Source organism: Nomascus leucogenys, chromosome 12 (genome assembly GCF_006542625.1).
Source record: "Nomascus leucogenys isolate Asia chromosome 12, Asia_NLE_v1, whole genome shotgun sequence".
NCBI classification, from domain to species: domain Eukaryota; kingdom Metazoa; phylum Chordata; class Mammalia; order Primates; family Hylobatidae; genus Nomascus; species Nomascus leucogenys.
In genome coordinates this window covers 56,577,130-56,640,600 of record NC_044392.1, presented here as the reverse complement: position 1 = coordinate 56,640,600, position 63,471 = coordinate 56,577,130, and the positions used below count along the sequence as shown (strand labels likewise).

Sequence of the window (63,471 nt, the reverse complement as noted above, 5' to 3'; positions counted from 1 at the left end):
TCCCAAACTGGAAACCATTAGAATGCCCACCAATGGGTGAATGAATAAAACAAATGTGGATTAAATTCATACAATAGAACAGTGCTGAGCAATGGAAAAAACAGTGAAATACTCATGCAAGCAAAACACAGTTGACTCTAAAAAGCATGTTGAACAAAAGGAGTCATAAATAAATAAACATTTAATTGATTCCAATAATTTGAAATTCCAGAGCAACAATTTGAAATTCTATGTGATGATGAGAAAAGTCAGAACAGTGACTACCTCTGTGGGTGAAACAGCATTGACTGGGAAAAGACAAGGAAACATTCTGTAATGATGAAAATGTTCAATGATCTTGAATGTGCTGGTATCTTGATGCCTGTCTTGCCAAAACTTGAAGAGCTGTACACTTAAAATGGGTGTGTTTTATGGTGTGTGAATTATATTCTAATTTTAAAAAACGAAACCTAAGATGATTTCAGCTACTGGAAGACCATAACTATGTTCTGTTTCCACTCCCGCCTTTTCTTCTACTTCTTTCTTTTATGTTTCAAGCCTTAAATGCCACCCCTGCAGCAAACATTTGCCTGGGCATCCAGGCATTTCCATACATCTGATATCTACGTGGAGGTTTCCAGACCTCAATTCTTGACTTCTGTGCACCCGCAGGCTCAACACCACATGGAAGCTGCCAAGGCTTGGGGCTTCCTTCCACCCTCGGAAGCCGCAGCCTGAGCTGTACTTTGGCCCCTTTCAGCCACAGCTGGAGCAGCTGTGACACAGGGCACCAAGTCCCCAGGCTGCACACAGCATGGGGACCCTGGACCCCACTCATGAAACCACTTTTTCCTCCTGGGCTTTTGGGCCTGTGATGGGAGAGGCTGCTGTGAAGGTCTCTGACATGGCCTGGAGACATTTTCTCTTGGTCTTGGGGATTAACATTAGGCTCCTTGATACTTACGCAAATTTCCGCAGCGGGCTTGAATTTCTCCTCAAAAAAAATTTTCTTTTTCTACTGCATCATCAGGCTGCAAGTTTTCTGAATATTTACGCTCTGTTTCCATTTAAAAATGAAATGTTTTTTAACAATACCAAAGTCACCTTATGAACGCTTTGCTGCTTAGAAATTTCTTCCACCAGATACCCTAAATCATCTCTCTATTTCAAAGTTCCACAAATCTCTAGGGCAGGGGCAAAATGCCGCTTGTCTCTCTGTTAAAACATAACAACTGTCTGGACCTTATTGTCCATATTGCTATCAGCATTTTGGGTAAAGCTATTCAACAAGTCTCTAGGAAGTTCCCACATTTTCCTGTCTTCTTCTGAGCTCTCCAAACTGTTCCAATCTCTGCCTGTTACCCAGTTCCAAAGTCGCTTCCAGATGTTTGGGTATCTTTTCAATAATGCCCCACTCTACTGGCACCTATTTACTGTATTAGTGTATTTTCATGCTGTTGATAAAGTCATATCCGAGACTGGGAAGAAAAGAGGTTTAATTGGACTTACAGTTCCACATGGCTGGGGAGGCCTCAGGATCATGGTGGGAGGCAAAAGGCACTTCTTACATGGGGGCAACAAGAGAAAACGAGGAAGAAGCAAAAGCAGAAACCTCTGATAAATCCATCAGATCTCATGAGACTTATTGACTATCATGAGAATGGCACAGGAAAGACTGGCCCCATGATTCAATTACCTCCCCATGAGTCCCTCCCACAATAGGTTAATATTAGGTTGGTGCAAAAGTAACTGTGGTTTTGCCATTAAAAGTAATTAATGCAACCTTGGGTTGTTGGGAATTCTGGGAGATACAATTCAAGCTGAGATTTGGGTGGGGACACAGCCAAACCATATTAGGCTCTAACTGGGAGTCAGTGGTGCCCATATGAGGAAGGGACTGAGGGTCTCACTAGACTTTTAGAATATAATAAAGCTACCCCCAGCGAAGCTGATTGTACCAACATAAGCTGGTGTGCTCGCTTGGAGTTCAGCTGCTGGATATGTCAACGTCTTTGAGAATTCAAAAATGTAAACATCAGTCCAAGAACCAAAGATGCCCTGACCTTTGCATGAAGTTGGTCATACCCTTCCAGAGGAGACCATGGTAGAAAGCAGAGAGAGCAGGGTGAGACTGGGCAGAGATGGGAATGAGTAATGCTGACTGCATCCTACCCCTCCTTCTTTGAGAATTCAGGTTTTAAAATCTGTTCTCTAATTCCACAACAATCATGATGCACCTACTATGTACCAGGCTCTGTGCTGGGCAGTGGGATTCAAGAATGAATGCAACATGGTTCCTGGCCGCAAGGAACTCAAAGTCCTGAAAAAGCCACACTGTAATGACAAGCCACAATACCATGTGACAAGTTTCTACCCCCCCTGTCTCACACACACACACACACACACACACACACACATGCCAGCTCTGCCCAGTGGCACTGAGGAAGGTTTCATGGATGGAGAAACACATCAACTGAGTCCTAAGGATGAGGAATGATTAGTATGTTCCAGAATGAAGGAACAGCAAGTACAAAGCAGAAGCTTTGAAAAAAATGTGTTGTGATGTAGGCAGCGGCAAAAGTCCCCCAGTGGGCTATTAGAACTTTCTTGAAGACTCAGAGAGTCTTGAAGAGTTCCTCACCAGCTTAACCACTGGCTTCCCACTCCCTGCTAAATAAACTCTTGGTTCAGCAGGCCTGAGGCCTTGGCTATATACCCATACCCCAGTTCATGTAATAGCAGGACCTGTGGGCTCAGTTTCAGACCCAAGGACTAGGGCTAATAGAAGAAAATATAGTTCAATTTATGTGGAAGGCCCAGCTGAAATACCTGTCTATTCTGGCAGTGTTCCTTGGTCACCCTAGCCAGAAGCCATCTTGCCCTCCTCTGGTCTCCTATTGGCAACTCTTTGTAGTATTAATTGAAAGCACAATAGTTAAGTGTGGACTCTGGGGCCAGAATGCCTGGCTTTGAATTCCAGAATGCCTGGCCTCCGCCTCCATATCTGTAAAACAGGGATAAAAATGATCCCTACCTAATAAGTGAAGAACTACTAAACCCTTAAAACACTGCTTGGCACGTAGTAAATGCTCTGTAAGTATTATTAGTTACTATTATTGAAGATAATGCAACCATTTCTTGAGCATTTATTGGTACTAAGGGCAACGCTAGGCCCTTTTCATGCCTTATCATTGCTCAGCACAGGGTGCTGAGTGTCTGAGCACAGAGGATGTTACAATATTAGGTGACTTTAGGGAGGACATTGTTGCTTTCTGAGTAGAAGAAACTTTGTCTCCTGCTGAAGCCACCTAACTCACAGTAAGTTGTGTTTGATCCCGGATCAACATAAACCCCTTGAAGAATACAAACTGTCTCCAAGATGCCAGTGACTCTCACATCAACAGACTGTTAACAGTGGATCCCACAGCATTTCGCACATAGGCACCCATGTCCTCGAACCCGGATACCCAGCAGATTCTGAAATCCTGATTGTTTTTCCTGTGTCCAGCAACTGACTTTCTCCATGATCTTGGGAAGGTGCATAATCCCAGCTCTTGCTACCTAACTCATCTCCACATCCAGAAACCCCACTTCCTCCAGTCAGATCTGATGTATGTAGCAAGCTCAGCAGCTAGAGGGACACACTTCCTTCCTACTTTAGACCCTATAAAGCACAAACAATGTATAAAATGTATAAAACACAAACAATGCAACCCTATGACAGAAGTCATTGGCCTTGGACCAAGGTCTTCAGCAGACCCTCCTTCAGGTTTTCTTCCCATCTCTTCCTGTAACTGACTCTGCAGAGCTGCCCCTATCCACCGGGTAGCCATTACAAAGAGGTTCATAGCCTATAAGGGGCTTGGTGGCTGCAGAAATATGCAAACTGTCTTTAGTTTGACTTAGCCATCTATGACTAGTTTGGCTTCAGTTTGCAAAGACCCAAGGTTGCATTAATTACTTTCAATAGCAAAACCACGGTTACTTTTGCACCAACCTAATATTAACCTGACCACAGCACCAAAGTGTTCAACTTTAACCCTGGCGGGCTAGAGCACAGATTGCAAAGTCCCGGGCTCATCCTGACTTCCAGAATTACCCCAAGCGAAATGGATGGCTGGGTTAGGACAGGACCACAGTGATCAGGAGGACCTAGCATGTTTTTAATCCCCTCCATTATGAAGAATTTTGGCATTCTATTCTACTGTGAAACTACATTTGCTTTCTAAGAGACTGGGTCATGACAGCTCAAGAATCACCTGACATTTCTCTTCATCCAAAATAAGCAGGCATATTGCTCAATGGGTACCCCATGACCACCTGAATAAAACTAATATCTTTTCATAACCTCATCCTGAAACATTCTCCAAGCCTGCTGGCGGGTCCAAAGCTGGTCTGTCTTATCCATGGACTCATTCCCTGGAATTCAAGAGGTGCTGTAAAAATGCTGCCTCAAATAGCTCTGCCTGTGGCCCTGTATCCCCTATTTGAGATTAGTTCACTTAGATGCAAACATTAGAGGCTGATATTAGAGTGTGTTACCTTGGAGAGAAGATGTTCTTTAACTCAGTGCAATGATCAGATTTAAAAGGTCTCCAAGAAGGTCATTATTTCAAAATTGAGAATCTCTCATGAGAACCTCTGCTGTTCTTTCTGTCTACTGCCAGCATCTTTTAAGTATTAACTCACTTACTTCTCATTACAGTGTGGGAGGTGTTATGAGGAAACTGAGGCACAGAGAATTTAAGTAACACGTGGATGTTAGTGAGCGAGTGGCTGCAGTTTGGAGCTTGAGCACCATGTTCCAGTGTGTGTTCATCACCAGGCTTCCTTCTGGAAGGGAGAGACAGAGTCGGACCCTGGAAAACAGCAAGGGAGGGTCTGGATCAGGGGACTGTGAGCAGGCTAGGTGTTGTGAGAGCTGACCGAGGACATGGCCTAGAGGCTGATTATGGAGACCGAATATTGCTATGGAAAAGAAATTTCCAGAACCCAGATTTTGGCTACTTTTGAAAGCACTTTTGAGGTAATACTGTCCTCTAGTGGCTAGATAGCAAGTAGCGATTACCCTCCAAATAGCCAATGAGGCTTGAGTGGAGATGGTATGACAAGTCAGTGGGAAATTCATCATTTTACTCTCTAACTACAGATTCTAAGGGAAAGGCAAACCCCACTGCTATGGTCATCAGTACAGCTCAGGATTTTGGCCTCCCCCGCCCCGTGTGTTGGCTACAGGCTAGGTTCGAATGCTAATTCTGCTCATTACTGCTGAAAGGCTTTGGGCATGTTCCTTAATCTCATTTTCTCTTCTGAAAAAGAGACAATCTTGAAAAGATTGACCTTACGTGAAGATCAAATGAAGTAACGCGTGTAGTGTGTCTGGCATGTCGTAAGCACGTCAAACATGTGAACTGTGGCAATACAAGGAGCAGTGGCAAGAGCTGGGGGAGGAGTGGAGACGAATGGACCTGGACAAATTAGTGACCTTTCTGGGACCCCTACAGAACTGTTCTGGAGAAATAATTCTATTTTTCCATGTACTTTTAAGTTTGCTTTTCCTAGCATTTCTTCTACATTCCTGAATAATTTTCCACTCAAAAATTTCACTGGTTCTCCCTGCCTCCCACATTAATCTAGACATTATTAATTTCCCCAGGACAGTTCTGTGGGCAGGGAGGGCTCTACACTATGCAACTTCCAAAATCCCCAAAGCTTGGACCATCCTGGCCTGGGTCCCCACTGCTGTCCTGCCCACGGGCTCCCAGGCTGTGCTTGCTCTTCTCCCACCCCAACCACATCACCACAAAAAGCACCTCCTCCAACCCGGGGACTTTTGTAATTTCCTACCTGAAATCACCCACTCCCTACCTCTAACAATCTGTGATGAGCAGGGGACAACATAAAGTTTGAGAGAAAAGAAACCATTTATTCACTTCGAGTTTAATTTTGTAATAAACTTCACTTAATTTTGAAGTAAATTTGCAAAGTCAGCAAAATTCTTTCAAAGTCAACCTTGCTCTGGCCTAGTTGCTTATTTACTGCTAAGCTGGATGTTTTCATTAAAAGATTAACTTTGAGCCTTCAGCCTCTTCTTTAGCATGAACTGTGTGTAGTGATGTGGTGTCTTTCCTAACACCTCCGGCAGTGAGCCAGGCTTTGAGTGGCTGCATCTAAACACCTCTTTCCCTGAGGACTGGAAGACGTTAGAATCAGGTTTGTCATTGAGTGTGTTCTGTGTGCTTGGAACTGAGAAGGGAGACGAAGTGCCAAATAGGATGGGAATGGAAGATATCGTGGAAGCCAACTATGAGTTTGCAAGGCAAGGACCTTGACAAAGATGGTCCTAGGGAGACAGGTGTTAGGGAACTCAGAGGGCGTGGGCAAAGGAAGATTTGGTTTCAAAAAGCATACAGACAGAGAAGGTTAAGTCTAGGAAGTTGAGTCTTAGAATTGTATGGTGGAATATCTGTGGGTGTCCATAGGAGGAAAAATGGGTTAAAATATTTTCACTTGACAGCGTTCTGAAAACCTAAAAGGTATGGCTATTGCCTTCAGGGATATATTTAGTATTCTGACCACTGCTTCCTGGCCACAAGCAAAAGAAAACAGTGACATGGCTATGCTCCTAATAAAGTAAAGAAATTAATGTGTCTCAAACAATGTAGTTCCTTTAAGCAATAAGCTTATTTGGAACAAATGGGTTACAAAGTCCCTCTAATGAAGAGCCTCTGATTGTGTTAAGTTGAATCTACAGATTAACCTGGGGAGAACTGCCAAGAACGCTAATGAAGACAAGGAGGTACTGGTATAAAGATAGATAATAGATCAATGGAACAGAATAAAGAGTCCATTAGTAGGAAGCAAAATCCCCAAACTTCTATTCTTAACTACTACTATATTCTGCATTTTACAAGATCCTTCAATTCTCACAAGATCCCTATGAGATAGACAGTAATAACCTGATTTAAAGATAGATGAGAATTGGAGCTTGTCTAGAATAGATTGAGTGGAACATCATTTGTGGTATATCATTTGAGAGGTAATGGGAATATTGTGAAATTCCCAGGTAACTCTCCCCTCAAAAAGACTCCTGTTATACTCTAAATCATATCAGCTATCAAATGATGAGCTATTAAAGTCTGTCTTCTTCAACTGTAAGCTTCTTGAGAGCAGAAACTGATGTGATAAAGGTCACCCCCCATATCTCTAGTGTTTAGCATACCTTGATATATTATGTTAAATCAGGCTATGTTACAGTAAAGAATAAACCTTGACAACTTAGTGAGATAACACACAAATATTTATTTCTTCCTCACACAGTATCAGCTCATCTCCAGGGCTACTCTTTTCCAAATGGCGTTTTGGGAATCCAAGTGGCCTTTCTCTTACAGCTTTGCCTTCTTGAGGATGGAGGATCGCTGTAGAGGGGGAAACAAAGCTGGAGGGTCACACACCAGCTCTTCAATCCTTGGCCTAGGATTAACACCTGCTATTCCCACTCCCAGCCCATTGGCCAGAAGAACTAGTCACAGAGCCATGCCTGTATTTAAGCAACAGGGAAATGTTAAGCATGTGGAGAGCAGTATATGCCTCCGCCATCCTGGCTGAGAGTGTGTGTCAATAAACCTTCTTGGATAAACTAATGAGTAAATCTGACAGAGGGTTTAAATTATACTATGACAGAAATACTCAAATCCTGAAGCAGCTTTCCACTTCCAGAGCCTCAGATGAAATCACACTTGTCATCAACAGGAGGAATAATGAACATGGAGCTGCCTTTATTAACAATCTAGTCTATACAAGGCACTGTTCTAGAAATTTCAAAGGGACCATACTGCTTAGTCCTCATGGCAGCCCTATGGGATGGATGTTAATATTCTCCTTTAACAAATAAATTTTGCACAGAACCGTGGTGAGCAAGTAGTAGAGCTGAGATTTCAGCCTATGTTTGCCAAGTGCCAAAGCTTATGATACAGTCTATCTTCTCTACTCCACTGATTCCCTCAGTCATTAGTTCCTTGGGCACAGTTGATCGGTGGAAAGCAATGGCCTTCAGGAACACAGTCTGGGTAGTTGCCATGGAGAGAGATGCCAGGAGGAAGGCAAAGAAAGAAAAAACTGCACTCCATAGCTGGGCTCTTCCATCCCCAACTGCTCTGCCTTTTCTCCTTTCTCTCCTGCTACCACCCAGTGATTGCCACTGTGAGATATAGGTACACCTGCAAGACCTGAAGTCACTAGTGGAGAGAGTAGAGGTCAGAGCCTGTTTTGGAGCTTTGTGTGGATTCTGATGTCTGTTTTGCACATCCTATCCTTGTTGAGCAGATGAAGAGGCAAGTGCAGTGATCTCACAGTGTCACATAGAATTCCTTTCCCAATGGCCTGGATTTTGTGGGAATGGACCAAGCTCACTTTATGCAGCATTTTGACCATTCAGAACAGAGACTTAAATGTCTCCTTCATACCACTAACACTCCATACTGGCTCAAAGACATTGGAAACAAGTCAGAAGGGTTCCAGGTCAGGCTTTGCCATTTCTGTTGCATTAGCTTGGATAACTCACATGAATTATCCGAGCGTTAATGTTTTCATCTATAACGTGGGGCTCATACATACACTCTCTGATTGCCCACTGGATTGTTGTAAGCACCAAATGGAATAACATATAGAAGAGTGCTCTGTAGACTGTTAAGACAGATTTAAACATAAGAATTTATTTTTTAGTGATTGGCTGAATAATGAAGATTTTTTTTAACTTTCTGATTGAGTTATGATTTTTTGAGGGAAGAAAGCAAAGTTGCATATGTCCATGACATTTTAATCCTCTAAGGTCCATGCCAACTCTATCATTCCATAAACCACACTTGGCTGTGCCCATTTTCTTCTTTCTATAGTGCTTAAGAGCCAGGCCACTGGAATCATGAAACATTACTAGTTATGTAATATTGAACTAAGTATTTTAACCTCTTGAACTTCAGGTTTCTCACCCGTGAAATGGGGATGATAATATTTGTGTTGAACATTTCAACAAGGTTTAAAACAGTCATGCATGTAAAGCAATTTACACAGTGCATGGCACATCATGAAGTACTTGATAAATGGTTGCAATATTATTGTCATTATTATTATTCATATTAAGGAACCATCATGCTGCCTCCAGGGCTCTTTGCATAATCAAATTATTCCACTGTTTGAAAGAATAAGAAAGTCCTCATCTTTCAAAACACTATATAAACATTTGGATCAATGTCTCCCAGTATGCCCTAAACTATGTTCAACGCTCTATGGACAGCACACAGTTTACAACATGGCTGGGTTCCAAAACTCTACTTGGAGGGCATTTGTCTGAAACTCAGAACAGATTTTCCCACAGAAAGGATGCTATTAAAATAGCGGTTGGATTCCCAGGTGACTGAAAATACCCACTTGATACACAAAATAGCAGAAGATCTGGCATATTTGCAATGCAAATTACTGTAAATCAATGTTATTGTATTGCTAGTCATTAACCAAAACTGAAAACTAAGAAAACTGTGTAATAAATCATTTTAAAAAATTTCTTGTATATGCAACTGATGAAGAAAAGTAGGCTTAATTAGAAGAAGAGAGAATTCAGTGGAAACGTAAGTAAGAAATGTTAAGATGCCTTTGAGGGTACTTTTTGAAGTTCTTTGCTAGGTCTAATGTGACTTCAAAATTGTTTCACTTTGTTCTTCTTCACATAAGGGACTATACAGCACAATTATTTTTGGTTTGCAAATGAAAAAGGAAAGGAAATGGGAGAGATTAGGAAAAGAGAAGAAAGCGTGAGAAAGACTTCCCTGAGAAAGGCACTCAATAGTTTGGAGAAATCGAGAAAGGAGGAAGAGGCACATCTGTGTAGTAAAACGGATTTCAATTACCTAGTCTGAGAACAGGAAAAACAGGTGGTGTGACAGGCTGTACCTCTTGTAAAAGGGAATAGTGACAAGACTGGTCAAGTAGTTATCCACTGAAACCATAAGGTGGTGCCACAGGACCAGAAAAGTTCTTGAAAAGAACGGCCTCCAGGCTGGGGAGGAGGAGCAAAGGCAGGCTTGAGTACCCAGCTGTTTGTTGTTGGCAAATATGTCTAAACATTGTGCTGGTTCCCTGTTCTATACTTTATTGCCATGAAGTAAATGCTGAACTAGAATGTTCATATGACCTCATCTAAACAGCTCTCTGTATTTATGGGCAAAGAAAGCACAGAATATGAGTACTTAAAGGACCTCAGCTCAGCTTTTAATTTCAGGTGGCTTCAAATCTATTATGGATTAAGCTGAAATATACAAAAATGTATATTTTCTCAAATGAAGAAACTGAGACTTGGAGAGAAGACATGTGGCCTGCCACTGTTCAAATAACAAATAAGTGTTAGTAGCTATCTCTCTTGAAGCAGCCTGCCTCTCAGGCTGCCGCATGCACCACTCCACTGACTGGATGAAGCAAAAGTTTATTCTGTATTCCAGCTTCAACTGGAGCTCCTTTTACTGGCATGGCTAAGCAGGGTCAAAAGGAGTAGAGGTGAAGATGGAATGATAAAATGTAGTGTAGATGAGTTGAGTCTCTAGAAATCTTAGGTCTGTGCTGAGAAGCTAACTCTCGCGTAAGGGGAAGCTAATTCTAGGTTATATTGCCAGGCTGTCCAGAAGCAATTGCAAGAGTCATACTGTATTTCAGAAAGAACCCTGAATGTGGAGACAGAAGACCTGGGTTCATTTATTAGCTGTGCTACCAAACTTGTGCACATCTCTCTGTCTCTCTAAGGTCCCTCTTGGCTCCATCGAGCAAGATGTTCTCATAGTCTTCCAATCCTCAATAGGCAAGATGTGTGGGAGGCAGGACAATGGTAGGTTGTGACCTAATTAGGTCACAATAACTTCAGAGTGAGCATGTCCTTAACATAAACGTGCCCCGCCATGGCAAATCTCAAAAACTCTTTCAATCTATGACACACAAAGCTCCTAGAGTAAAGCAAAGATATGACTCACTCCCCTATCATGACTAAAGAAGCCATTCTGAAGAACTGAAGCATCATACTCCTCATGGTAGAACATGCTTACAGGTCGAGAAGGGAATTTTCATTAGTAGAAATGAAAAAAGGCTAATGAGAGTGGTTGAGAAGTAGCAGCCTAAAGAGGAGAGATTATTATATAAATCAGAATAAAACAAACAAAAAAAGGGCCATTATGGTTCAGAAGGCTCCTGCATCCTTGATTCACAATGTGTGAGAGCTCAGGGAAGAAGCCAGAACTGATTCTGGGCTGACAGGCACCAGGAATTAATCCTTGCCACATCTTAACTGGATTGGCTTCTTTTCCCCTCACTCCCATACAAATGCCATCCTTGATTCCTCAGATCACTGCAATGTTAGAAACACTCAGTTCCCTTTTTACTCTGAGGGCTGACCCACTGTTCCTGGGCATCCAAATTCTTCTCCCTGCCCTCTCTTGCCAATGCTGAGGGCTCATCTGCCTCAGTCACAGGAGCCTTTTCCAATGCCATTGATTCATGTCTTCCCTGAACCCAACACTGCCATCTGCACATGGCTCTCCTACTCTCCATCAGCTCTGGGACCCTTCTCCTCTCCCATCACCTCTTTCATTCTCAGGGTCTCCTCTAGCTTCAGCCTCTCCCCTGACAATGCTGTTGTTGACAATGCTGTGGTGATGGCTATACCCTTTGTATCCACTATCCTTGAGGGGAAGACTGATTAAAGCATTTTCAGCCAACTTTGAACAGTCTAATCTCTCAAACTAGTCCCGTAAACTGTAGCCTTGATATTATCAGACATTCCATTGGGAAACTTGGCATAAGTTCCTAAAGAACTAGGCCAGAGGTTCTGGAAGGACACCATCCTATAGAACCAAGCAAGTGTACCTTAAAGTGAGTCATCAGAGGCTGACTTTTCTCCCCCGTTGTATCTCCACAGTCTACCCTGCAATTTTCACGCTGAGATTTCCCACAGACTGTATAGGGGGTTTCCATACAAATATAAGCTCTGATAACCCTGAGTTCCTAAAGCAACGCCAACATGAATCATATGAATCATACAAAATCTTCAAAGGAAGACAACTTGTTATCTGTCTGGTGTTAAATCAGATTGCAATATTGAAGAAAGCCACGTCTTCCTTGAAAAGCCTGCCAGCTTCTCTATTTCCTTCCTCCTTCCCTCAGTCAGGAGAGTTTGAACTTCAGATTGTTAGCAACAGGTACTCCTGAATATCCTTGCCCTTAGATTTCCTCCCCCTTGTCACTGGTCTGCTAATTGTACCTCACTGTTTTCATTATCAGACAAAAAGCCTAAAGAGGTTCAAGGAGCTAAAATGAGCTAAAATTTCTAGAACAATAGCTGGCAATTGGTCAATTTGCAATTTTATTCTTTTCTCCTCTGTCTCTTCTTCTTGGGCAGTAGGAATAAAAAAGGAAAAAAGAAAAAAACATTGAAATGGAGACAAAATAAAATGGGAATACAAGAAGACAAAATAAAGTGGGAATATAAGAAAACCATTAGATTACTTGAATCTTCCCTTTAATTTCTGGTGGCTTCAAGGCTGGTAGGGATCAAATTGAAATAAAGTATATACAAATATATTGCGCTAAGTTCTTCACTTCCAAATTTAGGAAAAGCTTTGAACAATGAAGTTATCCTTTCTTTAATTATAAACCTTATATTAAACCTCTAATAAAAATAATAGACCACTAAAATTTACATATATTATATTAAAAATGTATAATTGTATTTTTCAACCTATGAAATTATCTCAAGTTCAATATAGCAAGTCATTTATGACAACCAACTATTGTGTTCTTTACCTGAAATTGAAAATAGAGAATGTCTGTCTTTAGAAGCTACCAGGGCACATGAGTCCAGAACCATCTCTCATAATAACTTACTACCTGATTGTATTAGTCCATTTTCATACTGCTATGAAGAAATACCTGAGACTGGGTAATTTATAAAGAAAAAAAGGTTTAATGGACTCCCAGTTCCACATAGCTGAAGGGGTCTCACAATTATGGCAGAAGGCAAAGGAGGAGCGAAGGCAAGTCTTACATGGTGGCAGGCAAGAGAGCATGTGCAGGGGAACTGCCCTTTATAAGACCATCAGATCTCGTGAGACTTATTCACTATCATGAGAACAGCATGGTGAAACCTGCTCCCCCATGATTCAATTACCTCCCACCAGGACCTTCCTATGACATGTGTGGATTATGGGAGCTAAAATTCAAGATGAGGTTTGGTTGGGGACACAGCCAAACCATATCATTCCACTCCTGGTCCCTCACAAATCTCATGTCCTCACATTTCAAAACCAATCGTGCCTTCCCAACAGTCCGTAAAAGTCATAACTAATTTCAGCATTAACTCAAAAATTCACAGTCCAAAGTCTCATTTGAGACAAGGCAAGTCCCTTCTACCTATGAGCCTGTAAAATCAAAAGCAAGTTAGTCACTTCCTAGATACAATGGGGGTATAGGCATTGGGTAAATACAGCCATTCCAAATGGGAGAAATTAGCCAAATCAAAGGTGCTACAGCCCCATGCAAGTCTAAAATCCAGCAGAGCAGTCAAATCTTAAAGCTCCAAAATGATCTTTTTGACTCCATGTCTCACATCCAGGTCACACTGATGCAAGAAGTGAGTTCCCATGGTCTGGGGCAGCTCTGCCTCTGTGGCTTTTCAGGTACAGCTTCTCTTCTGGCTGCTTTCACAGGCTAGAGTTGAGTGTCTGTGGCTTTTCCAGGTGCACAATGCAAGCTGTCAGTGGATCTACCATTCTGGAGACTGGAGGACGATGGCCCTCTTCTCACAGCTCCACTAGGCAGTGCCCCAGTGGGGACTCTGTGTGAAGACTCCAACCCTACATTTTCCATCTGCACTGTCCTAGCAGAGGTTCTCCATGAAGGCTCTGCCCCTTTAAGCAGATTTCTGCCTGGACATCCAAGTGTTTCTATACATCCTCTGAAATCTAGGCAGAGCTTCCCAAACCTCAGTTCTTGTCTTCTGCAAATTCACATGCCCAATACCATGTGGAAACTGCCAAGCTTTGGGGCTTGCACCCTCTGAAGCTACAGTCTGAGCTGTACTTTGGCCCCTTTTAGCCATGGCTGGAACATAGGGCAACCAGTCCTGAGACTGCACAAAGCAGCAAGGCCCTGGTGCCCTGCATCTTAGGCCTCCAGTCCTGTGATGGGAGGGTCTGCAGTGAAGATGTCTGATATGCCCTGGAAACATTTTCCCCATTGTCTTGGCAATTAACATTTGGCTCCTCATTACGTATGCAAATTTCTGCAGCCGGCTTGAATTTCTCCTCAGAAAATTGGTTTATCTTTTCTATCATCACATCATCAGGCTGCAAATTTTCCAGACTTTTATTATGCTCTGCTCCCCTTTTAAAAATAAGTTTCAATTCTAAACCATATATTTGTGAATACATAAAGCTGAATGCTTTTAGCAGCCCCCAAGTCACCTCTTGAATGCTTTGCTGCTTAAAAATTTCTTCCGCCAGATACCCTAAATCATCTTTCTCAAGTTCGAAGTTCCACAGATCTCTAGGGGAAGGGCGAAATACTGCCAGTCTCTTTACTAAAACATAACAAGAGTCACCTTCATTCTAGTTGCCAACAAGTTCCTCATCTGCATCTTAGACTGCCTCAGCCTGGACTTCATTGTCCATATTACTATCAAAATTTTAGTCAAAGTCATTCAAGAAGTCTATTGGAAGTTCCAAACTTTCCCACAACTTCCTGTCTTCTTCTAAGCCCTCCAAACTCTTCCAACCTTTGCCTATTATTCAGTTCCAAAGTCACTTCCACATTTTTGGGTATCTTTATAGCAGCGTCCCACTACCAGGTACCAATTCACTGTATTAGTCCATTTTCATACTGTAAAAGAAATACTTGAGACTAGATAATTTATAAAGAAAAACAGGTTTAATGGACTCCCAGTTCCACATGATTGGGGAGGCCTCACAATCATGGTGGAAGGTGAAGGAGGAGCAAAGGCATGTTTTAAATGGCAGCAGGTAAGACAGCACATGCAGGGAACTGCCCTTTATAAAACCATCAGCTCGGCCAGGCATGGTGGCTCATGGCTGTGATCTCAGCACTTTGGGAGGCCGAAGTGGGTGGATCACCTGAGGTCAGGAGTTTGAGACCAGCCTGGCCAACATGGTGAAACCCTGTTTCTACTAAAAATACAAAAAGGAGCTGGGTGTGGTGGCACATGCCTGTAATCCCAGCTACTCGGGAGGCTGAGGCAGAAGAATTGCTTGAACTGGGGAGACAGAAGTTACAGTGAGCTGAGATCATGCTAAGCTTTACATACATTATAAAAAGAAAAAAATGCATAATTGTACTTTTAAACCTACAAAATTCTTTTAAATATAGCAAGCAATTTATGAGAACCAACTATTTTGTTCTTTACATGAAATTGAAAATAGAGAATGTCTATCTTTAGAAGCTACCAGAACACATGAGTCCAGAACCAGCTGCACTCCAGTCTGGGTGACAGAGTGAGACTCCATCTCAAAATAAATAAATAAATAAACCCATCAGATCTCATGAGACTCATTCACTCTCACAAGAACAGCACTGGGAAATCCAGCCCCATGATTCAATTACCTCCCACCAGGCCCCTCCCATGACATATGGGGATTATAGGAGCTACAATTCAAGAAGAGATTTGGGTGGGGAAACAGCCAAACCATATCACTGATCTTTCACAAGTTATTTTATTTCTGAGGCCTCAGTCTCTTTAAATGCAAAGTAGGAAGACTAATACCTTCTCTGTCTTCTTCACAGGGACACTGAGAAAAAGCTGTAGATAGAAAAGAGTCTAAGGAAAAATTAGAAGAGGTATAGAAATGAGATAAAATAGTGTTTGTTATATATAAGATACTAGGGTTGATTCTTTATGTCCAAGCAGCTTTCAAATCACATAATTGACACTATTCTAGGCACATGACTCTGAGTGAGCATGAGCCATTTCTTCTGGATTAGACACAATCTTTGTGTCATTTATACGCTAGAATTGTGTAGAACAGCATTTCTATGAGTGGGTAATGTATAGGATATGTGTATTTATTGAGATATCAGGAGTTGAAACCTGATGGAGAATTCTCATCCAATAATGAAGATAAATGACAGGCAGGGGAATGTTAAATTCAAGTAATGAACATTTGTAAGCAGCAACTCAGCGCCATGTACTATCCTAATGCCTGGGAGTACAAAGTGTGTTGGGGGTCCCAGGTTTGGTTCTTCATTAGGAGGAACAAATAGTCGAGGCTATGCTTTATTACTGAAAGGATGCAAAGGAAACTTAGCAAAGGGAAAAATGGCTCCTGCAGCAAAATCTGGAGGAAACCAGTATAAGCTTCCATGAGTCCTCTGCCAGTGGACTCATGCAGGATGCAGTTAATTCCCCCAGCAAAAAGATGTGATGACACATGTAAAATGTTACCTACCTGAGCAGGTCAGTAGAGATTCAATGCCCAGAGTTTCATGTTGGGGGCTGGTCATATGGTCACCCTCTGCCTAGCCCATACCAAAATTCTAAACTCCCAGAGGAGAAGCAAATGTTCATCATAAACCACATTGTTTATACAAACAGTTTATACACAGGGAGGCACTCTTATCAGGGAACACTGGGAACCCTGTTGAAATCCAAGCTCCCAGACACCAACCAAGGTCCAATATTGCAAGCAGATTTCTGGAAGAATAACATTCCCAGGCCTCATATAGTAATTCTTTTATGCACACAGAGATGTAAATAAGCAATTGCTATATAATTGAATACTTGCAATGATTAATTCGTTTGACTAAGGTTTATTAACTCTTTGAAGGGTGGAGTAAGAATGAGCTAAATTAGATATGGTTGTAGTACTTTGTCAGACTCAACTCCATACTTCAGTGTTCTCTCCTCACTCACTGGCAGAGTACTTTTTCTATAAAAAGTGCTATGGCTGGGCTCCAAATTACTTCTCGTAGCCTCCATCTGGAGCCCAGTGCACTTCCTGGGGGCTCTGTTTCCTGTCTGTCATACAATTTCTTCCTGCTTAGCCCTTTAAGTAAGGGCTAAGGGCTACTTCTCTGTTTGACTTCAACAGAATTTGGCTTGACCAGATCCTGGCTTGACTTGAGGTATCCTCAAGCAAGTTCTGCCCCATCCCTGCTCCAGCCAAGATTCCCAGCACCTCACATCTCATCTGGCCTCTCTGTCTCCTTTGTCCATTAGAGGAACTAACCCACTCCTGGTTGAAGCCCTAGTTACTGGGACCTGGCCTCTTCCTTAAGATAATGACTTAAAAGCCATTCAGTTTCTACCCACAACTTTTGGTTAATTTTCACGGTTGGCTGCCAACTGCCTGGGAGTTGGCTGGAGCTTAGAAACTTCAGGTTTCTCTGTTTTTCCTTCTGCAGTCCTCTCATGCAGGAGCTCTACATGCTGTAACTGAAAGCAACTAGTGTCTTCAGCATCTCTGCTGCTGCTGTTTTTACTGCCCTGTTGCTACTGGAGAGATTTATTCGTTACCCCCAAGCCCTGTCCTCTTTCCTCTTTCAGGGTGTTGTATCAAAAGTACCAAGCTCTGGGTTTATAGGGCTCATATTGAAGATGGGAATAAATGGAGGCAACATACATTGTTTCTCAGGTCCCCAAATTAGCAAAAATAGCAAAGAGGTAGATGGTGACCCTTGAGCCTCCTAATAATATTAAGCAACATGTTCAGCAACCCAGCCAAGAATTACAAAGTAAACTTTCTCTTGTCCTTTCCCCACTCTGTAATCCACAGCTCCAGACAATTAAAATATTGAGGTTCCTGGGAACTCCCAGTTAGTAGCATCAGTTCACCAAGAAATGAAGCTGGTGAGGCAGTGAAGAGCCGGGGCCTAGAAAGCTGGGAATGCCATGATATGGGCACATTGAAAGGCAAGAGGCAGGCATGATCAGCCTTGAACTTTAGGAAGATCCCAGGCAGCTGATGGAAGACAAGACGGGGAGTGAATGTGAAGGCAAGATACAAAAATAAGAATTTTTTGTAATAAGATTTTAAGAGGTGGTGGGGCCTCAACTAGGTCTAAGGTGGTGTGTGTAGAGTGGAGGAGAAAATATGAGAAATACTCTGAAAGCCAAATAATCAGGATTTGGGAATGGGAATGGGAGAATGGAAAGGTGGACCATTACTCTCTGCCTTCTGGCTTAGGGATCACTGGCTTTGGCAATAACTCCGTTAACATAAAGAATACAGGGAGACCAACGTTGAATCCAAACAATTTCATACTGCAGCTTCCCCTTCATTTTCTTTTCTGCATCTGAAGTGTTCTCACTGGGATGGTTTTGTTTTGTTTTCTCCTTGGAAGGTCCAGAAATGTCCTTGGTGTGTTTGACAGACTTTCAGGCCCATGCACGAGAGCGGCTGTCTAAGTCAACTCGGGATTTTATTGAAGGTGGAGCTGATGACAGCATCACGCGGGATGACAACATTGCAGCATTTAAAAGGTGTGGTCTTCTGTAGCCTGTCTATTGTTAGGTTAAGGTGCACTGGTGGAGAGCAACTTGGACAGTAGTAGTCCTGGTTTCTGCCTCCAAAAAACACAGACCACTCAAGACCTAATAATGTGGATGATTTTGTTGTTATTTTGGTTTGTTAGGGGCAGGGGAGGGAGGGCTGATGGGAAGATGGAAAAAGAGGGAAATTCTCTTATAATTAGCATAAGTGAGTCATTCTCCTTCATCTTAGCAACTTTGCAACCTGACAAGATAGAACAAGAGTCCCAGAATGACCAGTTCCCTAGGCAGGCAGGATGGGCCTGCTGGGAGGCCTAGATCTCCTGAGTTCCTAAACTCTGGCTTGGAGAAGAAGATGGAAGACAGGAGAGAACTTAGGTTTGGAGAAAATATGGAGATCCAAGGAGTCTTAGAAATAATAAGAGATTGAGTCAGGGGAGAGTTGGTCTGAAAAAGTAGGAGATGGAGCATCAGTCAACCAACAGCAGACCACAGGCAGAGGCTGACCTGCCACTTATTTTTGTATGGTCCATGAGCTAATGATGGTTTTTCATTTTTGAATGGCTGGGGGGTGGGGAGTCAAAAGAAGAATAATTTGTAATACATAAAAATTGTATGAAATTCAAATTTTGGTGTCCATAAATAAAGTTTTATTTTAACACAACCACGCTCAGCCATTTACTATTGTTTATGGCTGCTTTTGCACTTCAAGAGCAGTGCTGAATAACTGTGACAAAGACTACATGGCCCACAAAGCCTCAAATATTTACTCTATGGCCATTTGTAGAAAAAGCTTGCTGATTCCTGTGATACAGAGGACGGGAGAAAACTGAAAAATGGTATAAAAGGGAGCCCTATAATCTGTATTTTCATACTTAGTTAGCACTATACTAGGCAACTTACATCCTTTATTTCAGTCTGTCTTCACAAAACTATTAGGAAATTTGGATTATTATTCCTATTTCAGATGAAGTGACTGAGGCTACCTTACTCAAATTTGCACAATTAAGAATTTTCAGAAAAATTTTCTAAGTTCATGTGCAAAAACAATAATATTGTATAAACAATGAAAATTTTAGACACCTGAGGCTAAGTATGCATACATTTAAAAAGTGTGTTTTGCATATTTATTATTTGTAAATTCTCCTACCTTCTTCTAAAGCAGTGTTTAAGTCAAATCTTCAAACTAACTAGCCTCTATCACAAAAGCCTCAATCACTCCCTGGGATTTATTCTCATTCAGTGGCCTTTTCTTACTTTCTGGAGACTTGTTACTAACCTGAGAGGAAAAGAGCCTGGAAACTCTTCCTACCTATTATTTTCTTTTTAGTCCTTGTTATGATGAACCAAACCATCCAAGTGCTGTAGTGTAGTCTGGGAGGCATGACTCAAAGACACAGACTTCTGACAGAGCAAAGCAGGAATAGTGTGAACTTGGAATGCACAGAGTGGTTCAGAGAAGGTTGGGGAATGGGGAATGAGGTGTTGGGAGTGGCTTTCTGGAGATGAGTCTCCTTCTGGATCAACAGAGGTTACTCAGCTCTCAGCCAACTGAACCCACCAAGGTTCCACAGGACCCTGTCTGGTTTAGACTTGTATCAGGAATCAGGGGGTGCACCCCAGACAGCACCTCCCTACTGCAGAATCATCAAACCAACAGAAGATCTCTTTGTTGTCTGGCACAGAATTCGTCTCCGTCCCCGGTACCTGAGAGATGTGTCTGAGGTGGACACCAGAACCACAATCCAAGGGGAGGAGATCAGTGCCCCTATTTGCATCGCACCCACAGGGTTCCACTGCCTCGTCTGGCCTGATGGGGAAATGAGCACAGCAAGAGGTATGAACCATCCCCACCTCGAGGCTCCTTTCCAGGAGGTGTCCCTCAGGGCAGTGGCAGAGTGCTTCAAGATTCTCTCTAGAAGGGCCTTAGGAACATAATCTGGTTAACACTAAGGAAGGCAGGAAAGGGAATGCTTAAAGCTATGTTTGTGTAACCTAAGATTGAGAAAACATTCATTTTCCACAATAAAGAATAGAGTGCAAGGGGAGTTACAGATTAATAAGAAGGTGCTAAAATCCAACCAAGTCATCCCTCAGAACAGGGGTGCTGGCCCTTCTGGCTCACACCATCAGTAGGAAAAGGGATGCTTAATGCAGCCCCAAGGCTAGAGCCCTCTTTGGTCCCTGAGGAGCCAGGGCTAGGGCTGAATGGCAGTCTCTGAATTTAGGATGAGGAGAGAATCACGACATTAGGTCCTAACACAAGGCCCTGGAAGCTGCTGTTGCCCAAATATTCCATTTTCCCTCTCTTCAATTGACCTTGTCATCTTGTTTGACAAAGATTTTATTGTTGGGTTACATCTCCTTCCCAGTCAACCTAATTCTCATCCCACATCCTCCACCACCACCACCACCAACACCACCAATAATAATAATGATAATAATAATAATAATAAATAGAAAAGGAGAGATGAGGCTGAAAATGCTCTTGGGACTCCTTCATAATCTTCACTCTAAGTCACATCTGTTTTTGTGAATTGCTCAGGGCTTCCCTGAGGTATTTTCCTTTGACTCCATGATGCAGGAAGCTATGGATTCAAGAATTCTAGAGCTGAAAGTGACATCTGTCTCGATGGGATTTAGGGACCAGGCCTAGCTAGGTTGAAATATTAATATTCCATATGAATGTGACTAGTTTACTAAGTCATCATGGTTGAATGTGTTGTTTGGGGGTAGGATGAAAGAATGGGGTATCTCCTGTTGACATGAAAAATTGAAAATGTTAATTTTTGATTAGCCCAAATTCTCTGCCCATGAGTTATAGTGGGACAGTGACATTAACCTGTTGGAGATTTCATTGAAATGAATAAAGTAGGAAATCAGAAATCTGCCAGTCAGCAGCAGCCATATGAACGTCATCACCATCAACTTCATTAGCACTGGTATCTATGCAGTACACCACTTTGCAATGTAAAGAATGCTCCCATAGCTAGTATCTTATTCAGTCTCCCAACAACTCTAAAGACATGTATTATTATTTTCCCCATTTTACAGATAAAGAAAATGAGAGACTCAAGGCCACACAGCAAAGAAGGATTAGAACTAGCATTCTTCTAATTTCATATGTTATGCTTTTTCCACCACAAAGTTCAGGATTCTTCACTGGAATTACATTCCCTCAACCTCTGCCCTCTCTAATTCTCTTCTGCTTCATTAAGGAGTTCATAAGAGGCCCAGTTTCCTGTCTGAAGGCTATAACACAACCAACATGATTCTGGAGATTGCATGGCATCTTTAGCTGGAAATATTTTGTTATCGAGTAGAGGGTTTGTAAGACAGGTTATATAGAGGAGAACTCAAAAAGGTTTAGGTCTCTCAGCCTGATCAAATTGCCTTCCATCCCTTTCTTACAAGGAAGCAGAATGAAATTAAGCTTTATCTGCGTTCATGGGGCAAGATGGCCAGAGGCTATGCAGACTCCCAAGGTTTTCAGCCCAGTCCAGAGGCCTCTGCCCTCCCGCCTGAGTCACGTCCTTTGCTTTGCAGCTGCCCAAGCAGCTGGTATCTGCTACATCACCAGCACATTTGCCAGCTGTAGCCTTGAAGACATTGTTATTGCAGCTCCCGAAGGCCTCCGATGGTTCCAACTCTATGTGCATCCAGACCTGCAGCTGAACAAACAGTTGATCCAGAGGGTAGAATCCCTAGGTTTCAAAGCTTTGGTAATAACTTTGGATGCACCTGTATGTGGCAACAGGCGACATGACATTCAAAACCATTTGAGGAGGAACTTAACACTAACAGATCTTCAGTCACCTAAAAAGGTAAGAAAGATACCAAATTCAATGGACAGGCATTACAGGAGGCAAATTTCCTTCCCTGTTTTCTCCTTTCCTCCATTCTTTCTTTCCACAGCATTTATTGAACGCCTGCTCTGTGCCAGACACTGGGGATAAAGCGGTTCGAAAAAGCAGATATGGTTCCTGCTCCCTAGAGTTTCCAGACGAGCACAATCAATATAAGACCAAATGTTCTCACCCTTGGAGCTGGCCAACCTGTCACCAGAAGTGTTCTGGCCAGAGCTGGATGCTGAGAAATAGGAAAGCCACGGAAAAGATTTTTGCATGAACTGGAGAGTAAACTAAAAAAGTTCATCTAACATTTCCTACTTTATGACACACTCAGAAAATGCCAATTTTAGATGGCATACATAGACAAACTGACTCTCCAGAGGGGATGTTCATGACCAAGGTGACTGGCCAGACAGTCTAGACAGGCCAGATTCTACCCTATTGCCTTGAAACTGAGGAATCAATATCTCTGCACACATAGAACTCATTTGTGGAGCACCAGGATGCTATAGCACATTTGTTTGTAGTCTCTGAACTAGGTGACTACAAAGGACACCCTCCCCATTAAAATCCTACGATTAAATGGCAAGGAGTACCTTAGAGAGAGACAGCCATGATAAAGTGGGCATCCCTGGCTATAGTACAGATACTAAAGCAAGCCTTTTCAGCCAGTGGGCAGTTGTGACACCCAGCCAAGTAACTCAACAGTTCTCATTAATCACAGATTGGCCTTGAGGTGCTCCAAAATCCGTATTCAAATTCCAGAAGCACATTGAGATTTACAAATATTTGATGTACATGGTGAGCCAAGAGTAAATATTGGGTAACAACTGGTTTAGTATTGCTTAGTTCTTATCCTGGGTATGTCTCAACCATAACATATCACATTGACCTATAAATGCTTTTGCTTATCCATCTCATATACTAAACTCTGAATTTTTTAAAGTAGAAATTTTGTCTTATTTGTCTTTGTGTCCCCAGATCCTAGCACAATTATTGAGCAGCAACATGATTCATAGTCAATGATAAGCAACTGAAGTAGAAATTCTTTTATACAAATTTTGTTAGAAAAAGGAGCTAGAAACATTGTTGGGTTTTGTTGCTCCTGTTTCTTTTTGTTTTCTTTGTTGTTTGTTTGTTTGTTTGTTTATGAGACAAGGCCTCACTTTATCAGTCAGGCTGGTATGTGGTGGCGCCATCACTACTCACTTCAGTGTAGACCTCCTGAGCCCAAGTGATCCTCCCACTTCAGCCTCCCGAGTAGCTGAGACTACAGGCATGCACCATTATTTATTTTTTTAGAGGAGCAGCAGCAGTGTCTCTATGTGTTGCCCATGCTCGTCTCAAACTACTAGGCTCAAGAGATCCTTCCGCCTCAGCCCCACAAATTGCTGGGATTACAGGCATGAGCCACCATGCTCAGCCCTGTTCTTCCTCCTTCCAGTTTATAAATGGCAGCTCTCCAAATGTGTCTCATCTTTGGAATGCATCAAGTAGCCTTGTGAGAATTCAGGACTAAGTTCCCTTTTTATTTCCTATAGGGAAATGCAATACCTTATTTCCAGATGACTCCTATCAGCACTTCTCTCTGCTGGAATGATCTCTCCTGGTTTCAGAGCATAACTCGATTGCCCATCATCCTTAAAGGGATTTTGACAAAAGAGGATGCAGAGTTAGCTGTGAAGCACAACGTCCAGGGCATCATTGTTTCCAACCATGGTGGGAGGCAGCTTGATGAGGTTCTCGCTTCAGTAAGTAGGATTACTTCAGAGAGGGGTGTGTTTGTGAGTGCTGTGTGTGTATGTGTGAGTGTGTCCACATCAAGGGACTCTGTGAAATCTGAGCATATTTCACTCCTCTGTACCACATGTGTTGGTATGTACCTGTGAATTTTAAGGACTGTTAATTATTATTAGTAGCCTACTGTGTGCTAAGCTGTTTTTTCAACCTTTACATATAGCATCTCTAAGTCTCATGCTGATGCTGCAAGATGGGTGTTATTATCCCTGTTTTGCAAATGGGGATACTGTAGTTTAGTGATGTTAAATAACTTGTCTTTAGTTCACATAGATAATAGTTAATGTCGAATTTGATTAGACAGATGTTCTAAAGTAAACACGTTTCATGGCAAAACTCTAAGAACACCCTAATGAGTCTTTTGCTAAAATCTATAAAAATCCTTAATTTTTTCCCTTAACTCATAAACTTATGTCCATTATAAATGAAGTTTGAGGGCAAGAAAGTGAGAGAAAGGAAGGCAGGGAAAGAATCTTTACATGGGAATTTGTTGTTGATTTGTTTTCATTGAGTTATATTTTTTCAAATGTTCTATTGCCGCTTGACTTGTTTTAAGAAACAGAAAATGAAGTTTTTTCCTTTTCAGTTTCATTGACACTTATGTAAATAAAACATGTTCACTGCAGATAAATTAGAAAATATACATAAGCAAAAGATAAAAATTAACACTAATTTTATCACTATCACTAATGTCAACATTTTGGTCATTGTTAACATCTTCTTAATGCAAATACAACTTTTTGTGTTTAAGAAAAGTATAAATAATATTTTGTTTTTTTTCTTTTACTTAGCATTATATTAAGAGCAACTTTTTGTTTCAGTATATATGCTCCTCTTATTTTTAATGGTATGTGGTATGAAGAGACAACTATATAACCAACCTCCATTGTAGAACATCTGTATTGCCTCTAATCTTTCCCTATTTTAAACAACACATCAGTGACAGAATCCATAGCATGTTCTCAAGTACTTCTTTAAGATAAATTCCAGGACTTAGAAATTTGCACTAGCTGGTTGGTACATTCCATACACGTGATGCTTGGAAGCCTAAGAGCCAGCCACTCACCTCCTCCTCTGCACCAGCTCTAACTGGTAAAGGCAGAGGAATGGCAAGCCCACATGGAGAGCAGGGATCACCCTTCACTGTGGCTCTCTGGTACGAGCTGAACTGAAGTGGTTGGGTCTCCTGCTTTTCATCCCACCTATTGACCTGCAACCTTAGGAGAAAGTGGTTGGGCTGAGCACACACTGAACTCTCTCACCCAACCCCTGCCAGGATGCCTACAAGCCATCCAGTATTTAGCAAAACAGAGAAAGCAAAAGAGCATAGCATGCCCTGAGTCACCCCAACTATGCCTAAATAGGAGCAGAAGGCAATGAAGAGCCCACCACCAACAAGCAGCAAACAGTAGAATATAGGCTTTTGAAAGAAAGCTAATAAAATACATCATACAATAGGTGTCCGGCTCTCATTAATCAACTTAGCTGGTCTTGTTCTTTTGGAAGAACTGAGTAATGAGTAGACAAAGAGGAAGACTAATTCTTCCATTGTGCTTCACCACTAGAGAATGAGTATTGGCTAAGGCAGGGGCCAGGGAGAGGAAAATTTCTCCTATCTTATTGCGCTGATCAACTTGTTATTCTCCCAAGCCATTTGGTTTCACATCCAAACAAACTCAAGTTCACTTGGAGACAGCACAAATATCAGTGTGAGCCTAGTGAGGGTTTTGCTTCAGGTGAAACCTGACCCTGGGCTTGTATAACCCTGCCTCACTCGCCTCACCTTAATCCTAGCCCCAGATCTATTTATTTATAAAAACAAACTTCCAGCTCACAGGTCAGAGTTTGCTATTTGTTTTTTTAAAACATTGTATTCAAACATCATTTATCTGAGTTTTTTTTAAAAAATTATTTCCATAAGTTATTAAGGAACAAGTGATGTCTGTTACATGAGTAAGTTCTTTAGTGGTGATTTGTGAGATTTTGGTGCAACCATCACCTGAGCAGTATACACTGCACCCTATTTGTAGTCTTTTATTCCCACCCCCTTCACACCCTTTCTCCCTTAGTCCCCAAAGTACATAGTGTCACTCTTATGCCTTTGCATCCTCATAGCTTAGCTCCCACTTATGAGTGAGAATATATGATGTTTGGTTTTCCATTCCTGAATTACTTCACTTAGAATAACAATCTCCAATCTCACCCAGGTTGCTGCGAATGCCATTAATTCATTCCTTCTTATGGCTGAGTAGTATTTCATCATATATATATATATATATATATACCACAGTTTCTTTATCCACTTATTGATTGATGGGCATTTGGGTGGGTTCCACATTTTTGCAATTGTTAATTCTGCTGCTATAAACAAGTGTGCAAGTATCTTTTTCATATAATGACTTCTTTTCCTCTGGGTAGATACCCGGTAGTGGGATTGCTGGATCAAATGGTAGTTCTACTTTTAGTTCTATAAGGAATCTCCACACTGTTTTCCATAGTAGTTGTACTAACTCACATTCCCACCAGCAGTGTAGAAGTATTCCCTGTTCACTGCATCCATGTGAACATCTATTATTTTTTTATTATGGCCATTCTTGTAGCAGTAAGGAGGTATGGCATTGTAATTTTGATTTGCATTTCCCTAATCATTAGTGATGTTGAGCACTTTTTCATATGCTTGTTGGCTATTTGTATATTTTATTTTGAGAATTATCTATTCGTGTCCTTAGCTCACTTTTTGATGAGATTTTTTGTTTTTTTTTCTTGTTAATTTGTTTGAGTTCCTCGTAGATTCTGGATGTTAGTCTTTTGTCAGATGTATAGATTGTGAAGGTTTTCTTGTACTCTGTGGGTTGTCTGTTTACTCTGCAGACTATTCCTTTGCCGTACAAAAGCTCCTTAGTTTAATTAAGTGCCAGCTATTTATCTTTGTTTTTACTGTATTTGGTTTTGGGTTCTAGGTCATAAAATCCTTGCCTAAGCCAGTATTTAGAAGGGTTTTTCCTATGCTATATTCTAGAATTTTTATAGTTTCAGGTCTTAGAATTAAGTCCTTGATCCATCTTGGGTTGATTTTTGTATAAAGTGAGAGATGATGATCCAGTTTCATTGTCCTACATGTGGCTAGCCAATTATCCCAGCACCATTTGTTAAATATAGTATCCTTTCCCCACTTTATGTTTTTGTTTGCTTCACCAAAGATCAGTTGGCTGTAAGTATTTGGATTTATTTCTGGGTTCTCTATTCTGTTCCATTGGTCTATGTGCCTATTTTTATACCAGTACCAGGCTGTTGTGGTGACTATTAGTAACGAGAGAGAATTCATGTCCAAATAAAAGACATTTGTATAGTCCTAGCATGGTATTATTTGGATTTATTTTTTTTTGAGTTGGAGTTTCACGCTTGTCACCCACGCTAGAGGGTAATGGTGCAGTCTCAGCTCACTACAACCTCCACCTCCCAGGTTCAAGCAATTTTCTGGCCTCAGCCTCCCGAGTAGCTGGGATTACAGGCACCGGCCGCCACGCCTGGCTATTTGTATTTTTAGTAGAGATGGGGTTTCACCATGTTGGCCAGGCTGGTCTTGAACTCCTCACCTCAGGTGGTTCACCCTCCTCAGCCTCCCAAAGTGCTGGAATTATAGGCGTGAGCCACTGTGTCCAGCTGGAATATTTTTATGATGTTGTGAAAGAGAAATATATTTGTACAAACTCTTCTAGTGAACCATACTATGCAGTGGAGTTGATAATAATGGTGAAATAAAATAGGGAGTAAATTTCACCTTAGGGCGAGGCTTTAGAGTTAATTTTTAATAGGACAGAACAGGACATTCATTAGAATCTTCTGGGGACAATAGCTGACTTATCCTTTCCCCTGGTACCAGGAGGAAGTACAAGAACAATGTTAGATATGAAACTTCATAGAGGTGGGAACTTTTCTCAAAATCCTCACCTTTTATAGCACTGGCAGCAACCTGCAGGGAGTGGGACACTGACCTCAGGCACAGGCTATAAGGGAGTGCCAAAAACTCAGATACTATAGTTTGAAATCAGGTGATTTCAAAGTTCCTCGTAGAAGTTCCCACCTCTTTCACAACATTATAAAAATACTACAAATAATACCACGCTGGGACTATAAAAAATGCCTCTTATTAGAATGTGAAGTCTCTCTAGTTATTACATGTAAGTTCAAAACATATTCAATTCTCCACCCCCACCTATAAGTTAAAGTAGAAAATTATTTCCTCACTAGTTTCTTATACTATTCAGTCTCAGCCAAAGGATCCCATTCAGGTAGAATGCTGATGGATTCCTTTGGCAGCAGAAGGCCTCATAGGGCCCAGTTTTGACTCCTCTTCTCAGGCCATCCCTCAGAGAAGCACAGACAAGAACCCTGAGGGAGTTCCAGAACTCCCTCCCCAAGGATCTTCCCCCTTGATCCATAACAGGCCTGTTTGTCACTGCTCTTTACAGACTTGTAGGTGCCTAGAAACATAGATTGGCCTGGGCACCTTGTGTGGTCAAGGCCTATTGGCCTGTTCCCTGGAATTGAAGAGGCAACATAAGAGACAAAGTTCCTTAGGAAAACCAGGCCAAGGTGATAAGATGTTTTTATTTTGTCTATCAAAGGCTCAAACTTTAGTTTTACCATGTTGTACTTTAGTCCTATCTCATTTTCTCAGATACGCCATGAGGGAGTCAGGGACAAGTTGGTCAAGTGGTGCATGAGAAATAATGTTCAGCCCAGTTTCCCAAGTCAGGATGCAATCCAGACATGCAGGCCATGGCCAAGTGTACTTGTCTTTGCCTTTGCAGTGGAGAGGCTTTGTAGTTGTGCCACCCTAGAAACAGAGAGAATAGAAGAAAATCAAAAGTCAAAATGTTGTTTGAAAAGAAGAAAGTTAAAGTGAACAGTATAAATGGAAAATGTCCCTTTTAGGATGGAAAGAGCAACCAAGCAGTTCTCCCAACTTGTAAGACAGTTAAGTGAGTCAGAGAGAATCTAGACTGGAGTCAAAGCAGAAAGTCAAGGCAGGAGGGCCTCAGGAATCTGACTGCTGCTGCAGTTAATCAGCGCTAGCAGCCTCAAGCATGGGAGGGGAAGAAATTGTCAAGGGCATCTCCTCAGCTTGGTTTTCCTAGTCGTATGCCAGGAAGACCAAGTCTGAGAGTCAAAATAGAAAGCCCTCCAGCCCATGTGTATCTCCTTTTCAGATTGATGCTTTGACAGAAGTGGTGGCTGCTGTAAAGGGGAAAATTGAAGTCTACCTGGATGGCGGGGTCCGAACTGGCAATGATGTGCTGAAGGCTCTGGCCCTTGGAGCTAAGTGCATTTTTCTTGGGAGACCAATCCTATGGGGCCTTGCCTGCAAGGTGAGAGTGGCAAAGCAAACCAGCAAGAAGATACAGAGCTTCTCATTCATTTCTGTGCTTTCCTGTGGTTCATTTTCCAAGCTTAGCCATTTTCAAAATGATTCCTAAAGGATAGTTACACCTAAGCTGCATCTCCATGCTTCCTCTGAAGCCTATTACAAAATGTTCAATAGCTTTCATCCCCTATCTTTGTCTCTGTGCTTTCCTTTATTCCCAAGGTAATTCTCACTTCACAGATATTCCCCATCTTTCCCATTATAGCTCTGACTACATCTAGAATTTATACTCAATGGATGGTCAGAATGTTCCTTTATGTCTCTTTGTGTCTCTGTCTGCCTCGGGAGCAGGGTGAACATGGTGTTAAGGAAGTTTTGAACATTTTAACAAATGAGTTCCACACTTCCATGGCCCTTACAGGTAAGTTAAAAACATTTTTTCCCTGATTTGGAACTTAAAGCAGGATGGCTAAAGAATAGGAGCAGCAGTCCTTCCCTCTAGCAGACCCTTTCTTGACGTGGTAGCTGTCCAAAAGATAGGACAGGCAGGCAACTTTCAAGACAAAGATTAAGCACTATTCTCTGCCCAGTGGAAACCAGAGCTGTCCTCAAGATCATTTTCAGTTCTGGGGAGTGTCACCTCTGGCTCTGAATTCTTGCTTCTGTTGAATTCATTCAATTTACGGACTATTGACATATCCCATGCCTGCTGTTTCTGTCCACTCCAATCAACCCAGGCATGAAACTCAACTCTTTTCTATCCTTCTACTTTTAGGAAAAGACCCTCTCATTAGTATATTTTTGTGAATAATACATTTTGCCAAAGTTATGGTGCATACATCATAAATATGGAAAGAACTCCCAGTTAAACATTACGCAGCCTGTTACTGCATTCTTTAAGCCTTCTCATCACCAGGGACTTCTCATTGCCTACTCAAGCCCACAACTCCCCAGCCCCGTAACATCATGCCAGCTTCCCTTTCTCCCTTCTTTTACTTATCTGGAGTTACTCTCTTCAATCTTTATGTCCAATCTGAGCTACAGTCATAATTTTACATATTAATTAACATCTTCTTCTAAAGAAGAGTTTTTTCCTTTGACAGAACTTTCCTTTAGAAGGCAATTGTTATGTGGAATACTCACCCCATCTCTTTTGCTATCTGTGTGTCATATTCCTCCCGAAAAGATACTTCCTATATCCCTGAGCCTTATCAGAACCAAGATAAAGATCAAAGACATCTATTGCACACAAGAGTTGATTTAGAAAATGCTAAAATAGGGTTTTTACATGTTCACCCTGACATTTTGACATGGCCATGTTCAGAGATGACCTGGGCTCAGGTTCACAGAATAATTCCCAATGCAAACAAAATTATATTATTCATTATGTATGTAAACCATTTTATAAGAGTGAGCACAAATATCAAGTCAGACTTGTTCCCCTTCATCACCCCTTACCCATGATGAGGTGAGTTGCTGGTGTTTGAGAAAAATGAGCTTGTAACCACATTGTTCTTTTAGGCTGCCGGTCAGTCGCTGAGATCAATCGAAACTTGGTCCAGTTTTCCAGGCTGTAAGAAAAAAAGGCGAATAACCAGACTGCTGAGGTTGCCCACAGGAGGATCACAAACTCACAGCACAGTGTGTGATGCTGTCCTTCCTGGACCCCATCCTGTCCGGAGGCTCATGACCCATATTTCCCATATTTCCAATACCTCCACCCCTGTGCTTCAGGCCCTCCAAACCCCTGTGTTCCCCAAATGTTCCATGCCCTTCTTTGTATCACTGACTATTATATGTTGCTCTCTTGCCTAAAATCTTCCTCTGAAGTAAAAGATCTCAAAAGGACAGATCATTAATGACTGGAACCACTAGTGGGTGATATTTTTTGCATACTCTATACAACTCTATGAAATGATTATCTAACTTTGCACTCTGGACAGAGGAGCTGTATATACAAGACATTTTTTTCGAGAAAAACATACTCCTATCTATAGAAAATAGGGAAATAGTTAAGGACATAGACTTTGCAGCCACACAGACATGGGTTTGACAGTCAGGACTACTGCTGGCAAGCTATGTGACTTGGGCAAGTTTTCTGATCTCTCTGTGTTTCTGAGTCCTGGTGTATAAAATAGGGATTATACTCCCTTAGCCAGTAGGTTGGGAAAAAGTTTGAGTAAGATAACGTATTTGAAGTTCAGAACACAATGCTTAGCACCTAGTAGGAGTTTAAGAAATAGTAGTGTTTCATACTTAATAAGTTTATATATATACTCATATATATACTATACTTATTGTTTGGAAAATTCCTATTACCTTTTCAAGGCATTGTTCAACTTTCCACTGTCACCGAATATTAACCCAGGCTATTTGCTCTGTCCTTCCTATTGTACTTTGCATATTCCAATATTACAACCCTTATTACACCTGGTCATATTTCTTTATTTGCATGTCTCTCTCCACAAATAGACTAGGAATGGCTCCAGACAAGAAACTGTATGCTTGATTCTGGGCTTGGCATATAGGAACATCTCAATGAACATTTCTGGGATGGATGGATGGATAGAGGAATAGATAAAGGACAGCTGGAAAACATATAAATGACCTATCAGAATAAAACCTCCTGAGACCAGTAGTCAGCTAGAATAGATTTCTAGAGCAGGGATACCCAGCTAAATAAGATCTGACACTTGAAGACATCAAGAAGGTTAGAGATGGCTGGGCATGAAGGCTGATGCCTATAATCCCAGTACTCTGGGAGGCTGAGGCAGGAGGATCACTTGAGCCTAGAATTTTGAGATCTCCGTGGGCAACAAAGGGATGCCTGTATAAAATTTAAAAATTCTTTAAAAACCTAGCTGGGTGTGCTGGTGTGCAGCTGTGGTTCTAGCCACTCAGGAGGCTGAAGTAGGAGAATCACTTGGTCTGGGAAGTTGAGGATCATGCCACTGCACTCCAGTGTTCTGGGTGACAGTGCAAGACCCCATCTCAAAACAACAACAACAAAACCAAAAAAAAAAGAAGAAGAAGAAGAAGGTTAGAGAAAAAAAATCTAAGTCTAAACTAATAGCTTCAGCAATGGCTTCCCCATCATCTCTCCTGCTGTTTGCCACACTCTGTTCTCCATACAACAGCCTGAGAGAGTTTTTAAAAGTAAAATCAAATCCTACATCTCACCTATTTAAAACCTTTCTGTACCTTCCCATTCCACTTGCTATACACCCTAAACTGATCTCTCGCTCTCGCAGGCACTGCATGATCTGCTCATCCTTCCAACACATTTCCTCATCACTCTCTGTTTTACTCATAATGCCACAGCCAGATTGGCCTCCCTTCTATTCCATAAACAATCAAAACTTTCTTTCCTCTGGATCTTCACATTTATCATTCCCTTTACATAAAATGGTGTTCCTTACCTTCTCATGGTTGGCTCTCTGTTGACATGTAGATCTCAGCTGAACTGTCACCGCCCTGATGAGATGAGAGGTCCCTGACCATCCTCTCCCAAAAACAATCTGCTTCACTCATCACATCACACTGTTTATCCCCTCCTATCTGTTACCACAACCTGCAACTAACTTATCAGTTGTCTACTTTATTGTTTATCTGTACCTGCATAGGGACCTTAGACTGTCTTGTTTCCTGCTACGTTCCAAAAAGCCTAGAATCATGTCCAATATCATAGAGGGCCCCATACATATTTATTAAATAAATTAATCCAGGAAGACAAAGCTGGATCAAACTGCATCAGCACATCTGGAGAATTATAGCAGTCAGAGGAGAAAAACAGTGAGTTAGGATGGAACCCAGCAGAATGGTTCATTACCTAAGCCAATAGACCTGAAAAATCTTCTATCATTCCTTGACTGGCCACTTTCCTGCATGAAACCACGCCATAATACAGGTCCACTTTTGCCCAGATTAACCCACAGAGCCAAGGGCTGGGTCAAAGGAACTTTAGCATGGAAAACACCAAAAGAGAATGCAGTCCCACAGCAGTCTCTCTGGTAATAACTTTTAAGGATTATTTGCTTAACCCAAATATATGTATAGGATGTCCACCACCCACATATTTAGAAAAGGGAAAATGAAGTAAGGTCATACAACCTGCTTGCCTATAACTGCAATTCAGAACCCAGAATTGAGGAGAAGTGAACACCCAAACTTTCAAATCAGCAGTCCCTTTAAAAAAAAAAAAGTTCATAAAGTGTGTGACTCAAAGAAGACCCTTTGATTCTTCTCAGAACAAAAGATCATAAAAGGGCAGATCAGAAATGACTGAAACAGCCAGTGGATTATAAAATTTTGCACATCCTATATATATCTATGAAATAACTGTGGAAGCTTGCACTGTAGACAGAAGAGCTATACTTATAAAATATGCCCCAACAAAAATCATACTATCTATTAAATAGTGCAGGATAGAGAAATCAGATGAAAAGAAAAAAAGCAGGTGTTGTTAGAATACTTGGAAGAGCAGCGGATACTTTGGAGAATCATGGTCATTGAAAAGGGGCTCAGAAGGCTAAATTAGATGTAATTGTTAATGGGTTGATAAAAAGAAAAGGGAAATCGATCATGATCCCAGTGTTAGGCCTTAACTTTTTACTCAGGTGTCAAATTGGCTGCTGCATTGGTGGATTGATAATCTGAGGTCAAGGAGAGGTCTTTAATCTGGCAGCCAGGATGGAGTGCTTGTGCTGAAAGTTTAGGGACATACTAAGAAAGCACATACCTAGGGATGACTGTCTGGATGACACAGCAAGTCACAGTTGCATTATGGGACAGGAGACCTAGATGACCATGGGCCTTGTAGATGACCTTCAATACCCTGATTTGCATAGCAACATGTGACTTGTAAAAAATGGAAGCTTCATGATTTAGTCTGTTTGTGCTAGTATAACAAAATATATGAGATCAGATCATTTATAAACAACAGAAACTTATGTCTCACATTTTGGAAGCTGGTAAGTCTGGTAAAAGCCCAGAGTCTCCTTCCAAGATGGCTTCTTGTTGCTGCATCCTCTGCAGGAGATGGACACTGTGTCCTCAAGTGGCAGAGAAATGGAAGGGGCCACCTAGTTCCCTCAAGCCCTTTTATAAGGTCACTAATTCCATTCATGAGGGCCTTGTCATATGTTAATCACTTCCTAATGACCCCAGCTCTAAATACTATCACATTGGCAATTAAGTTTCAACATATGAATTTGGAGGTAACACCTTCGGACCATACAGTTTCATGAGATCAAGAAAGAATACGGCACAAGGGTGATCTTGGTAAGGCTAACTCATGCACTGCTGCAATGGACTTTGGGAATATCTCTTACTTTGAGTCACACTGCCAAGGCCAGAGACAAGACAGAACAGAGAGGCAAAAGAAAGCCTAACATATTCATTCTCATGACCTAGGATGTTACAGGATTTTATGACCCATTGGCTAATGTTATTCTGTGCAATGCACTGACCTCCAAGAAAAGTAGCACGAAGAGAGTTTTCAGATAAGAGATTTAGGGACCCTGGAAACAAAGTAGTATTGACTAGTCCAGTTCTTCCACAGTAAATGAGAAAGGAGAAACCTTTATTTTGGTCACATTGGATAGTTTTAGTGGATAGACGGAGGCTTTCTCAATAAAGTACTAAAGAGCTAAACTAACGGCAGAGATTTAAGTCTAAGAAATCTTCTCTTACCCAGGGGTCCCCAAGTTTGCCTCAGACAGTGGGCAAACTCATGAAAAAGCTGACTCACTAGCATATGACCAAACCTAGGCAGGCTTTGCTCTCTTCTGGCCTGTTCCCCAGCCCTCATACCCTTGTCCTCCATCAGCCACAGAGACAGTGGGACTTGGTGCCCTTTCTAAAACTTTACTCTCTGGAATTTCACTTCTAGATCATAGAACTCTTTGTCAGATACCACTTTCTCAGCCTCGTTCCATTTGTGTTAAGTTTATAACTACGGTCTCATGATTCTCCTCACATCAGAAAAAGATAAGAACATCCCAGTATTAAGTTTTTTGTGTGGTTAAGTAAACAAATAAATAAACCCTTGAAGATAAAACTTGAAATTATAGAAAACGTAAGTAGGATAACATCCACCACTCCAAACACCCAGTCGCAGTCTCGTAAGTCAATTTTTTTTCATGCTTTCATGTTGGCTAGTGATCACACTGCAAAATTTCCCAAAGTTTCCTTTATTACAGGTACTTCAAGCAGGCATAATTGTCTGCTTAAGGTCATCTCTTCAACCCTGAAATCATCAGCTGAGGACTTGTGGGAGACATTACAGACAGGTTTGGGGTAAGAGTGAAACAAATCACACGAGCTTATGGTATTAAAGCAATGTGGTATACAGACAATGATGTTAGCTTACTTTATAAGAGAATTTAGTAGAAGTTCTCTGTGTGCATCTACCTGGTAACAGCTGTGCTCCCGGATACACACGTGTAATTTTTTAAGTTTGTCTGGGCTCAGAGGGCTAGATCCAAAATTATAAGGGAAATGAGCCAGAATGTTATCAAGATAATGCCAAAAGGCCGTTCTCTATTGCTCAGAAACATGGAAAAGGGAATGCCCACAGTAAACTGAAGAGATGCATATGAAATCTCAGAAGCAATCTCTTAACTCCTAAAAATGTCTTACATTTGGAATGCAATCTGATCTAAAGATGGCAAAACACCTGAACAGACACCTAACAAAAGAACATATATTGATTACAAAAAAGCATATGAAAAGATATTCAACATCATATGCTATTAGAGAATTGCAAACTAAAACAAAAATGAGATAACACTGCACACCCATTAGAATGGCAAAATCCACAACACTGACAACACCAAATGCTAGCAAGAATGTGGAGCATCAAGAATGCTCATCCATTGCTAGTGGGATGCAAAATGGTACAGACACTTTGTAAGGCAGTTTGGCAGTTTCTTATAAAACTAAATATATTCTTACCATATGATCCAGCAATCTTGCACACTTTGTAAGGTACAAGACACTTTGGTACACTTTGTAAGTACAGATACTTTGTAAGGCACAGACACTTTGTAATGGTACAGATGCTTTGTAAGACAGTTTGGCAGTTTCTTATAAAACTAAATATATTCTTACCATGTGATCCAGCAATCATGCTCCACTGCATTTACACAAATAATTTGGAAATCTATTTCCACACCAAAGCCTACTTTTAGATTAGATCTTTATAGCAGTTTTATTCATGATTATCAAAACTTGGAAGCAGCCAAATTGTCCTTCAGTAGGTGAATGGATAAATAAACTATGGTACATCCAGACAATGGAATATAATTCAGTGCTTAAAAAAAAGAAAGATGCTATCAAGCCATAAAAAGACATGGAGGAAACTTAAATGTATTTTACTAAATGCAAGAAGCCAATATGGACCGGCTACATGCAGTGTTACTCCAAATATATACATTCTGGAAAAGAAAAATCCTTGGAGACAGTACAAAGGTCAATGGCTGTTGGAGTCAGGGTGAACAGAGGGATGAATAGGCAGAGCACAGAGGATTTTTAGGGCATATGATACTATAATGGTGGTTACAGGTCTTTATACAACTGTCAAAACTCAGAGAATGTGCAAGACCAAGAGTAAACTGTGGACTTTGAGTGACAAAGATGTATCAATGCAGGTCAGTTGATTGTACCAAAGGTTTCATTCTGGTGCAGGCTGTTGATAGTGGGGGAGGCTATGTATGTGTGGGGGTAGGGAGTACATGAAAACTCACTGCATTTTCCCTCAGTTTTGTTGTGAAGGTAAAATATTATAGAAAATAAAGTCCATTTAAGAAATTAAATGAGATAACATAGTAAAGCTCCTGATACATAGTAAAGGGATCAATTAGTATATTAGAGCTCTTATGTAGAGCTTTTTATGTGCAAAGAGATATCCCATATGACCTCTTGGTCTGATATTAACTAATTATTCCTTAAAATAAATGTCTGGAGTGGAGGGAAAATGGCCAATAGGAGGTAGGACTAAATTGCTCCTCCCACTTGAATGGACAGAACAGCATGTGGAAACTTGCATCGTGAACTTCTGCTCCAGAACTACTGCAGGAATATACCAGGAAAGCTGAGAGAACCCACAGACTCTCTGAAGGAAGCAGATTGCTCCTGCAGAACTCAGAAGAGAGCCCAAATACTCTGAGTGCCCAAGATGTGAAAGTGAGAAAAGGGTGATCATATGCGCCCAAACACACACCCTCAGTAGAGAACCTGAAGGTCTAGATCATAGGAGAAGGATTTGATCTTACCTGGAGCTGAGTCAGTTTAGAGAGTGAGCAAAATACAGGGGTAGAGGAAGCAGTGGGAAAAGCCCTGTGGACTCTCTGCGTCCCCAGGGAAGCCATTTCTGACTTGTCTCACAAGGGTCCTTGGGAAGGGCTGCCAGAGGAAGTGGGAAAAGACTACGGGAGAAGGAAACCTTCAGTTGACTTTTGTAACAATTCCAAACAAATAAACTCAAAGGAGGGTGTGCATCTGATGTGCAGACTCAACAGGCAGGAAGGTGTGGAAACCCGGCTTACTTTCTCAGCTGGGAGGCTGGTAGCCTGGTGCAGGGTCTCAGCTCTGCTGACACACTGCCTGAAAACAAACTCAGTGATGTTGGGGTGGGGATGTGGTGGGAGTGAGACCAGCTTTTTGGGTTGTGTGGGAGCTGGGTGAGGCCTGTGATTGCTAGATTTCCCCCATTTCTCTGAGAACCTGCATGATGTAGCAGAGGCAGTCATAATCCTCCTGGGAACATAACTCCATTGACCTGGGAACCACAGCCCTATAGTCCAGCAGCTGCAACAAGCCGGCCCAAAGAGAGTCTGAGCTCAAACATGCCTAACCCTGCCCCCACCTGATGGTCCTTCCCTACCTACCCTGGTAGTTGAAGACAAAGGGCATATTTTCTTGGGAGTTCTAGGGCCCTTCCCACTGCCTGATCCTCCCTATACTACCACAGCTGGTGCTCTCTTGAAAGTGCTACCTCTTGGCAAGAGGCCAAGCCACACAAAAACAGTGCATTAAACAACCAAAACTAAGAACCCTCACATAGTCCATTTCACTCTCCTGCTACCTCCACCAGAGCAGGTGCTGGTATCCACAGCTGAGAGATCTGAAGATGGTTCACGTCACAGGACTCTGTGCAAACAACCCCAAGTACCAGCCCAGAGTCTAGTGGCCCTGCTGGGTAGCTAGATCCAGAAGAGAAATAACAGTCACTATTGTTCAGCTTTCAGGAAGCCACATCCCTAGGAAAAGGGGGAGAATATACATCAAGGGAACACTCTGTGGGACAGAGAATCTGAACAGCAGCCTTGAGCCCCAGATCTTCCCTCTGACATAGCCTACCCAAATGAGAAGGAACCAGAATAACAATCCTAGTAATATGACAAAACAAGGTTTTTAACAACCCCCCCCTCAAAAAATCATACCAGCTCATGAGCAATGGATCCGAACCAAGAAGAAATCCCTGATTTACCTGAAAAAGAATTCAGAAGGTTGTTTATTATGCTAATCAAGGAGGCATCAGAGAAAGGTGAAGTCCAATTTAAGGAAATAAAAAAAATGATACAAGATATGAGGGGAAGAGTCTCCAGTAAAATATATAGCATAAATAAAAAACAATCACAACTTCAGGAAATAAAAGACACACTTAGAGAAATGCAAAATATACTGGCAAGTCTCAGCAATAGAATTGAACAAGCAGAAGAAAGAACTTCAGAGCTCAAAGACAAGGTTTTAGAATTAACCCTATCTAATAATGACAAAGAAAAAAGAATTTAGAAAATGAACAAAGCCTCCAAGAAGTTGGTGATTACATTAAATGACCAAACCTAAGAATAACTGTCATTCCTGAAAAAGAAGAGAAATCTAAAAGCTTGGAAAACTTATTTGGGGGAATAATAGAGGAAAACGTTCCTGGCCTTGCTAGACACCTAGACATTCAAATACAAGAAACTCAAAGAACACCTGGGAAATTCATTGCAGAAAGATCATTGCCTAGGCACACTGTCATTAGGTTATCTAAAGTCAAGACGAAGGAAAGAATCTTAAGAGCTGTGAGTCAAAAAGCACCAGGTGTTTTTTCCTTATAGGCAAAACCCATAAAGGAAAACCTATCAGATTAACAGCAGATTTCTCAGCAGAAGGGATTGGGGCCCTATCATCAGCCTCCTTAAACAACAGAATTATCAGCCAAGAATTTTGTATCCAGCAAAACTAAGCTTCATAAATAAAGGAAAGATACAATCTTTTTCTGACAAATAAATGCGGAGAGAATTCACCACTACCAAGCCACCACTACAAAAACTGGTAAAAGAAGCTCTAAATCTTAAAGCAAATCCTGAAAATACATCTAAACAGAACCTCTTTAAAGCATAAATCTCACAGGACCTATAAAACAAAAATACAATAAAAAACAAATCTCAATAAATTTAAGAAAATTCAGATTATATCAAGTACACTCTCAGACCACAGTGGACTAAAATTGGAAATAAACTTCAAAAGGAACCTTCAAAACCAAGCAACTACATGGAAATTAAATAACCTGCTCCTGAGTGATCATTGGGTCAACAATGAAATCAAGATAAAAATTAAAAAATTCTTCAAACTAAATGATAATAGTGGCATAACATACCAAAACTTCTGGGATACAGCAAAGGCAGTGCTAAAAAGAAAGTTCATAGCCTTAAATGCCTACATCAAAAATCTGAAAGAGCACAAATAGATAATCTAAGGTCATAACCATGGAACTAGAGAAACAAGAGCAAACCAAACCCAAACCCAGCAGAAGAAAGAAAAAAAACAAGATCAGAGCAGAACTAAATGAAATTGAAACAAAAAAAAATAGAAATGATAAAACAAAAAGGTGGATCTTTTAAAAGATAAATAAAACTGATAGACCATTAGCAAGATTAACCAGGAAGAGAGCCAAATAAGTTCAACTAGAAACAAAACAGGAGATATTACAACCAACACCACGGAAATACAAAAGATTATTCAAGGCTACTATGAACACTTTATGTGCATAAACTGAAAAAGCTAGAGGAGACGGATAAATTCCCGGAAAGATACAACCATCCTAGCTTAAATCAGGAAGAATTCGAAACCGTGAACAGACAAATAACAAGCAGTGAGGATGAAAAGGTAATAAAAATATTATCAACAAAAAAAGTCCAAGACCAGACGGATTCACAATGCATTTCTACCAGACATTCAAAGAATTGGTACCAATCCTACTGACATTATTCCACAAGATTGAGAAACAGGGAATCCTCCCTAAACCATTCTATGAAGCTAGTATCACCCTAATACCAAAACCAGGAAAGAACAAGACAAAAAAAAGAAAACTACAGAGCAATATCCCTGATGAACATAGATGCAAAAATCCTTCACAACATATTAGCTAACTGAATCTAACAGCATATCAAAAAGATAATCTGCCATGGTCAAGTGCATTTTATACCAAGGTTGCAGGGATGGTTGAACATACACAAGTCGATAAATGTGATATACCATATAAACAGAATTAAAAACAAAAAAATCACGTGATCATTTCAACAAACACAAAAAAAGCGTTTGACAAAATTCAACATCCCTTTATGACTAAAACCCTCAGCAAAATTGGCATACAAGCAACATACCTCAATGTAATAAAAGCCATCTATGACAAATCCAAAGCCAACAAAATACTGAATGGGGAAAAGTTGAAAGCATTCCCTCTGAGAACTGGAACATGACAAGGATGCCCACTCTCACCACTTCTATTCAACACAGTACTGGAAGTCCTAGCAAGAGCAATCAGACAACAGAAAGAAAGAAAGGGCATCCAGATCGGTAAAGAGGAAGTCAAACTGTCACTGTTTGCTGACAATATGATTGTATATCTACAAAACCCTAAAGATTCCTCCAGAAAGCTCCTAGAACTGACAAATCTCAAATAAATTTAAGAAAATTATAAAAGAACTTGTCCTTTTATCAGTTGCTGAATTCAGCAAAATTTCAGGATACAAAATTAATGTACACAAATCAGTAGCTCTGCTATATATTAACAGCTACCAAACTGAGAACCAAATCGAGAACTGAACCCCTTTTACAATAGCTGCAAAATAATAATAATAATAAAATACTTAGGAATATACCTAACCAAGTAGGCAAAAGACCTCCACAAGGAAAACTACAAAACACTGCTGAAAGAAATCATAGATGACACAAACAAATGGGAACACATCCCATGCTCATGAATGGGTAGAATCAACATTGTGAAAAAATTGTAGACTGCCAAAAGCAATCTACAAATTAAATGCAATTCTCATCAAGATAGCACCATTATTGTTCACAGAACTAGAGAAAACCATCCTAAAATTCATATGAAATCAAACAAGAGCCTGCATAGCCAAAGTAAGACTAAGTAAAAAGAACAAATTCAGGGCATGAATACCAGGAGGTAGAGATCAATGGCGCCACCTTAGAGGCTGCCTATCATACCATTATTGTCAGCCTCTGGAGCACCTGGCTGAATGGCATCTATGTAACCTCTCCCACCAAGATAATTGGCAGACAGCGTAGTAAGTAGAAAATGGAAATGAGATTTTACTAAACCCTTCTCCATCCTCACTTCGAAGGCCTTCTGGGAAAGACAGCAAAGTTGAGCTCATATAAACCAAAAACTCTGGCCCCAGCTCTACCTCTGTGGTGGGGGGAATGGCCCATTCTTCCTTACTTCTGACAACTGGCTCTTCAAATACACTTCAAATACCTGGGAATCTACTCATATCCATCCTCTGAATGAGAAGAAAATTGCTTCTCCTTGGCAAACAGCTTTGGCCTGGGCAATGGTCCCAATCTGTCATTAGTATGAGAAACTTTCCAGTATTTTCATTTTTGTGGTCACTGTTCTCTTCTATTTCCTTTTATGTATTAGTTCATAAGCACTATGTTTCAAAAGCACTAAGACATTCTAGAGTCCTTGATTGTTCATTCATCTTTCCATTCATTTATTAAATAAACATTTATTAAGTTCCTATTATATGTCAGATGTTGTGAAAATTCTCATGGTAATAAAAAGATGTATGAGACATAGACATTTTATTTAGTCAAACACTCAACAAATTTTGAACATCTACTCTGTACATGGTGCTAAGGATCAATAAAGGAGTAGTCCAGTTTTAAGACAACACAACAAAAATGAACTCTCAACTCCACTGGCTGTAACACCTTTCTACTGAGATCTTCATGGCACAAATTATTGATAAACAGGTATTTTTTTTTAATGATCACTCTCTTCACTTTTTCCTTCTACTCCTCAAAGCACAGATGAGTTGTGGGTTGTACTTTCCAGTTGAACTTTCAACCCAAATATTCGAGGAAATTGCTCTTACCAAATTACTTAGGATGTTGCCAAAACCAATGGTCAATTCTCTTCCTATTGTATTTGATGCATCAGCAGCATCCATCTTAGTGGACCACACTCCTCTTGAAACACTTTCTCCAGTTGACTTTTACAATGCCATCCCCTCCTAACTTTCCTCTTTCCACCAACTTCTACTCAGTATCTTTAGCTGGCCCCTCCTCCTCTTTTCAACCTCTAAATGTTGATATATCTATTCCAGGATTCAGTCTGGAAACTTTTCCTTTTATCCATGAATATTATTACCTTAGCTTATTTCATCTAGTCCTGTGCCTTTAAAAATTATTCTATGCTTCTCACGTACAAATTGACCTCTCTAGGACTAGCACAGGGGGTGTAATTATCCTAAAGTAACCCAGAATTTTAATAATCTGGACAAGAAGATGGATTTTCCTTTTCCCAGCATGACGGACTGTGCCTACTATATCGCTCCCTGTAGAATGGGTCGCTTCTCCCCTAAGAAAAGGGAAACTCTTTGCATGAGTCCCAAGGACTCTAGGTGCTGGGTAGCTGATTTTCCCAGACAATCTTGTGAATAGCTGGCACCTAAATCCAGACTGTTTCACGCCAACAGCCTGTGTTCCTCCCTTGATAAAGCTGTGTCCTTGTGCTTACATCATAAAAAGTTATAATAAGGGAGATTAGTGTTCCTACACTGGAATGAAGACTCACATTGTTAGCCCAGCAATTTCCTAACAATTTATGCATCAGCATAAGATAGGAGGATGGGGAAATCATGCTGCCTATTCTTTTGCTGATCAGTAATCTTTGTGAGTTTTCCTAATACAGCATATTATTTAACCCGTGATCATCATATTGAGAAATTCTTTACAAACTCTGATGCCAATAGGTGGTAACTCAGATGGACAACACTTTACACAGCATGCTGACCTTCTCTGAGCATGTGGAGGACAATTTCGTTGTCTCAGGATCACATGTATAAAAGACTATCATTTTTTCCATTGAATTTACTTTTGTCAAAATCAATTGGTCATACCAATTTAGGCCATTAACTCACACATAAGCAAAAATTCCTTCAACATGGATTATAGGCCTAAATGTAAGGGCTAAACTATACACTTCTTGAAAAAAACAGAGATTAATACATTCATGACACTGAATTAGGCAAAAGCCCAAATTTTCCTGGTAGAAGGAAAAAAGTTGAAAAATGAGACATGATCAAAACTAAAAATGTTTGCATGTTAAAAGACATCAATAAGAAAGTGAAAAGATAAGCCACAGACTGGAGGAAAAAAATTTAAATCATATATTTGATAAAGGACTCATATCCAGAATGTAAAATGCACTCACAACTAAACAACAAAAAGATAAATAACCCAATTTTAAAATGAGCAAGGTATTTGAATAATCATTTCACCAAAAAGGTGTAGGAATGGCCAATAAAGTACAGAAAAGATGGTCAGCATCATCAGTCAGCAGGGAAATGCAAATTAAAACTACAATGTGACACCACTTCTTACCCACTAGAATGCTAAACTAAAAAAAAGAAAAGACAATAACAATTGGAGGAAGTGAAAGCACAATGATGTGGGAAAATTGAAATACTCATGCATTGTTGATGGGACAGGCAGCCATGTTCAAAAACATTTTGGCAGTTCCTTAAAACATTAAAGATGCACTTACCATATGACCTAGCAGTTTTACTCCTGTCTACCCTAAAGAAATAAAAATGTATGTCTACACAACACATGAATGTGAATATTCATAGCAGCTTTATCCATAATGCACTTTGGGAGGCCAAGGTGAGCGGATCATGAGGTCAAGAGATTGAGACCATCCTGGCCAACATGGTGAGACCTTGTCTCTCCTAAAGATACAAAAATTAGCTGGACATGGTGGCATGCACCTGTAGTCCCAGCTACTCGGGAGGCTGAGGCAGGAGAATCGCTTGAACCCAGGAGGCGGGGGTTGCAGTGAGCCCAGACTGTGCTACTGCACTCAGCCTGGTGGCAGAACGACACTCCATCTCAAAAAAAAAAAAAGTGGAAACACATAAATATCTATCAACTGATAAATGAATAAACTGATGGCAGCCATCCCTACAATTTAATAGAATTTGCCACCTAAAAGGAATGAAATATTGATACGTGTGGTTCACATAGATGAACCACATAAGCATATTAACCTAAGTGAAAGGAGGCAGATGCAAAAGACCACATATTGCATGATTCTAGTTATATGGTGTCCAGAAAATCAAATCTGTGGAGTCAGGAAGTCATAGGGGCTGCCTAGAGCTGGGGAGTTGGGAATAAGAGGTGGCAAATGATGAGCATGAGGGATTTCTTAGGAAAGACAGAAATGTTCCAAAACAGGATTGTGACGATGGTCACACAAGTCTAAAATTTTACTAAAAATAATTCAACTGTACACTTAAAACAGGGGAATGTTATAATATGTCAATTATACCTCAGTAAAGCTGTTTAAAAACAGAAAGTTGGTAGTGTGGCCCCCAGAAGCCTTGCTCTTTGTCCTACTGCTCACTTTCCTAAAGAAAGCAAAATATTTATTGGTTTAAAAAAAGCTTACAGTTATTGCTTCCACTCAGACTCCAAGAGACACTGCCTGAACTCTAAGAGCCTCCAGAACTCTCAACGGCTGAAGGAACATTTGGTCCCACCCTGAAGGTGATGGGGGTCTATAAGGTGCACTCCAGCATCTGATATGGCAGGCAAAGTTGTGTGATGCACCTGGGTGATTTCAGATAGTGCTCCACAAGTCTCAGCAAGACCCAGGGCCTGTATCTAGTTCTGAGAGCTTCAGAGGACAAGCTGCTACATCTTGCATCATAGGACTAACCTTTCCTAGGCAAGTGGGTTTGAAGCATTGGCAGCCAGGTTCCAAGTAGAAGTTGAATGTCTACAACATGGGAGAAAGTCAAGACCCAGAATGGGGAGTCAAGCTAAATCATTTGTAGAGTATGACTTCCAACAACTTCAGAAAGCATTCTTTTGAAGTGCTTATGGCATTTTCACCAACATAGACCATATGCTGGACCATAAAACAAATCTCAATATATATCCAAGAATCAAAATCATACAGAGTATATGCTCTGGCCACAATAGTATTTAATTAGAAATCCATAACAATAAGAAAATCCCCAATTTTAGAAAACATGCAACATGCTTCTCAATAACACTTGGGTCAAAGAAGACATCACAAGAAAAAATTCAAAACATCAGTAACTGAATAATGATAACCCAATGCATCAAAATGTTGGATACAGCTGACATAGTGTTTAGAAAGAAATTTACAACTTTAAATGCCTATGGTGGAAATGAGCAAAGGAGTAAAGTCAATTATCTGTGCTTTTATCATAAGAACCCTGAAAAGGAAGAGTAAAATAAACCCAAAGTTAATAAATGTAAGCCAATAATAAAAATAATGAAAATCATGAAATAGAAAAATGAACAAACAATAGAAACAATCAGTGGTCAATTTTCTATACTCCACAAACAAAACTTCGGTTCAGAATGATTTTATATTTAAATATATATCCAGAATCACAAAGATCTTAGAAGACAAAATTAGGAAAATATAAGAATAAAGTGGGAACTCTGTGGGAATAAAAATCAGAAAGTAATTGCCTACCAGGTAAATTGCAGGAAGGGCAGGGAATTGACTAAGAATAGGCAGATAAAACTTTCTGGAGTGAAGGAAATGGCTTATATCTTCTTTTTGGTGGTAATTACATGGACGTATATAACTGTCAAGGTTCATTGACACTGAACACTTAAGTGTACACTGAACGCTTAAGATCTGGGCCTTGTAATGCGTGTAAACTACATCTCTATTGTTTTAAGTAGAGAAAAGTGTCTTGGGGAGTTTATGGCAGTGATGTTTGGGCAGACTGGGGCATAGGTTTCAGAAGCATTCACAGCATCTTCAGTTCAACAATTTGCTAAGAATGGTTTTGCAGCCAAAAATGTAAGATAAATGCAAATATCTATGATTAGAGTCATTGGGCATACAACTACAAATCCCCACACTTGTAGTACAGGCCATATAATTAATTTGTTATCACTAGATACCTTTCCTTCAATGAGGTTCTTCCATTAGGAACCCAGAGCTCTCCAGGAAAAAATTGCAATTGAGATTTTGGATATATTGGGTGGAAAAGAAAGTCACCTCACATAAAACTTAGTGATTGGAGCTGTCACCATTGTAAATTTCTTTTATTCTTCTTCTTATTATTATTATTATACTTTATGTTTTAGGGTACATGTGCACAATGTGCAGGTTCGTTACATATGTATCCACGTGCCATGTTGTTTTGCTGCACCCATTAACTCGTCATTTAGCATTAGGTATATCTCCTAATGCTGTCCCTCCCCCCTCCCCCCACCCCACAACAGTCCCCAGAGTATGATGTTCCCCTTCCTGTGTCCATGAGTTCTCATTGTTCAATTCCCACCTGTGAGTGAGAACATGCGGTGTTTGGTTTTTTGTCCTTGCGATAGTTTACTGAGAATGATGGTTTCCAGTTTCATCCATGTCCCTACAAAGGACATGTACTCATCATTTTTTATGGCTAAACTTTGCAAGACAGCAGTGACATTTCAAATGACACTCTCAGAGAGGTGATAATGGGCTAATGTAGATCTCCCTCCAGTTGGATTTACTGCACAAGGACAACATTTACATTGCACTTGGAGACTTCTCCCAGTTTGGCTTAAGTTCACAGATTGTGGATCCCAGACAGCTGGTATCAACTGACCAGTGTTCTGTTAAGGCTAAACCCAAGACTCGTTATCACACTGCGGCCTTAAGATTGGATTTCTCTTCCTGTTCCTGGGAAGAATTAGAGATATAACCTAAAGGTCACTATTATTCTGAGAAAAGGGATCCTGGAGGAGGAGGGAGAAATGAGTATGTGGCAGGAGTTCAAGGTGATAAGGGCTGAGCCAGAAGCCACAGAGCATAAAGCTCCAGTCCTTCCTCCAGGGATGAGGCAATAAGGACTTGGACTCCTCTGTCCAGCTTTTAACAATCTAAGTTACGGTTAGAGCTTTTTCCTTTTCTTTCAACTACTACTGGCAGTAGTGGGGTCATGGAATTTTTGTAAAAAATGGGGTGGAGGAAAATAAGGCATCTGCATGAGTGTATAACCATTTTACCTCTGTTTTTAGCCCTCTTCTGGGTCACGCTAGAATCAGATCTGCTCTCCAGCATCTTCTGTTTCCTGGCAAGTGTTTCTTGCTACTTTGGATTGGCCGTGATGGGCTGGAGCTGCCTTGTGACAGGAGCAGGAGGGCTTCTGGGTCAGAGGATCGTCCGCCTGTTAGTGGAAGAGAAGGAACTGAAGGAGATCAGGGCCTTGGACAAGGCCTTCAGACCAGAATTGAGAGAGGAATTTTCTAGTAAGTAAACTTGAGTCATGGGTCTGTGGCTCCATCTTAAACTCTGCCTGGGTGTGGGGAGGTTGACCTTGTCTAACAAGTTAAGGAAAGTTGTAGCCAAATGAAAGCCAATCACACATCCAAAGTCATCAGAAAGGAAATAGAATAAAATGGTATAGTGTGAAAGATACTGGATGGGGTGTCCAGAGACTGGATTCTGGCCCTGACGCAGAACTTGAGAGGTAGCCATGTCAGCCTCAAGGCTGCTTTTCTTCTCTTCTAGAAAATCACACATGAGTTCTCTTTCTTGTCTACAACTCTTATGTTCCGAAGCTTTTTGTCTTGGCGATTGCTGTGCAACATTCATAAAGGACATCATTTACCTGGAGACCTCACCAGTGGGTCCTGCCTCTCTAGACTGCCCCAGACTTTGTTTCATTTTATAGCTTCCTTAGCATCTTTAGTGAGGGCAAAATAAAAGGAAGTGAAGGCACAGATGTGTGTGTAATTGTGTGTGTGTGTGTGTGTGTGTGTCAGAGAGAAAGAAAATGAGGGGGAAAGAAAGTCAGAGACAGAATGAGAAAGACAGAGAATGAATGAGAAAGATAGTGTGAGAGAGAGAGCATCAGCGAGAGACAGAGAGTGAAAGTGAGACAGATCATCAGTGAGAGAGAGAGAAAGAGAGAAAGAGAGCATGCACAAGTGCACAGCACAGGGCAGAGACAGAGTAAGGGGCAATATGAGGCCGGCATGCCTCGTTTATATTTCTCATATATAGCCTTTTTTAAAAAAACCATTTGTCTCTGTTGTTCAATACCCCAAAGAAATTGACTGCAGAATTTGCTGTAGTAACTCTTTGTGCAAATAACTCTGTGAGGAAGGTAGAAAAGGGGTCACCTCCAACTGGACAATGAACCCATCAATTTCCAGAAACATAAAGTGACTTGCCAAGAACTGTTGATGAATGTGTAGCAGAGCTCAGATCAGAGTTTCATTCCAGAGGCTTCATCACTTGACCCCTGGGCTAATCCTTGGTGGGTCTTCAGTCTCTCCTTTTGCCTCTCTGTGTGCCCCAAACCAATTCCTTGTCTTCCTGCCAACCCAGGGGACTGGGGGAACTATGTGTCTTCATGCAGGTTTTGGCTGCCTAGAAGGTCCTGCCCTGTTCACACAGAAGCTCCCCTTGACACTCTCCTCTTTAAATGTCCAATTTCCTCTGCTCTCTCTTCTAATGGTGTTTTTGATAAACAGATATTAACACATGACAAATATTAAATGTTTGTAATCCTTATGTCTCAGCAATATTTACAATCTAACATCTGATACCAGGAAAAAGCAATGCTCAGCCTAGAGGAACAGTTCCGCTATGGTGAAAATGCAGGGGGCATAATGGATGGGCAGGGCCTGTATGAGATAAAAACAGAGAATCCTTTCAGTGTTCTTTCTGTGCCAGGCACCATGCTAAAGGTTTTGCATGTGCCGACTCATTACTCCACATAACAACCCTATGAGATTGGTAATATTATTATCCTCCTTTTTTTAGATGAGGAGACAGGCACAGAGAGGTTAATCAACTTGTCGAAGCTCCCAAGTTAGATTATGGCAAAGCTGGATTTGAATCCAGGCAGTCTAGTGCAGCTTCTGTGCTCTTAAGCAGTAGTTTGTCTAGCAGCTTCTCTGAGCCTCCCTCCAGCCCAACACACACCACAAAAGCAACTGCATTTAGTCTACATAAAACACTTGCCAAGTCCACAGTGCCTTGGAGAAGGAGGGATCTAAGGCTCTATCAAAAAAGTCCCCTTTTCTGGTCTCTCTAGATCCCCGGGAACTCAATGGGGAAGAGTCATTTTCTATCGGCTTTGGACTTCTGCTATGAAATGACAATTCCTTTGAGCCAGTCTGTCTAAAGTCAGCAGCAAAGGAGAAGCAGATGAAGGGAGCAGAAAAGGTAGAGGTGGAAATACAACCAGAGAAAATTCCACTCTCGGGCTCACACCCGCCTCCTCCCCAGCAGCCTCTTCCCTGCCTCCACCATTCCAGGGCCTTCTTGGAGTTGCCTGACAATGGGAAGGGGCTGGGAGTAGACAAAACAAGGCAGAGGCATCAGGAGAGCAAATGGTCCCGCCTGTAAACCAGGAAGGAATTTCTTCAGCCTTGAATTTTTCATTCTGAATTTTGCTGTCACTGTTCTTTGGCCTCTGTTGGCATTTTCAGTTAAACTGGCTTATTCTTACTCTTTCTCAGAAAAGTTGATTCTAAACAGCTGTTCCTGCACCTGGGGTACAGGGTACAAAAATGGCAGATGGGATGGGCAGGTTTGAGCCTTCACTAGAAAATTGACTTTAGATCTGTCCCTTAACCTCTCTGAGCCTCAGTTTCCTCACCAATAAAGTGGGACTCAGAATACTTACCTCATGAGATAGCTGTAAAAGGAAATAAGCAAGCTGTGAGCCATATGCAGATTATAAAGCACAAATGAGTGTAGAGTATTTACCTGACCTCCATGTAGCATGGTGTTCATTTTGTGGGCTAATTCCAGGTGACAACTTTACTGGCAGCATCACTACCTGTGGATGTCAGAGGAGCCTGAAGATAGGGATGTTACATCCGCTGCCCTTGGCTAGACATTAGACAGCTGAGATGTTAGTTCATCGGTGGCTAACTCATTTTCAGCATTGCTATCTGCTTTTTATGATATCTGATAAAAGTTTCTCAATGAAATTCATCATTTAAGCCCATCTGCAATTCCTGAGTAATGGCTCCACTCTCCTCCCGGTTGCCCAAGCAGGAAACTGTAGGGGTGATTTTGTCTCCTTTTCCTCTCATCTCAGCTCCAGTAGGTACCAGGACCTTCAAGGTAAGGTCTGAAATTCAAACCTGGTGTATCTCTCCCCTTCTCTGCTTCCACTGCTGGACCCTGGTTCCAGTCCTCATCTAAACTTTGGCACAGACATTCTGATTAATCTCTTGATCACCTGGCTTTCTCATTTCCCCTATACCAGTCCGTTTTATATCCTCAAGCCAAGGTAAACTTCCTACGCCACAACTCTGCATCTGTTTCTCTTTTATTATTATTATTATTATTATTATTATTATTATTATTATTATTTTGAGACAGGGTCTTTCTCTGCCACTGAGGCTGGCATGCCGTGGCATGATCTCAATTCACTGCAACTTCCGCCTCCCGGACTCCAACCATCTTCCTGCTTCAGGTTTGTGATTAGCTGGGACTATAGGCACTTACCATCATGCCCAGCTAATTTTTGTAGTTTTAGTAAAGACGGGGTTTTGCCATGTTTTGCAGCCAGACCTCCACCTCCAGAAATCAAGTGATTCACCACCTCAGAGTCCCAAAGAGCTGGAATTACAGGCATGAGCCACTGCATCCGGCCTGTTTCTCTACTTATTCCAACATAAATAAGGGTTTTTCTTTAACATGGTGCTGGAGACCCAAAATCATAATTCTTTTTTTTTATTTTTTATTTTTTATTATTACACTTTAGGTTTTAGGGTACATGTGCACAATGTGCAGGTTTGTTACATATGTATCCATGTGCCATGTTGTTTTGCTGCACTCATTAACTCGTCCTTTAGCATTAGGTATATCTCCTAATGCTGTCCCTCCCCCCTCCCCCCACCCCACAACAGTCCCCAGAGTGTGATGTTCCCCTTCCTGTGTCCATGAGTTCTCATTGTTCAATTCTCACCTATGAGTGAGAACATGCGGTGTTTGGTTGTTTGTCCTTGCGATAGTTTACTGAGAATGATGTTTTCCAGTTTCATCCATGTCCCTACAAAGGACATGAACTCATCATTTTTTATGGCTGCATAGTATTCTGTGGTGTATATGTGCCACATTTTCTTAATCCAGTCTATCGTTGTTGGACATTTGGGTTGGTTCCAACTCTTTGCTATTGTGAATAGTGCCGCAATAAACATACATGTGCTTGTGTCTTTATAGCAGCATGATTTATAGTCCTTTGGATATATACCCAGTAATGGGATGGCTGGGTCAAATGGTATTTCTAGTTCTAGATCCCTGAGGAATCGCCACACTGACTTCCACAATGGCTGAACTAGTTTACAGTCCCACCAACAGTGTAAAAGTGTTCCTATTTCTCCACATCCTCTCCAGCACCTGTTGTTTCCTGATTTTTTAATGATGGCCATTCTAACTGGTGTGAGATGGTATCTCACTGTGGTTTTGATTTGCATTTCTCTGATGGCAAGTGATGATGAGCATTTCTTCATGTGTTTTCTGGCTGCATAAATGTCTTCTTTTGAGAAGTGTCTGTTCATATCCTTTGCCCACTTTTTGATGGGATTGTTTGTTTTTTTCTTGTAAATTTGTTTGAGTTCATCGTAGATTCTGGATATTAGCCCTTTGTCAGATGAGTAGGTTGCAAAATTTTTCTCCCATTCTGTAGGTTACCTGTTCACTCTGATGGTAGTTTCTTTTGCTGTGCAGAAACTCTTTAGTTTAATTAGATCCCATTTGTCAATTTTGGCTTTTGTTGCCATTGCTTTTGGTGTTTTAGACATGAAGTCCTTGCCCATGCCTATGTCCTGAATGGTATTGCCTAGGTTTTCTTGTAGGATTTTAATGGTTTTAGGTCTAACATGTAAGTCTTTAGTCCATCTTGAATTAATTTTTGTATAAGGTGTAAGGAAGGGATCCAGTTTCAGCTTTCTACATATGGCTAGCCAGTTTTCCCAGCACCATTTATTAAATAGGAAATCCTTTCCCCATTTCTTGTTTTTGTCAGGTTTGTCAAAGATCAGATAGTTGTAGATATGTGGCATCATTTCTGAGGGCTCTGTTCTGTTCCATTGATCTATGTCTCTGTTGTGGTACCAGTACCATGCTGTTTTGGTTACTGTAGCCTTGTAGTATAGTTTGAAGTCAGGTAGTGTGATACCTCCAGCTTTGTTCTTTTGGCTTAGGATTGACTTGGTGATGCGGGCTCTTTTTTGATTCCATATGAACTTTAAAGTAGTTTTTTCCAATTCTGTGAAGAAAGTCATTGGTAGCTTGATGGGGATGGCATCGAATCTATAAATTACCTTGGGCAGTATGGCCATTTTCACGATATTGATTCTTCCAACCCATGAGCATGGAATGTTCTTCCATTTGTTTGTATCCTCTTTTATTTCATTGAGCAGTGGTTTGTAGTTCTCCTTGAAGAGGTCCTTCACATCCCTTGTAAGTTGGATTCCTAGGTATTTTATTCTCTTTGAAGCAATTGTGAATGGGAGTTCACTCATGATTTGGCTCTCTGTTTGTCTGTGATTGGTGTACAAGAGAATTTCAGACCAATATCCTTGATGAACATTGATGCAAAAATCCTCAATAAAATTCGGGCAAACCGAATCCAGCAGCACATCAAAAAGCTTATACACCATGATCAAGTGGGCTTCATCCCTGGGATGCAAGGCTGGTTCAACATACACAAATCAATAAATGTAATCCACCATATAAACAGAACCAAAGACAAAAACCACATGATTATCTCAATAGATGCAGAAAAGGCCTTTGACAAAATTCAACAACCTTCATGCTAAAAACTCTCAATAAATTAGGCATTGATGGGACGTATCTTAAAATAATAAGAGCTGTCTATGACAAACCCACAGCCAATATCATACTGAATGGGAAAAACTGGAAGCATTCCCTCTGAAAACTGGCACAAGACAGGGATGCCCTCTCTCACTGCTCCTATTCAACATAGTGCTGGAAGTTCTGGCCAGAGCAATCAGGCAGGAGAAGGAAATAAAGCGTATTCAATTAGGAAAAGAGGAAGTCAAATTGTCCCCGTTTGCAGATGACATGATTGTATATCTAGAAAACCCCATCGTCTCAGCTCAAAATCTCCTTAAGGTGATTAGCAACTTCAGCAAAGTCTCAGGATACAAAATCAATGTACGAAAATCCAAAATCATAATTCTATACATGATTCCTCATCACCTACAGAATTAAATTCAAACTTTCCCTCTTATACCCAACTCTCCACAATCACTCTATTCTCCATAAAAAATTTGGTAAGTCTCCCATGACTCTAGCAATGCTTATATTCCAGGGATGTGTGACAATTCACTGCTCACATTACTTTTCTGGAATAAGATGGGGTAGAAACAGATGTGTCCTCTTTCCCAATAAACTGCTACACATGCTGATTTCTGTGCTTTTGTTTACTTGTTCCTTTTATAGAATGTAGTACACCCTCCACTCTAACACCCATACTCTAACCGTCCTTGAGCACCTATGTAACATCGCCTTTATCAGAAAACTTCCCAGCCAGATCCAGAAATCTTTCCAATGACCTGACCTGTGTTCACACAGAACTCCAGAACAAGACCAAGCTGACAGTGCTGGAAGGAGACATTCTGGATGAGCCATTCCTGAAGAGAGCCTGCCAGGATATCTCAGTCGTCATCCACACCGCCTGTATCATTGACGTCTTTGGTGTCACTCACAGACAGTCCATCATGAATGTCAATGTGAAAGGTACAGTAGCCTGGGGAAGAGATAAAGCAAGTTGGTTAAGTGAGGATCAGAAAGAAGGACAAGAAAGGGAAGAGAAGTTACTCCATTGAACACCTGCTGAGCTCTTGGTCAAGTGCCTTTGCTGAGCACTACTGACTGGGGAGTTCAAGGCTGGTAACCTCAGTTTTTCAGATGAGAAAACTAGAGCTGAGAGACAGCAAGTAACTTGTCCAAGGCCCCACAGGTAAGTAAGTAAGTAGGACAGTTAGACTTTAAACTCACTCCTGTGTGACTCCAAAGGCTGTGGAAGCTCTTTTTACTGTGGCCCCAATCAAAAGTCAACTAAACTCCAACTTCAAACTCATGATATCCAGCTACTCCTTGGCTCCCCGGGCCAGAATCAGACCTTCCAGGTGCCACCATAGTCATCATTTTGAACCTTGTATGTAGGCTGATGAGAACATTCAGAGTCTTCCTGCCCACCTCAAAGAAGAAGTCCTCTCAAGAGAACTAGCAAAGCTGGTTCACAGAGGTCTGTCAGGACAGAATTATCCAGCACATGCCTTCCCACAATATTTTCTTAACAAAAAGAGTTTCCCAGTGTCCAGAATACAATCTCTTCAGCTCACCACAGGATCTACTATTACAGAGCCATTTCCAGCCAGGTGCCCAAAGTGCACCCTCATTTGATCCACTTTTTTTTAAGGAATCTTGCCCATGCAGTCTCACCCTCTGATTCCCAGAGCCCAGTCTCTTCAAACCACAGCACCCCACTGCTGGCCTGACCCTCCACATTCAGTCTACCCAAACTCCTTTTATAAAGCAACTAATTGCTTTTGAGTCTCCAGCACTGTCTAAAAAAACAAACAAAAATCCTTTCCAGTTTCTACATAGCCATACCCCTAAGTACTGCTACAGTTCAAGGAGTGTGCTAAGAGTAAACAGTTTTTTGCTTTAATTTTGACTTTCCACAGCTCCCAAAAACAGAGGATAAGCAATGACAGGGGGAGTGTTAGAGGCATCTGTTTCTTAAAACCATTGTCACTCCCGGGCTTAGAAAATACTTCACAATGATGGCCATTTCATGAGGCTGTCTCTCCAGAAACTCAAATTGAACAGAGACTTTAAAAGTGGCTAAGAATACAAAATAAGTAAATAAAAATGATCCTTTGCCTAAGAAATTCCTTCCTTCTTCAAGGGAAGACACTGCAGATACCTCCATGAGCTTTGCTTCCACACAGCTCGGGTGATGCTGACAGGTCTTCCCAGTGTAGGTGTTATCAGCAGAGGGCACACTCCCTGCCCAGTCCTCCATCAGGTGCCACAGGAAACGCCAGGGCAGGGTTTAAAGGAAGGTTTATCACCCCCACTTTATATAACTGGGTAACAGAGTCATAGCCAGAATTGGAAGCAGCTTTTCCAGGGAACACACAATCAGGAAAAAGTGTGGGTTTCCAGCATCTCCCCACAACCCACTGTTTGCTCAGTGACTCCAGGGATGGTCTTTGTGACAGAGTTTTATTAATCCATTGCAAAATGAGAAAAATACCAGCAATTCTATGTATATCTAAGAGTGTATATTGCCTATATTCAACTGTGAATTTGTATGTGTAAAGCAAATTCTTCCACTGTCCTTTCTTGCCTAAGGACTGACTGGGACTATTCATATTCTCAGATTATAGCTTCCTGATTTTTTAGATTTTAAATGATCTGTCTTTAATTGTATTGATGACAAATCATACTTTTTCAATATCCTTACTTGGCAAAAAATAAAGTGATTACCCTAGGTCCTTTTCCAAAATTAAAGTATATAAATATAATATATATATTATATAATATATACATGTGTGTGTATATATAATTATATATTATATATACACACATACACACACATATATATATACATATACATATATACACACACACACACACACACACACACCCCACACACAAAAACATAGGTCCATGAAACCCAAAAGTCTAGAAATTCTTGCTTTCTGGAACCTAAATGTCAGTTTCTTTTTATTTTTGTGTTTTTCCTATGGCTGTATCATGACCCAATCTCAGTCAGAGCCACAGAAGAATGCACCCTGAGTCTGTTATAACCACTGCACTTGGGAGTGGGGGGTGGGGCACATGGATCTGTGCACGTGGTTGCAGCTCCTTTGGGATATTTCCTGACACTGACATCATGCTCTTTGTGGGCAGGTACCCAGCTACTGTTGGAGGCCTGTGTCCAAGCTAGTGTGCCAGTCTTCATCTACACCAGTAGCATAGAGGTAGCCGGGCCCAACTCCTACAAGGAAATCATCCAGAACGGCCACGAAGAAGAGCCTCTGGAAAACACATGGCCCGCTCCATACCCGTACAGCAAAAAGCTTGCTGAGAAGGCTGTGCTGGCGGCTAATGGGTGGACTCTGAAAAATGGTGATACCTTGTACACTTGTGCCTTAAGACCCACGTATATCTATGGGGAAGGAGGCCCATTCCTTTCTGCCAGTATAAATGAGGCGCTGAACAACAATGGGATCCTGTCAAGTGTTGGAAAGTTCTCCACAGTCAACCCAGTCTATGTTGGCAACGTGGCCTGGGCCCACATTCTGGCCTTGAGGGCCCTGCGGGACCCCAAGAAGGCCCCAAGTGTCCGAGGTCAATTCTATTACATCTCAGATGACACACCTCACCAAAGCTATGATAATCTTAATTACATCCTGAGCAAAGAGTTCGGCCTCCGCCTTGATTCCAGATGGAGCCTTCCTTTATCCCTGATGTACTGGATTGGCTTCCTGCTGGAAGTAGTGAGTTTCCTACTCAGCCCAATTTACACCTATCAACCCCCCTTCAACCGCCACACAGTCACATTATCAAATAGTGTGTTCACCTTCTCTTACAAGAAGGCTCAGCGAGATCTGGCATATAAGCCGCTCTACAGCTGGGAGGAAGCCAAGCAGAAAACCGTGGAGTGGGTTGGTTCCCTTGTGGACCAGCACAAGGAAACCCTGAAGTCCAAGACTCAGTGATTTAAGGATGACAGAGATGTGCATGTGGGTATTGTTAGGAGATGTCATCAAGCTCCATCTTCCTGGCTTCATACAGAAGGCAACAAGGGCACAAGCCCAGGTCCTGCTGCCTCCCTTTCACACAATGCCCAACTTATTGTCTTCTTCACATCATCAAAATCTCCACAGTCACTGGCCCAACCAGAACTTTCTGTCCTAATCATACACCAGAGGACAGACAACATGATTTGCTGTTACCAAATCTCAGTGGCTGATTCTGAACAATTGTGGTCTCTTTTAACTTGAGGTTCTCTTTTTACTAATAGAGCTCCATTTCCCCTCTTAAATGAGAAAGCATTTCTTTTCGCTTTAATCTCCTATTCCTTCACACAGTTCAACATAAAGAGCAATAAATATTTTAATGCTTAACATGGAGAGAGGCATGGTTTCTGTTAATACATGCTTTCATCCTTTTCCTTTCATTTCCAACTATCACCATCTCCAACTTAGAAGAGTAGCATGAAACCGGGGTTGGGGATGGGCAGAGTAGTAGGAGGTACAGAAAAGGCAGATGAATACTGAATAAGCTCTACTGTATTTTAGGCATGTGTGAAATGAACTACATACGACTTATATTATCTCATTTAATACTCATCAGTAACCTGTCAATTGAGGAAAATGACAAGACAAGTCTCAACCATTTTAGGAGATTTACTTGAAGATGTGCCCAGGAGACAGGCCTATGCCTTTCTCCAAAGATGATTTTGAGGGCTCCAATTCAAAGGAGGGAAAGAGAGGGATATTGAGAAGCACACAGTTTTTATGTAAGGGGATGGTAGGGAAAAGATAGTCATTCATGCCTTTGCCTGGCTCAGTGAATCTGCATTTTTTACATAAGATGACATAAACAGTAGGGGCAGAGGGAAAATGCAGGGAATCTGCATTTTACATAAGATAACACAGACAAAATGGGGTAGGGGAACAATCAGATAGGCATTCGTGTCTGGGGTAACTGCACCTGTAGTGATAAGCTATCAATTCGCATTGCCTTGGTGAAGTTTTAACAGCTCACTAGGAAATTGCTTGTGGGCAAAATATGGGGGAGTTGTAGCTTTTCATCTTGTAGCCATCTTATTTAGGCAACAAAAGGGGGGAGGCAGGTTTGCCTGACCCAGTTCCCAGCTTGATTTTGATTTTTCCCTTTGGCTAAATGAGATTGGGGTCCCATAATTTAATTTTTTTCACATTTTCCCCCTTTTTTTCTCTAAACTCTTTCGAAGTATTGCATTTTAAAAGAAATACGCATTCCTGGCCTCTGGTTGCTTTTTCTTTTTCTTTTTTTTTTCTTTTTTGCTGGTTTCTCATGGCTAGGATGGTTTATTCCTAGAAGTTCAGGTCCCATGCCACTAGGAAGGCTCATTCCTGGGAGGTTATGTCTCACCTTGCTAGGAAGGCTTATTCCTAGGAAGTCTTGTCCCATGAAGATAAAAAAAATGGAGGGGTGGGGTGGAAGAAGGGAAAATGAGAGGAAACCAGAAAGAGAGAGAAAAAATAAAATATATAGGGACCTAGGCCAGATTTATAGCAACAAAAGGAAAGCAAACCTGGAAGCTAGGTCAGGGTATACTACTGCCTCCTCAATTAGAGCAATTCTTTGGGCCTTTTAGTTGCACGTTGACTTATATGCCAGCACATACCATAACAACATTGTAAGCAAAAACAGGATGGAACACAAATTATTACTATTATTCCTATTATAAACAATAGTTTCTACCACCATGTTCCCCAGGATCCAAGCCAACCACTCAACCAATTGATTAGTGAGGGTTTTGGATCTGACAGGTTGGTTATCTGGGTTTTCATAGCAGTCATATGTTGCATTATGTTCTTCGATTCATCTGGAACATACACACAACATTTAGTTTTTATGATGGCACAGGTCCCCTCTTGTGCTGTCATGAGTATCTAAAGCCATATGATTTTGCAGCACAGCTTTCCTCATAAGCATAACCTCATTGTTTAGCAAGGGGATACTCATGCAGCTATCATTCAGGGCCTTTTGGTTGTAATTCATTAAGGCCTCTATATGCCATATAACATCTTCAATATGTATCTGTGGTACAAAGATTGAAGCTAAATGATCATGCCATTGGAATACCGAACACATCCAATAAGAGTGTAAATGAAAAAGGTTTGCTGGTTTTGGCAGGGTCTGAATTACTTGTCCTTGTGCCCAAGCATAACCTAGGGAACATCATCCTAATCACCTTGGAGGTAACCATGGCCATAAGTTAGTGCCACATAGCCAATATGTCCCATTTGGAGCTAGCCAATAAATATCTGGTTGCTGCACCCAGTTGTTGGCATGCCAGTCAGTGTCTTATAATATGATAATGTGGTCTCAATGTTCTCCAGGTATCCACCCCATATCTCTCATACTGTTTTGCTAAGTTGGCCAAAGAATGGGTGAGCCAGATAAATCCATCCCAAATTTGTATTATTCCATTCTGAAAATGGGTCATTGTTTGAGGCATGGTTACCACCTTCTCTTTTACTTGGGGAGGTGCTAAAGTGAGAGCGAATGAGCTGGTTTTTTCCATTGAAAAACTTTTCCTATGTCCCTTGTTCTTAAGAGTGTTTTTAATGGGCCAACTATATATATTGTCTTTTGTTATGCCAGCACTAAGAATACCAGACCGTTTTTGTGATGTAATACATTTTTGGTATTCTATCCAGTCCCGACCTTGGAAGGGGGATACTCACCATGGCAGGCCACAGCCATTGGAGAGAGGCATGAGCCCACATATCCAGCAGGTGTCCTTTTGTAATCTGTCTGCATAATCCTGAGCCTATTGTAGAAACAGGTTTGTTTCATGGGCATCAGTGGCAAGAAGATGTAGGGATATATAATTAGTAATAGCAAGGTTGTGAAATTAATTTTAGTTACTAACAGATGTTAAATTAGACAAAGCAAGTGCCCTGTTCTGTATAAGACAGCAGTTGCCAGTATATCTAGGACAATCATTGTAATGGTTATTGTACAATGAACACAGACATTTCTTTGTATATAGGCCTGGTCCTGTATCTTGGGTTTAAGCAGTCCACAACAGCTGTCATCTGCTTCTAATCCTGGGTTGAAGGTCAATGTTTAGTGAACTTGAGGTGAAGGTCTTTGGTGGAAGTTACAGTCTGCTCAGGAGATTGTGACTTTTTAAGATGAGTGATGTGAATCCAAGAGTCTATACCCTCTAATTTTGTGGCACATGGATTAGTCAATAGTACCCGGTATGGGCCCTTCCATTAGGGTTGAAGGGAATTCTTTATTAGATGTCTTTTCCAATAGACAAAATTTCTGGGCTGCAGATTGTGACCAGGTGCCTTATCTTCAGGGAGCACACTATGAAAGGAATTCCTTACCAAATCTTGACCTTTTTTTAAGGTGATAATAAAAGTCCCTCACAATATTGCAATATATCTCCCTTGAGAAGAGTTGGATTTGTTATGTTTGTTCCCATACACACGGGCCTTCCCACTATAATTTCATAAGGGGACAATTGATGTTTTCCAAAAGGGGTTGATCAGAGTGTAAGCAGCACTAGGGGGAGTGCTTTGGACGAGGAGAGGGAAAATGCCTCTGTGAACTTAGCCAATTGTGTTTTAATTATTCCACTGGTTCTCTCCACCAGACCTGAGGATTGGGGATGGTAGACACAATGGAAATGTTGAAATATGGGCCAAATTTTTCAAATATTTTGAATAACCTGGCCAGTAAAAGTGAGTTTCCCTGTCATTGTGAAGTTCACAGGGGACTCCCCACAGTGGGATACTTTTTTCTAGTAGGATTTTTTCCAACTGCCATAGTTGTTGCTTGCCTACAGGGAAAAGGTTCAACCCAATGGGAAAACATGTAGACTAGTACTAAAACATACCTGTAACCTTGAGATGATGGCAGCTGGATAAAATCAAGGTACCATACCTCAAGAGGTCCAGTCAGAAAGGAAAAATGACCCTGGGCCACATGGAGGGGTTTTCGTGGGTTATTTTTGGGACAAATAACATAACAAGAGTAAACTTTTTGTGACACTGTGAAGGATGATTTTCAGTAATATTGTTGACACAAGGATATTATTTTATCTGGATTCCAATGGCTTAGATTACGAACATATTCCCTAAGGGGCACCTGACATCCAATTAGAATAACAGATTTATTATTATGCCCACATCATATTTCAGTTTTGGGAGACAAGTATTCCCCTGCCTGTTTCCAAGTAGATTTCTCTTTTGTAGGAGCTGTGCTCTGGGTTTCTTTCAACATGTTTCTAAGTGTTTTTGGGTTTTATGGCCATTTCTTGTATTGGGGCTGGTGGCTTGGATGCTGCTCTTTCAGCTGTAGTGTCAGCCAGTTGGTTACCTGACTTTCTGTGGTGTCTAATTTTGAGTGACCTGGGATTTTTATAATTGCCAAACGTTTTGGTTTCAAAACAGCTTCTAACAGCTCTCATAATTGGTGTCCATTTTTTATGGGTTTTCCTGAGGAGGTTAAATATCCTCTCTCTTTCCATAGCATCCCAAAGTCATGAGCAATGCAAAAGCATAGTGGCTCTCAGTGTAAATGGCAAAAACCTTGTCTTTTGCCAATTGACAAGCTTGGATCAGGAAAATCAATCCGGCCACTTGAGCTGATCTGGCTTGGGGAAAAAGACTGGCTTTAGTTACCTCTGGTACAGAAACCACAGCATATCCTGCTCTAAAACTTCCTTCCTCTCCTCTTAAATAACACCCATCTGTGTGATTCTATCTCAGTATTATCCAGTGGCGTCTCTTATAGGTCTCTCCTGGGGGTGAGAAGTTGGTCAGTCATCAGAACATAGTCATGAGGGGTTTCATTGGTAGGGCCTGTCAAGGGAGTGGCTGCATTAAGATTATTACAGCGGAAAATAGTAATATTGGGAAATGATAAAAGCAAAATTTCATAAGAGGCTAACCAGTTGACAGATGTTGAGAGTTTAGAAGGGTCTTAAGAGAATGTGGCACAAAAATGGTAAGGGGGGAACCCATAATTATTTCTTCAACAGACTTGTACAGAGGGGCCATGGCTACTATTGCTCTCACACAGGAGGCAGCCCTTAACCCACAGGGTCCAGGTGTTGGCTATGATAGGCTATAGGTCTCCGATGATCACCATGTTTCTGGATCAGTATCCTGCATGCAGTACCTCCAGTTTCATGTACAAAAAGGGAGAAAGCCAATAGTTTGGGTGTCCTAATGCTGAGGCACTAGTTAGAATTTCCTTTATTTGTTGTACAGCTGATTGTCCCTCTGAAGTCCACATGATGGGATCAGGTTGTTCATTTTTTAGGTATGAATACAGAGGTTGAGCCATAAGGGAAAAAATTGGTATCCAGTTTCTACAACAGCCTGGCAGGCCCAAAAGTCCTCTATGTTGTTTCATAGTGATGGGCCCTGGAAAAGCTGAAATTTCTCTCACTCTGTCAGGGTTAATACTCAGTCCTTTGACTGAGATAATATTCCCCAAATACTTGTGTTAAGCATAGCTGAAATTTGTCGTTGGACCCTATGTGTCCTTTGGTGGCTGTTTGAGTAGATACAGACTATCTTCCTGGGAGGAAGATAGTGTGCCTGAAGAAAGGAGAAAGTCTTCCATGTACGGGGTGAATGTTGAG

At 41.2% G+C, this 63,471-nt stretch overlaps 2 protein-coding genes and 1 long non-coding RNA gene across 5 annotated transcripts; 2 read left to right on the top strand and 1 right to left on the bottom strand.

Moving 5' to 3' along the window:
- The first annotated feature begins 6,065 nt into the window (after positions 1-6,065).
- Positions 6,066-31,395, top strand: HAO2 (hydroxyacid oxidase 2). 2 transcript variants are annotated; one of them, XM_003268059.2, is made up of 9 exons: positions 6,066-6,192; positions 17,796-18,015; positions 18,364-18,502; positions 20,197-20,348; positions 22,058-22,335; positions 23,904-24,113; positions 29,373-29,531; positions 29,879-29,948; positions 31,049-31,381. In XM_003268059.2, the coding sequence occupies exons 2-9, from the start codon at positions 17,985-17,987 to the stop codon at positions 31,102-31,104; spliced, it is 1,095 nt and encodes a 364-aa protein (XP_003268107.1). In that variant the 5' UTR covers positions 6,066-6,192; positions 17,796-17,984; the 3' UTR covers positions 31,105-31,381. The 2 variants fall into 2 exon arrangements, with proteins under 2 accessions (XP_003268107.1, XP_003268106.1); XM_003268058.3 differs by lacking the exon at positions 17,796-18,015 and having other exon boundaries at positions 6,075-6,192; positions 31,049-31,395.
- LOC115837644 lies at positions 28,772-48,168 on the bottom strand. The gene is made up of 4 exons (XR_004032682.1): positions 48,083-48,168; positions 30,986-31,098; positions 29,427-29,524; positions 28,772-28,999 (listed from the first exon to the last, which is right to left on the bottom strand). It is a non-coding gene; the product is annotated as an uncharacterized LOC115837644 (long non-coding RNA).
- On the top strand, positions 47,695-58,226 carry HSD3B2 (hydroxy-delta-5-steroid dehydrogenase, 3 beta- and steroid delta-isomerase 2). Of its 2 annotated transcripts, none has more exons than XM_003268061.2 (4): positions 47,695-47,854; positions 48,095-48,325; positions 54,645-54,809; positions 56,997-58,226. In XM_003268061.2, exons 2-4 carry the CDS (start codon positions 48,184-48,186, stop codon positions 57,806-57,808), a joined length of 1,119 nt encoding a protein of 372 aa, XP_003268109.1. In that variant the 5' UTR covers positions 47,695-47,854; positions 48,095-48,183; the 3' UTR covers positions 57,809-58,226. The 2 variants fall into 2 exon arrangements, with proteins under 2 accessions (XP_003268109.1, XP_003268108.1); XM_003268060.2 differs by lacking the exon at positions 47,695-47,854 and adding an exon at positions 47,886-47,966.
- The last annotated feature ends 5,245 nt before the right edge of the window (positions 58,227-63,471 follow it).

What these genes read in the sequence shown, in the direction of transcription:
- HAO2 (XM_003268059.2), top strand. Translation starts at nt 17,985, where the DNA reads ATGGAAGACAAGACGGGGAGTGAATGTGAAG. An exon ending in AACATTGCAGCATTTAAAAG is followed by an intron (nt 18,503 to 20,196) that starts GTGTGGTCTTCT and finishes TGTCTGGCACAG; the next exon opens with AATTCGTCTCCGTCCCCGGT. An exon ending in TATGGGGCCTTGCCTGCAAG is followed by an intron (nt 29,532 to 29,878) that starts GTGAGAGTGGCA and finishes CCTCGGGAGCAG; the next exon opens with GGTGAACATGGTGTTAAGGA.
- HSD3B2 (XM_003268061.2), top strand. Translation starts at nt 48,184, where the DNA reads ATGGGCTGGAGCTGCCTTGTGACAGGAGCAGGAGGGCTTCTGGGTCAG. An exon ending in ATTGAGAGAGGAATTTTCTA is followed by an intron (nt 48,326 to 54,644) that starts GTAAGTAAACTT and finishes GTGTTCACACAG; the next exon opens with AACTCCAGAACAAGACCAAG. An exon ending in CATGAATGTCAATGTGAAAG is followed by an intron (nt 54,810 to 56,996) that starts GTACAGTAGCCT and finishes CTTTGTGGGCAG; the next exon opens with GTACCCAGCTACTGTTGGAG.